Raw genomic sequence first — 69,226 nt, 5'->3', positions numbered from 1 at the left:
ACATGACCAGGATGAGTCCCCGCGGGGCGCGGATCAGGGGTGCCAGGATGGGGCGCACTCTGGTTCCTGTGACATCAGTGGGACGAGTCTCCAAGGTGCAGTCAAAAAGGTACCAGGCTGGTATGCGCTCTGGCGCCTGTGACATCACCAGGACTAGTCTCCAAGGTGCAGTGAAAAAGGTGCCAGTCTGTGATGCACTCTGGCGCCTGTGACATCAGTGGGATGAGTCCCCGTGGGGTTGTGACCAGGTGTGCCAGGATGTGGCACACTCGGGCACCTCTGACATCACTGGGACGAATCCACGTGGGGCGGTGACAAGGTGCGCCAGGCTGAGATGGGCTTTGGGTACTGTGACATCACCGGGATGAGTCCCCACAGGGCGGTGACGAGGGACGCCAGGCTGGGACACGGTCTGGCACCTTTGACATCAACAGGACAAGTCCCTGTGGGGCGGTGACCAAGGGCGCCAGGCTGGGATGAGCACCTGTGATATCACAGGGACGAGTGTCTGTGTGGCGGTGACAGAGGCACCAGGCTGTGATACCCTCTGGCGACTGTGACATCACTGAGATGAGTCCCTGTGGGGTAGAGGCCAGGGTTGCCAGTCTGTGACTCACTCTGGCGCCTGTAACATCACAGGAACATGTCCCCACGGCACGCTGACCAGGGGCACCAGGCTGGGACGCGCTCTGGTGTTTTGTGACATCAGCAGGATGAGTACCTGTGGGATGGTGACGAGGGGTGCAAGTCTGTAATGCACTCTTGTGCCTGTGACATCAGCGGGACGAGTCCCCATGGGGTTGTGACCAGGTGCGCTAGGAGCTAACGCACCCTGGTGCCTGTGACATCACTGGGACGAGTGCATGGGAGGCGGTGACCAGAGATGCCAGACCTTGATAGCCTCTGGCGCGTGTGACATCACTGGGACGAGTTCCTGTGGGGCTGTGACCATGGGTGCCAGGCTGAGATGCACTCTGGCACCTGTGACATCACATGGACAAGTCCCTGCGGGGCGCCGATCAGGGGTTGCAGGATGGGGCGCACTCTGGTGTCTGTGACACTACCAGGACGAGTCCCTGTGGGGCGGTGACGAGGGGTGCCAGGCTGAGATGCGCTCTGGCACCTGTGACATCAGCGGAATGAGACCCTCTGGGGTGCTCACAAAGGGCGCTAGGACGGGACGTGCTGTGGCGCCTGTGACTTCACTGGGACCAGTCCCCGTGTGTGGATACTAAAAAGCTAGAAGCAGAGAAATATTCCAGCTGCTGCAGCATCCTGGGAAAATTCTTTTTCCCACACAGGCTGGCTGAGAAACTGTTTGAGGTTTTTGTAAACTAAGACTTTATCTTGCACCTGTAGCTCGTTATGCAGTCTTGTTTATGGCACACTGGGAAAGTTGTTTTGAAATGGGTGTTGTAGCATTCAGCCAGTCACTCTGGGAGGTGCGTGGTCAAGCAACCAAAAGACTTGGCCATTCATACGAACCATGTTACATAGATGGATTTTAAATAATTAAATGTTGGCATTTTGGCGTTTTCTCCTGGACCTGAATTCTATGTCATTCTTCTCTCTTCTGTCCTCGGTACAACTGCGACACCCATGGGGTGGTGATGAGGGGTGCCAGGATGGGACGTGCTCTGGCTCCTGTGACATCACGGGGAGGAGTCCCCGTAGGGTGGTGACAGAGAGGCGCCAGACTGGGACGCGCTCTGGTGCCTGTGACATCATCAGGACGAGTCAGTGACCAAGGGCGTCAGGCTGGGATACGTTCTGACGCCTGTGACATCACCGGAAAGAGTCCCCGCAGGGTAGAGACCAGGGGCACCATGCTGGGATGCAATCTGGCGAATGTGACATCACCAGGATGAGTACCTGTGGAGTGCGGATCACGGGTACCAGGATGGGGCACACTCTGGTGCCTGTGACATGACCAGGACGAGTCCCCACAGGGCGGTGACGATGGGTGCCAGGCTGGGACGCGCTCTGGCACCTTTGGCATCAACAGGACAAGTCCCTGTGGGACAGTGACCAAGGGTGCCAGGCTGGGATGCGTTCTGGCGCCTGTGATATCACAGGGACGAGTGTCTGTGTGGTGGTGACAGAGGCGCCAGGCTGTAATACCTTCTGGTGACTGTGACATCACCAAGACGAGTCCCCGTGGGGTAGAGACCAGGGGCACCAGGCTGGGACTCGCTCTGGTGCCTGTGACATCACAGGAACACGTCCCCACGGCACGCTGATCAGGGGCGCCAGGCTGGGACGCGCTCTGGCGTTTTGTGACATCAGCAGGACGTGTCCCCTTGGAGCAGTGATCAGGGGTACCAGTCTGTGATGAGCTCTGGCACCTGTGACATCACCAGGATGAGTCCCTCAGGGGTGCTCACAAGGGGCGCCAGGATGGGACATGCTGTGGCGCCTGTGACTTCACTGCGACGAGTCCCCGTGTGTGGATACTGTGGAAAAATAACTGAAATTGGAGAGGAAAGGGAGAATATTGGTCCCCAGAATTCAGCTAATATTAGAGCAGCTCTGACATGAAGCGCAGCTGCTGCTCCCAGGAACAAACAAGGCCTCAACATCCTTGAAATGGGGAGTAGAGCGGTACAGAGGTATCACGGCTCATCCCTGTTATCAGGGATGAGAGGCGCCTGGTAAGGATCACCATAAAAATGCCATCAAGGGAAGTGAATCACAACCGCTGCCTCAGCAGTGACGGCGAAATTGTGCCCTTCAGCTACTAAGTCACACCTCCACCCGCCTCCGAGCTGCGACCACCCCTCAAACGAGCAATTTACACCAATCCTAATTTGTGAACACCCCTCATGAGAGAAATTTACACCAATCCTAATAAAGTTGTGTATGACTAGAGTCACTCGAGCTCCACCTAAAAGAGATGAAAAAGGTATAAAATGGCAAAAGACAAAGCGGATGTTAGGGAGAAGCCCCTCCATCGAAACACCCGGGATCAGTCGACAGGGCTGAACCTCTCTTCTCCCCCCCATAGGGACGCCTATTGGGTAAGAACTTTGTGTTATGCACGCTTAGTTACTAACACCTTGCAGCTATTTAGTACTATCACTGATCAGTAATAGTTTTATATTATCACTGCAGTATTTCAATTAAAGTTGTTTTTGTAGTCAGTCACTATCACCGGCTATCTACGAATCTATATTCTGTCACGAATAAAATATATATTTATATTCAAAAGTCCTGGAGATTTCTTGCCCTTATTATGATAAGGACATGGGGTTATATTACTACCGGAACTGGTGTACTCTCCAAAGTTGCCCAGAGACTTTTGCTCCTTATAAGGACATTGGGTTATAGTACTGCCAAAACTGGTGTACTCTCCAAGTTGCAGACTGGTCGTTTCGACTGCTTAACGTGACAGATACTAAAAAGTTAGAAGCAGAGAAATTTTCCAGCTGCTGCAGCATCCTGGGAAAGTTCTTTTTCCCATGCAGGCTGGCTGCAAAACAGTTTGAGGTTTTGATAAACTAAGGCTTTATCTTGCACCTGTAGCTTGTTATGCAGTCTTGTTTATGGCACACTGGGAAAGCTGTTTTGAAATGAAATCAGCCAATCACTCTGGGAGGTGCATGATCAAGCGTCCAATAGCCTTGGCCATTCTTGCGAACCATGTTACATATACAGATTTGTAAATAATTAAATGTTGGCATTTTGGCATTTTCTCCTGGACCTGAATTCTATGTTGTTCTTCTCTCCATCCTGGGTACAACTGCGACCCCCATGGGGTGGTGATGAGGGGTGCCAGGATGGGACATGCTCTGACTCCTGTGACGTCACCGGAAGGAGTCCCTGCAGGGCGGTGACAAAAGGCGCCAGACTGGGATGTGCTCTGGTGCCTGTGACATCATCAGGACGAATCAGTGACCAAGGGCGTCAGGCTGGGATGCGCTTTGCTGCCAGTGACATCACCGGCACAAGTCCCATGGGGTTGTGACCAGGGGTGACAGGATGTGATGTGCTCTGGCGCCTGTGACATCACCAGGACGAGGGCATGTGAGGCGATGACCAGAGGCGCCAGGCCGTGATACACTCTGGCACCTCTGACATCACTGTGATGAGTTCCTGCAGGACTGTTACCAGGGGTGCCAGGCTGCGATGCGCTCTGGCGCCTGTGACATCACCAGGAAGAATCCCCACGGGGTAGAGACCAGGGGCACCAGGCTGGTATGCGATCTGGCAAATGTGACATCACCAGGACAAGTCCCCGTGGAGCGCGGATCACGGGTGCCTGGATGGGGCGCACTCTGGCACCTGTGACATCACCAGGATGAGTCCCCGTGGGGCGATGATGAAGGGCGCCAGGCTGAGACGCGCTCTGACCCTTGTGACATCACCAAGACGACTCCTTGTGAGACGTTGACCAGGGGCGCTAGGCTGGGGCACGCTCTGGTGCCTATGATGTCACGAGGACGATTTCCTGTGATTCAATGGGCAGGGACGCCAGATGTGACGTGCTCTGGTGACTGTGACATCACGGGGGCGAGTTCCCGCTGAGCGGTGATGAGGGGCGCCAGGCTGGTATGTGCTCTGGTGACTGTGACATTACCCGGATGAGTCCCTGCGGGGGCGCGGATCAGGGGTGCAGGATGGGGTGCACTCAGGCGCCTGTGACATCACTGGGACAAGTTCCTGTTGGGCAGTGACCAAGGGCGCCAGGTTGGGATGCGCAATGGCACCTGTGACATCACCGAGACATGTCCCCACGACGTGCTGACCAAGGGCAACAGGCTGGGCCGCAATCTGGCGCCTGTGACATCACTGGGATGGGTCACTGTGAAGCGGTGAAGAGGGGCGGCAGAATGTGACACACTCTGGCGCCTGTAACATCACTGGGAAGAGTCCCTGTGGGTCAGTGACCAAGGGCACCAGGTTGGGATATGTGCTCTGGCACCTGTGACATCACCGAAATGAGTCCCCATGGGGTGGTGACCAAGGATGCCAGGCTGGGAGGTGTTCTGGCACCTGTGACATCACTGGGACGAGTGCATGTGAGGCAGTGACCAGTGGTGCCAGTCCGTGATACGCTCTGGCACCTGTGACAATACCGGGATGAGTTCCCACAGGGTGGTGACCAGGGCGCCACGCTGTGATGCGCTCTGGCGCCTCTGACATCAGAGGGATGAGTTCCCGCGGGGCATGGGCACCAGTCTGGAACGCACTCTGGGGACTGTGGCAACACTAGGACGAGTCCCCGCAGAGCGCGGATCAGGGGCGCATTCTCACACCTGTGACATCACCAAGACAAGTCCCTGTGGGGCACTGACCAGGGGCGCCAGGCTGGGACGCGCTCTGGCGCCTGTGGCTTCACCAAGACGTGTCCCCTTAGGGCGCTGACCAGGGCCCAGGCTGTTATGCTCTCTGGCGCCTGTGACATCATTGGGACGAGTCTCCGTGATATGGTGATGTCCTGGTTTAGCTGGGACAGTGTTAGCTTTTCTTCTTAGCAGCTGGAAGAGGTCTGTGTTTTGGTTTTACTCAGAGGCTCGCTCTGAGAAGAATGCTGATAGCAAGCTGATGTTTGTGGTTGGACGTGAAACTCCAAGGGCTTTTCAGCGTGCCGGAGTGCAGAAGCACGGCGGGATAAGGGGGGAGCATAGTCGGGACAAGGGGGACACGATTCCCCTTGTGATTTGTGGTGGAACTTAAGCTTGAGGCCAAACTGGCCAATCAGTATTCCATATCACGCAGCGTCATGCCCAATACAAAAGTGAGGGTCAGCCGGGAAGAGGGGCTTTTGCGCTTTGGCTCTTTCGACGCTTTTGCTCTTTTGTGCTTGCTGTGCTTTTGTTCTGTTGCCTTTTTTTTCCCTCTCTCTCCCAGTACTCCCACTCTCGGAGTACTCTCTCTCTCTCTCTCTCTGCCCCTCTCTATTTTGGGGCCTCGCGTTCGTCTGGGATTGCAGCTTCGGGACGAGACGGGCTTCGCATACGAGGGGGTGGTGAGCACCTACATTGTGTATTAAATCATCTGTATTAAATTGTTCTTATCTCAACCCACGGGGTTCCCGTTTATCCTTTAATTCTCTCCCTCATTCCTGGGGCTGGGGGAGGGTGAGTGAAAGACTGTGTAGGGTTTGCTTGCTGGAGCGGCCTAACCAACAACAGGTGAGCAGGGGTGCCTCTCTGAGACGCTCTCTTGCGCCTGTGACATCACCGTGACAAGTGCCCGTGGGGCAGTGACCAAGGGTGCCAGGCTTGGATGCGCTCTAGTGCCTGTGACATCACCAGGACGAGTGCCCCCAGGGCGCTCACCAGGGTACAACCCCCGTATTTTGATGTTCAATTACTGTTGTAAGAGTTGTTTAGAGCAGACGAGAGAGAGGATATTTGAAAAGGATGCTGAACTGATGCTACCAGCTGGAGGGAGACGCCAGCCATTTCCGGCTGATGATCCCCATTATGATTATAACAGAATCATAGAAACATAGAAGGGTTTGGGTTGGAGGGGACCTCAAAAATCATCTAGTTCCAACATTCCTGCCATGGGCAGGGACACCCTCCACTACACCAGGCTGCTCAAAGCTTCATCCAGCCTGGCGTTGAACACTTCCAGGGATGGGGCAGCCACAGCTTCTCTGGGCAACCTGGTCCAGTGCCTCACCACCCTCAATGTAAAAAATTTCTTCCTTAGATCTAATCTAAATCTTCCCTCTTTCAGTTTAAAGTCACTGGCCCTTGTCTTATCACCACATACCCTTGTAAAAAGTCCCTCTCCAGCTTTCTTTCAGGTCCCGTTTAGGTACTGGAAGACTGCAATAAGATCACCCCGGAGCCTTCTCTTCTCCAGGCTGAACAGCCCCAACTCTCTCAGCCTGTCGTCATAGAAGAGGTGCTCCAGCCCTCTGATCATCTTTATGGCCTCCTCTGGACTCACTCTAAGAGCTCCATGTCCTTCTGATGTTGGGGACCCCAGAGCTGAACGCAGTATTCCAGGTGGGTTTTCACAAGAACAGAGCAGAGGGGCAGAATCTCCTCCCTCAACCTGCTGCCTACACTGCTTTGGATGCAGCCCAGGACACAGTTGGCTTTCTGGGCTGTCAGCGCACAGGGTCGGCTCATGTTGAGCTTATTGACCAGCACCCTCAAGTTCTTTTCCTCAGGGCGGCTCTCAATCCATTCTCCACCCAGCCTGTACTTATGCTTGGGATCTTGCACTTGGCCTTGTTGAACTTCATGAGGTTCTCACATGTCCACCTCTCCAGCCTGTCAAGGTCCCTCTGGATGACATCCCTTCCCTCCAGCGTGCCCACAACACCACACAACTTGGTGTCATCTGCAAACTTGCTGAGGGTGCACTCGATCCCACTGTCCCTGTCACTGACAAAGATGTTCAACAGCACCAGCCCCAGTACTGACCCCTGAGGAACATCACTTGTCTCCACTTGGACATTGAGCCATTGACCGCAACTCTTTTGAGTGCGACCATCCAGCCAATTCCTTATCCACCGAGTGCTCCATCCATCAAATCCATGTCTTTCCAGTTTAGAGACAAGGATGTTATGTGGGACAGTGTCAAATGCTTTGGACAAGTCCAGGTAGATGATGTCAGTTGCTCTTCCCCTGTCCATCAATGCTGTAACGTCATCATAGAAGCCCACCAAATTAGTCAGGCACGATTTGCCCTTAGTGAAGCCATGGTGGCTGTCACCAATCACCCCCTTATTTTCCATGTGCCTTAGCATAGTCACCAGGAGGATCTGCTTCATGATCTTGCCAGGCACAGAGGTGAGACTGACTGGTCTGTAGTTCCTTGGGTCTTTTTTTTTTTCCCATTTTAAAGATGGGGGCTATGTTTCCCCTTTTCCAGTCTGTGGGAACTTCACCAGACTGCCACAACTTCTGAAATATGATGGATAGCGGCTTAGCAAATTCATCCACCAGTTCCCTCAGAACCCGCAGATGCACCTCATCAGGTCCCATGGACTTGTCCACCTTCAGGTTCTTTAGATGCTCTCAAACCTGATCTTCTCCTGCAGTGGGAGGTTCTTCATTGTCCCAGTCCCTACCTTTGCCTTCTGTGACTTGGGCTGTGCAGCTGGAGCTCTTGTCAGTGAAGACAGGCAAAGAAGTCATCGAGAACCTCAGCCTTCTCCATATCCCGGGTAGCCAGGTCCCCCGTTTCTGTCTACGCTGGAGAAGGCCTACGTTTTCCCTAGATCTCTTTTTATCACTGTAGTCCCTGAAACAGGCCTCAGAGTGCCTTCCCTGACCCAGCTTGGAGATCCTGCACAGCCAAGTTCATAGAATCATAGAATCATAGAATGGTTAGGGCTGGAAGGGACCTTCAAAGGTCATCTAGTCCAACCCCCCTGCAAGGAAACAGGGATATCTCCAACTAGATCAGGTTGCTCAGGGCCTTGTCCAACCTGGCCTTGAACGTCTCCAGGGATGGAGCATCCACCACCTCTCTGGGCAACCTGTTCCAGTGTTCTACCACTCTCATAGTAAAAAATTTTTTCCTAATATCCAACCTGAACCTACCTCCCTCTATTTTAAAACCATTACCCCTTGTCCTATCATAACTGGCCCTCCTGAACAGCCTCTCCCCATCTTTCCTGTAGGCCCCCTTGAGGTACTGGAAGACCGCTATAAGGTCACCCCGGAGCCTCCTCTTCTCCAGGCTGAACAGCCCCAACTCTTTCAGCCTGTCCTCATAGGAAAGGTGCTCCAGCCCTCTTATCATCTTCGTGGCCCTCCTCTGGACCCTCTCCAACTGGTCCATGTCCTTCTTATGTTGGGGGCTCCAGAACTGGACGCAGTACTCCAAGTGAGGTCTCACAAGGGCAGAGTAGAGGGGGAGAATCACCTCCCTCGACCTGCTGGCCACACTCCTCTTGATGCAGCCCAGGACGCGGTTGGCCTTCTGGGCCGCAAGAGCACATTGCCGGCTCATATTGAGCTTCTCGTCCACCAGTACTCCCAAGTCCTTCTCCTCAGGGCTGCTCTCGATCCAATCACCACCCAGTCTGTATTTATGCCTGGGATTGCCACGACCCAGATGTAGGACCTTGCATTTGGCCTGGTTAAACTTCATGAGGTTGGTACGGGCCCACCTCTCCAGCCTGTCAAGGTCCCTCTGGATGGCATCCCTCCCTTCCAGCGTGTCAACGGCACCACACAGCTTGGTGTCATCGGCGAACTTGCTGAGGGTGCACTCCATGCCACTGTCCACGTCACCGACAAAGATGTTGAAGAGGGTCGGGCCCAACACGGACCCCTGAGGGACGCCACTCGTGACCGGTCTCCACTTGGACATTGAGCCGTTGACCACTACTCTCTGAGTGCGGCCATTGAGCCAATTCCTTATCCACCGAGTGGTCCATCCATCAAACCCATGACTCTCTAATTTAGAGAGAAGAATGTCGTGCGGGACAGTGTCAAAAGCTTTGCACAAGTCCAGGTAGATGACATCCATTGGTCGACCCTTGTCCACCGATGCTGTCACCCCATCGTAAAAGGCCACCAAGTTGGTCAGGCACGATCTGCCTTTGGTGAAGCCATGTTGGCTGTCACCCACCACCTCCTTGCTCTCCATGTGCCTTAGCATGGTTCCCAGGAGAATCTGCTCCATGACCTTGCCAGGCACAGAGGTGAGGCTGACCGGTCTGTAGTTGCCCGGGTCCTCCTTGTTCCCCTTTTTAAAAATGGGGGTTATGTTCCCTCTCTTCCAGTCATCGGGGACCTCGCCAGACCGCCACGACTTCTCGAATACAATAGCCAGTGGCTTGGCAACTTCATCCGCCAGTTCCTTCAGGACCCGCGGATGGATCTCATCAGGTCCCATGGACTTGTGCACCTTCAAGTTCCTCAGATGTTCTCGAACCTGGTCTTCAAGTACAGTGGGCGGTGGTTCATCCTCACAGTCCCTGCTAGTTCTTTCCACAGCTTGGGTGGTAAGACAAGAGGCTTTACCATTGAAGACTGAGGCAAAAAATTCATTAAGTACCTCAGCCTTCTCTATGTCCCGGGTAACCAGAGCACCAGTATCCTTCCGGAGGGGGCCTACATTCTCTTTGGACTTCCTTTTGTCCCCTACATACCTATAGAAGCATTTCTTGTTGCTTTTTATATCCCTTGCCAAATTTAATTCCTTCAGGGCTTTAGCCTTCCTCACTTGATCCCTGGTCACTCTTACAGCTTCTCTGTATTCCTCCCAGGCTATCTGTCTCCGCTTCCACCCTCTGTAGGCTAACCTCTTCATTTTCAGTTGGTCCAGGAGCTCCTTGCTCATCCACGCAGGCCTCCTGGTCTTTTTGCCCAACTTGTTCTTCGTCGGGATGCACCTCTGCTGAGCTTGGAGAAGGTGCTCCTTGAATGTGGACCAACTTTCCTGGGCCCCTTGTCCCTCCAGGGCCACCTCCCACGGCACTTTGCCCATCAGGTGCTTCAAGAGGCCGAAGTCCGCCTTCTTGAAGTCTAGGGTACAGAGCTTGCTGAATGGTTTCCTTGCTGCCCCATGGATCTTGAACTCCACTGTGTCGTGGTCACTGCAGCCAAGGCTGTCCTTAAGTTTCACCTCACCCACCAGTCCCTCCCTGTTGGTGAGCACAAGGTCGAGCATGGCACCCCTCCTTGTCGGCTCCTCTATCACCTGCAGGAGGAAGTTGTCATCCACGCATTCCAGGAACCTCCTGGACTGCCTGTGCCCTGCTGTATTGTCTCTCCAACAGATGTCAGGGTGGTTGAAGTCCCCCATGAGGACCAGGGCTTGTGACCGCGAGGCTGCTCCTATCTGGCTATAAAGCGCCTCATCTGCTCTGTCCTCCTGGCCAGGTGGCCTGTAACAGATCCCTACCGTAACATCCCCTATCCGTCTCCGTCCTCTAATCTTGACCCATAAGCTCTCTGTCAGCTCCTCCTCCAACCCCAGGCGAAGCTCCACGCATTCCAGCCGGTTGCTGACATAGAGAGCGACACCCCCTCCTCGTCTCCCCTTCCTGTCCTTCTAAAAAGCTTATACCCCTCCATGTTGACACTCCAGTCATAGGAGTCGTCCCACCACGTCTCCGTGATGCCAATAAGGTCGTAGCCCTGCTCATGTGCACGCATCTCCAGCTCATCCTGTTTATTTCCCATGCTGCGTGCGTTGGTGTACATACACTTCAGCTGGGCCTCCGACAAAGCCGACTCGCTGGCTGGAGCGACAGGGGTTCTCTTGGACGGCAGTGTAAGTTCGTTTGAACATACCTGCGATCCTTCCCCAGCCTCTGGACCCTCAGTGCTGGCACTGGTGCCATGCTGACAGCGGTATGAATCTGACTTCTTGGCTGGAGCGGCTGGAATTCCCTTCTTCTGTTCTACGGGTACTTCCAGCATATCTTTATCATTCTTGATATTCCCCCCCTCCCCCTTCAAATCTAGTTTAAAGCCCTGCCAATGAGCCCTGCTAGCTTTTGAGCTAAGACCCTGGTTCCCCTCTGAGAAAGGCATGTTCCATCCGGTACCATCAGACCTGGTTCAGGGAAAGCCTCCCCATGATCAAAGAAACCAAATTTCCGTCGGTGGCACCAGCCTCTGAGCCATCTGTTAATCAAATCTGATTTTCTGTTCCTCTCTATGTTCTTTCCTGCCACTAAAGGGATTGAAGAAAACACTACCTGGGCTCCTGACCCTTCGACCAATCGTCCCAATGCCCTAAAGTCCCTTTTGATGGCCTTTGGACTTCTCTCTGTTAGCTCATCACTACCAACTTGCATTACCAGTAATGGATAATAATCAGAGGGCCGTAGCAGACTAGGGAGTTTCCTAGTGACGTCCCTGACGCGGGCCCCAGGGAGGCAGCAGACTTCCCTGTGGGTTGGGTCTGGTCGACATATTGGCCCCTCTGTTCCCCTCAGAAGGGAATCACCTATGACAATTACCCTCCTTTTTCTTTTAACAGGGGCGGTCAGAAGTCGTGAGGCAGACTGACTCCCCTTAGGCTCCAAGTTCTGCTGCTCCAAGTTTCTTATGATTGTCAATGGGAAACAGTCCCTATCAGGCCCCGCAGTCCATCTTTCCTCTTGGGGGCTGTCACACGAGTACTTCCCACACTTGGAGAAGAGCTCCTGGAGGAGCCACTTCCTCCAGCCCTGCCTGCACGCATCTCTGACCCCAGAGGTGTGGGCTGGGTGGGAACTACTCATCACCTCCTCCCTCGGAAGCCCATTCCCCAGAATCAGAGAAGCAGTGACGAGGGATCAGGGCATATCACTGACTCTCCTCAATTTTGCCCCCCAGAGCCATCCAGGGCCACGGTCTTCACCCGCATGCCCAGCCCAGCTCTGCTTCTGCTGGTTTGCCACGTTATCAGCTTCCACCTGCTCTCATCAGTGTGGCCTGGCTGCGGGACGGCCAAGAGGTGACAAGAGGCATGGCATCAGTGCACAGTGTGGGGCCATGGGGAGCCTAGGCTTGCTGACAGCCTGTGGGAGCAGGGTTTGCCTCTGCAGGAAAGACAGACACATCACAGGCAACCCGTCCAGTTAAGTAGGCAGCGCAGAGCAGATGGAGATGTCTGTACTACACAGGGCAATACCTGCTGGGCATGAGTGGCAGTGAGGGATATTCCTGTCAGGGGCAGTGGATGCAGCCCATGGGCAGGTGGCACCTCCACTTGTAATGGTGATAGAAAAGAGGGGTTGGGTCACTCGCACTGCTCTGATTGTCAAGGTGCTGCCATAGCCGTGAGGGACCCCTCCTGCCACCAGTGGGATGGCCTTGCTCCCACCCAAACTGCCCCAGCACTCACTGCCCCAGGGTGACTCACACAATACTCAGGGTGCCCCAGACCAGCCCGCCCTAAGCAGGAACCTCAAGACCCTCCCCGAAACCTCAGTGCCAGCCCCATTGGCTGCCAAGGCCACTGGCACCAGAGGAGCTGCCCAGGCAGAGCTTCCCTTAGGAGAAGTGTACAGCCACTTCCCTCACAACTCCTTCCTCCCACTGCTGCGCTGCTAGCACCATGCAGACCCCTTGCGGCTGTCTCCTCCTTCCCCTCTACCTCCTCCTTCTCTATGGGACATGGGCAGACCTGGAGGGTAAGTGGGAGCCCTGGCTCATCCACATCTGCCCCTGTGAAACCCCATGGGCGAGGGGCTTCCTGCTTCCTACTTGTCTTGGGCTCTTGCCTCCTCGCCCCTCCTTGTCCCCTGGCTCCACACCTCCTCTCTGGCAGGGATGCAGCCACTCCAGGTGGGTGCAGGGAGTGAGATCTGAGGCTGCCAAGGATGCAGGGGGCTATGGGTGCCTGCAGGTCCATGCAACCCCAAGCTCCTGTCCCTCACCCCTTGCACTTTCCTCAGCCTTCTCGTCCAACTCCCATCGCCTCCTGTCAACCCCTGTCTTGTGTAGGGAGCTTCACTGTCCGGCTGCTTCAGACCTCCATCTTCCAAAACACTTCCTTTGTGGACACGGAGGGGCTGGGCCTGCTGCAAGACATCGAGCTCGGTTCTCTTGATAAGCACACCTGGGCCATTCGCTTCTACCAGCCCTGGGTGCGCCCAGCCCTGCCTCGCAGTGACTGGGACACCATTGAGAATATGATCAAGATCTATTTACAGACGTTCAACCACCTGATCAATGAAGGTGCCATGCAGAAGAATGTGTCCTGTGAGTAACCGATCTTCTCTGCTTCCTCTCGCCAAAGAGCATCTAGGAAGTGGGGAAGAGCCAGCAGTGCTGGTGCACTGGAGATGCTGACCATGTCCGCATAAGGCAGTCCCAGCCCCTCATGCAACCTCTCTCCTATTTCTCCCTCCAGACCCCTTCGTGGCCCAATGCATGGCGGGCTGCGAGCTTTACCCCAACAGGACCTCCCGGGTCTTTGCCTATGTGGGTTACAACGGCCAAGACTTCCTCAGACTCAATGTAGACAATGCCACTTGGCTCCTCTCCCAAGACACCAGCCTGTCACGGTACGTCCAGGCCGTTCTTCGGAACTATACTGCCTTCAGTGAGATGGTGGAATTCCTCTTCAATGATACCTGTGTTGATGACATGGAGATGCTCCTGCACTATGGTCAGTCAGCTCTGGAGAGACAAGGTGAGACCACCCCAATACAGCCCCCACACCCCACAGCCCCCCACACTGGGGCCAAGCAGTGCCTCACCAGGGCTCCCCTCACCCCTTGGCTCTTGCCCCCAGAGCCGCCTGTGGCCACGGTCTTCGCCCGCACACCCAGCCCAGCCCAGCTCCTGCTGGTTTGCCGCGTCACCAGCTTCTACCCACGGCCCATCAGCGTGGCCTGGCTGCGGGATGGCCAGGAGGTGCCGCCGGGCCCGGCACTCAACACCAGCGCCATCCTGCCCAACGCCGACCTCACCTATCAGCTACGCAGCGTCCTGGCCGTGGCCCCCCGCGACGGGCACAGCTACGCCTGCCGCGTGCGCCACCACAGCCTGGGCACCCGCAGCCTCCTCGTCCCATGGGGTAGGTGCCACCCGTGGGGAGAGCGATGGTGCTCCCGAGCTGCACTGCCCCGCACGATGGAGCAAAGCCGGGAAAGCTCATGGTAGTCTCTGCTTGCATTTCTCAGGGAACTCAGAGGTGGTGCTGATCTCAGGGCTCGTGGCCGGGCTGCTGGCAGCCGTGGTTATGGCTGCCATCGCTGTTCTTTGGGTGTGGAGACGCAGGTGAGGCCCTTTCTGCCCTGGGGAGGAGTAGTGTGAGAGCAGGGGAGGAAATGAAATGCCCCAGGGGCTTACTGCACTTAGCAGCAAATCTCCTGCACCTGCACTGGCTGATGGCTGCACCCCTGTGAGGTCTCTTCCATGGACTATCCTTGAGCCATCTCCTTCTCATTTCAGAAAGCACCTGCAGGTGGAGGAATCAGAGTCCAGGAACTCCATCCTTAGCAGAGAAGCTTAGCCCAGAAGGGAGCCAACAGCCCCCATTTCCTTCCAGCACCCTCACAGCGACAAAATCGCTACCTTTTTCTGCTTTGACAAAATTCTAGGCACTGCTGAGTGTGAGATCAACTCAACTGGGAGATGTAGGGAAGAAACCTGGGAGGCTTTTGACCTACTTCGATTTGCTAAGCAGACAAGGATGCAAGTTTGAGACCTCATCACTTGTTACACATGGTAACGCGTGGTACTGTCCCATGCACCCAATGAGGCTCTTTAGGGCACCCCAATGCCCAGTGGCAATTTCTCCCAGTTCTGGTACAATATTTAACATTTATTATTTACATTAAGCAGTAGGCAGTAAGCTGTGCCCTTCTGCTGTTGCTTTCTAGTATTTTTTCCTAAAAGCTGCCTTTATTACCATATTCCAGAAATATTTGTACTGAGACTGAACTGTTCCACACAGACTAACAGCACTTGGCCACAAACACGTTTACAAAGTGCTGAGTGACACGAAGACTCTGATGTAATCTGTGGGACCTGCAGACGTGTATAAAATCAAATTAAAACATTCATGTTTTCACTAAGAACACGTGCCTTTCCTCTGGATTTGGATGGGCTTGGGGAGGTTTTGTCTTGCCGCAAAGGGAAGCTGGAACACTGCGGAATTATTGGTGCTAATTGCAGTAGACACCCAAGGGGGGGAACAAAACAACAAACAGTGATCGTGCATATACAAACACGTTCTTACATATGGGGGCAAAGTGTCCCCAAGCCTCCCAATTAAGGAGAAAAAGGAAGCCAGTCTCCCATTGGAGACAGTGGAGTTCAGACAGGCATAGGAAGGAATTTAGTTCATGCTCCTAATTAACCACATACTTGAATGTGCGGCTTCAAAAGGGTTGGTTTCACAAGACAACTTCCTGGCAAAGTTTCACGGGAAAAGTCTCTGGCAGCTGTGTGCAAGCCAACTACCAGCTGAGTCAGAAGAAAACCCGGCTGGCCTGTGGCCACATCCGCCACAACTTCACCAGGCTGGTTCTCCCCTGGTCAAACCCTGTGAACCACAGTGCTGTGGGCAGGACTGAACTTCCTGCCAGCCAGAGTCACCTGCCAGCACCGCCAGGCTCAAGGATCTCACTGCAGGAAGAGGGATGCTGCGTCTCTCGCAGCCCTTCCTTAGCTAGGATAGACAGTTGAAACTTTCAGCTGTGGGCAGGGCTCACTTTCGGGCTGCGAGCCCGCAGCCCCAGCACCAACGGGGCACACAGGGCAATTCATCTCCCAAAAGCAGAATGAAACACCCTGCAGCACTCACAGGACATGGCAGGATGAAGGTCACCCAACAAACCTGGAGAGCAGATGCAGCCAGTGAGCAAAGCTGGTAAGACAGGCGGTCATGTGCACGACCTCCCAAGAGACCCTACAATAACACCACACACACGAACACCCAGTACTGGGGAGGTGTCTGCAGGTGTTTGTTCACAGCCCTCAAAAGACCCTACAGTAACACGCATCAAACACCCAGGCGTTTCGAGAAGTCTCTTCAGGCGCTTTGGCCCAGCCCAGTGAGTGCTGGTGCCCACACACTCAGTGCAGCACACAGGGGCACTGCAGCCCTGCCCACCCCACGCCAGCTCACCCAGGCATCATTCTGGCTTTGGGGGGGTTACAGCCCTCACCTGCAGGGAGACTGCTAGGACCAATGGTCACCTGAGGGCACTGCAAGGACCAATGTTACCAGCAGGGTATGCAGGGACCAATGGTCATATAAGGTGTAATTGCAAAGTCCTACAGTCACCTGGGGGGAACAGTGAGGACCAGTGGTCACCTAGGAGGACTGTAAGTACGAATGTCACCTGAGGGGACTGTGGGGACAATGGTCTGTGTGCACGAACAGTGCTCTGCCCCCTTTGGTCATTTGTTGACCAAAGGAAGTGACAATATCAAGGAGGAAGAAGCTGAGACCACTGCTACAGCAAGCAATAAAGTGCAGAAAAACCCAACAAAGACATGAGCACAAGTACATTCAATAGAGATGAGGAAGGGCTAATGCAGGACTTGTAGTCCACTGCAACAGTGGGAGACATTTGGAGAAAAGCGAAAGAGGGTTGATACATCATGAGCACCTGCAAAGCCAGGTGCCTGCTCCTGCCTGTCAGCTGCTCCACCACCAGTGACCTCACATGCACCTGCACAAGCCAGAGGGCTGCTAATGGCCTACCAGCTGCTCAGCAAGAAGTGATCGTTCGCCTTAGGGGGGACTGTGAGGGCAAATGGTCACCTCATAGGACTGCATGGACAAACATCCCCCTGCCCCTTCCCTCACTGGCCGCCCCATGGCTGCGCATTGCCATCCCACCAGCCAGACGCTCTCCTCTGACCCCAGCACTGGTGGCCCTGCTGGGAGGGATGTGGATATTGTGGTGGCACAGCTGGACATCCCCTGGGTGATGCCAAGATGAGTTGCTGGTGAAGCGGGACCGTTGATGCCATTTCTGGCCACTGCAGCATCTCCACTTCTCTGTGGGACAGCTCCACGGAAGGGAAGGAGTGTTTGGACGTTATCAGGGTGTACCACTTCACACTTCCCCTTGGCTGTGGTTTCAGTTCTGCCTTTGCCCCCAATGAGGGCACCCCCAGGAAAGGGGAAGAGAAACTGAAGGGTGAGGGGCGGTGTCAGGGGATAGTCCAGAAGGAGCAGCGGGTAGGAGACATTGTGGGGGTGAGGCCAGCTCTGGTCATCTCATTGTCTCTCCATTGCTGGACACTGGTGACAATGGGCATAGAGCAAGGGGATGGCCCCCACCATTCCTGTTACCAGAGGGCACTTGAGGAGAGGGCTCCCCACCCGAGATGGTGGGAAGGAAAGGGGAGTGTCAAGCTGCATCCCAGCTCAGGCCCTCCCCTGGAGGCGTTTACGGAAGAGCTGGAGCTCCCAGCACTGTTCTTGCTGCCATGGGCCAGGAAGGAGCTGCTTGTCACTTCATCCCTGGGGAGCTCCATCCCCAGGGTTAGGCAGGTGGTGCAGGAGGAGCCTGAACTGGAGGTGCCAGAGGGGGCCCAAAGCGGCCCTCTCCCTGTGCAGGGCTGAGAAGATAGTGCTGTCTTTCTCCAGTCACGGCTGAAACTCAAAAGCCAACGTCACCTCCTTCAGAGCTGATGCGTCCCACAAGAATGAGGATGGGACGAGGTACCATTGGTGAGGAGGGGGAGCCAGGGGGACCGAGCTTGGGTCCTCGAGCACCCGTTTTCTCCCAGTGCTGTTTGCCTGCCCTCTCCTCCTGGCGGGGCTCTCCCCGGTCCCAGGCTGTCACAGCACTTCATGCCCAAATCTTATTTCAGCTTTCCTCCCTCACGCACATTCCCAGCCCCCGGCTCCAGACCTCTGGGGCGCTCCTCGACATGTCCATTGGTCAAGAGCCCCCACCGTGCCTGCTGGGCTGGGCTGAAGTGCGGGACCTCACAAGCGCTTCCTCCTTCTGCAGTCACTGCTGCTGCTGCTTCAGCCTCGCCGCACGCACCATGCAGCCCCCTCACCTCCTCCTCTTCCTCTTTCTCTCACTCCTCCTACCTGGGAGGGACATCTACCACCCCTCTGGGCAACCTGGTCCAGAGTTTCACCACTCTCATCGTAAAAAATTTCTTCCTTATATCTAGTCTGAATCTCCTGTTTCCCCTCCAGCCTCCTTACTCATCTCCTCTTTCCTACAGTTTCCTCTTTCCTATAGCCTTTCCCATCCCCATCCTCTCTCCTAGCAGAGACACGGGTTTTGCAGCTCCTCCAGACCAGCTTCTTTGCCAACATCAGCTCTGCTGAGATGTCTGGAGTGGCTCTCCTGGGGGATGTGCCCATCTTCGCAATGGATCCTGCAAACTGGAGCATCCACTTCCACCGGCCCTGGGCCTGTCAAGCCACAGTCGAGGGTGAGGCAGAGATGATCAAGTCCCACTCCAAACTTTTTCTGTGCAATTTGGTTCGATATGTGCACGAAATGATCCAGAGGGTGCAACAGGACTGTGAGTATGGGGACAACACCAGCCAGATCCCCAGCCCCTTTCCCTGGTTCCAGCTGTGCCCCCCTCCCCACCACGGGAGCATTCGTGGGGTCTCATAGGGTGCAACAGCTCCTAAAAGCAGAATGAGTAATGCTGCGGCTGATGGGGCACATGGCTAGCAGGGGCAGGGATGATATCGCACTGAAAACATCCCTCAGGGCTCCTGCCATCTGGCATGAAGGGACCCCTCTGCACACTGGGAAGCTGCCACCAAATTAACTGGGGCTACAGGACCCGCACAGCACAGATTAGGGAAAGAGAAACTTGGGGCAAAGATTCTGAGAGGCAACATCCTGTTTGAGCAATTGTCATGTGCTGACTGGCCCCATATCCACTTTGAACTTCCAAGGGTGCGGAAGCGGGATTTGAAGACCCCAGAGACGACTCAATATGAGTTAGCTGCAGGGATCTCGTTTATTGCGCAGTTCTTATTGCTTATATAGACAACTTTTGTCAGTCATCTTGAGACCACACCTTTTCTACACCATTATTGGATGATACATATGCTTGTCGTGTTTAACAGGCTATTTCAAAAAACACCCGCCTAGCGAAGCTCTGCTCTAAGCAAACACTACTCCCTTATCATACTGCATAGTTTTCTTATCCTCTACTTCAAGGGCATTCCGCCCCTGAGGCCTAACTTCCCAGCTCCCGTCTTTATTCACACAGGGTTTTCTTCGTGCAGTCTCTTCAAAGATCCACACTCCAACAAATTCCCCCTTTCTTTTCTTGCACGAATAAAACCCTGCGTAGGAGGCTGGCAATTCCAGTTACTAGCATATTGTTTTGGTACAGCCTTGCAAAAGCAGTTTCTAGCATACTACTTCCCTTTCCGAGGGCTTTACTATTTCCACTATACCCAAGATTCCGCTGAGCAGGAGGGTGTCAATCGGCAGGGTCGTTGTGGAGAAGGGAGGCAGGCACGGCACCTTCAGGGCGTCCCCTGTTTATCTACACAGTGTGCTCTGCAGCCTCCCTCAGCTCCGCTCTGAGCCATCCCTTTTACACCCTCAGCAGAGTCTATGACAAAGGCACTGACACGGCGTTGCTGCACGCGTGGCCAGTGCGTGCAACAAGGCTGCCCAGTATGTGCTCTGCTGGCCAACAGCGGATTTTGCGAATTGCAACATGTTGTTCAATAACAATCCTCCTAACTTCTCTTTTCAAAGTTACGTGCTCACAACTAAGTCCAGTTAGTAATTCTTTGTCATTAATTTGGTACCAGTTAATTCTTTTCCTTCCAGTAGCTACGGGTGGAATCCATACACCTTCCGATCGGAGAAAAGACACAAAGCATATATACAAGCAACTTTCACACACATAATATACCAAACAATAAGAAAACATAAAAACAGTTTACATATCAACATGCAATCTTCTATTACAATTCTTTTGAGCCATTTTCCTTATTCTGCGTCTCTGTCATCACTTTACGTTTCTTGCTGGTAACCAGTATGGACCTGTGGGAAAGAGAACACAAGCATACCCTCTTCCCCATGTAAGCAGAGACGCAGAGCCATCCCATAAGTTGAGCCCAGTTTCTTATAATATACCGTTGTTTTTTCGTACAAAAATGGCACTGGGTTTAAAATTATGATCCACAGCCATAGTATGTTGCCTAGAAGCAGACGAATTAAGAAAATTTAAAACATATGTAGCTTTGTCTGAGGATTCTTGTGGGGAAATATATGGAAGGCTCCCCCTTTTTGGTTTTTCCTTTTATTTATTTTTTTTTTTTTTAATTTTTTTTCTTTAGAATCAATTACCCTTGGGAGTACAAACAGTCGTGATTTGTGGTGGATGATCATCCCAGCTAGTGCACATAATCCTCGTGATGTAAGACCAAAGACACTAATAGTGTTCCCAGCCCACATTTTGACACGCCTTTACTAAATCTGCAATCGTTTTTTTCCCGATTTCTGATAAGATCAAGAGCTTGTTGGCAGTCTGTGTTAGCATTTTCAATGGCTAACTGGAATATCAACACATCTGCAGTAGCCGGATTTTCTGTTTATCTCTGAACTGCCATTTGTAGCTGATCAAAGAAATGCTCATAAGGTTCCTGTGCTCCCTGACGAATGGAAGCAGAGGAAGCCTCCCCTGTCCCAAAAATCAGGGACACGTCTTAATGCTCTCGTAGCCAATTCAGTCAGCTGTTGGAAAGCCACTTGCTGTAACCCTGCCTGTGCCTGATTTGACATGTGCGACATTTTATTCATCCCAAAATATTTATCTCTCGATTTAAGAAATTTAACACCTGTAACACTTTAGCTATTGTTTCATTGGGAGATTTCCCCATCATTCCCCCTTCTTGTTTTAAAAGCATATTCTCCAAAGTACCATGTGCGTGTTCTATGATCGGTTGCCCAGTAGGATTGTACAGAATACCAGTAACATGCTCAATACCTTATGATGACAAAAATACATATGTCTGATAAAAAGTGTATGCCAAAGTTCCTGCAAGCGTAAACCACGAGGACTAACACCATTCATTGGTGGCATGATCATATTTTAACAGCTACTACACAATTGTACAATTGAGCGGGCTTGCTCTCTTGTTATACCAAATTGTCACCTAATAGCGTCAGCATTCTGATGGTAGAAGTCATGCAAGATGTTTGCCTGCATGAGCGAGTTTGGTACCAGAGCTGCACTCGTGAGAGGCTCAGCTCGCCTGTTCCCTTCTGCTATAGGCCCTGGAAGCGCAGTGTGCGCTCGCAGATGTACAATGGAATACACATGTTTACGGTTTTGCAACACTGATATTAATTGTTGAAATTGCTGGAACAAAGGAGGATCAGTTATTTCCCGCGATGCCAATCGAGACGATCCAAGTTAGGATGTGCTGGAGAGCGGCCGGTGGGGGCAGGGGGCGGGGAGGCAGTGGCGGCGGGTCAGCCCTCCCTCGCCTCAGCCGGATGGGGGAGGGGGGAAACGGCGGGGGGGGACGGACGGGGACGACGACCCAGCAGCCCTGTGCCGGCCGCCCCCCTTGTTGTTGTTGCTGTTGTTGTTGCCGCGTCTCCGTCCCGTCCAGCCGCGGCTCGCCCCGCACACGAGCAGCAGCGCCGAGGCAAACGCCGCCCGTGGCCCCGGCCGGCAGCAGCAGCGGCGTTCCCGGGGCGCCGCCAGGAGCGGTGGGCAGTGTGGCGCGGGGGTCCGCTGTACCGACTTCGTTGGAAGAGGGGGAAAGCAATAAGTCTGTCTTTCGTTCGGGGCCCTGGATCAAAAGGATTCGATGATGACTTTTCCAGGCCGGCAGCTCCGCACAGCTCCTCTGCCGGTGGGGCCGCGGCGGAGGCAGGGATGGGGCTGTTGGCTCTGCCGGTGCCAGCGGGGCTGCCGGGGCTACCGGGGCTACCAGGGGAGGCGGACGCTGATGTTCCCTCGCCCTCACTCTCTCCCGCCGCGCCCTTCAAGGCCTCGAACACAGCACACCAGGCTGTCAGCTGTCGGTGCGCGGCAGCATCCCCACGGGTGGCTGCGTCCCAAAGTTTAACATCTATAGTGTCCCAAGTCCTTGTCATGTATATATTTGAAGAGTTTGCCTCTGGTATGTGAGCTGATACCCAAACCAGGAGTACCAGGAGTTTTATCAAGTCAGTACTGTTAATGGTGCTGTTCTGTTTCTCTAGCACTTTTGTCAACACCTTAACTATAGACTTATGTTCTGTTAAAGCCATGCTTCCCGTTGTTCCCAGTCTCTTACCTCCTCCTGTTGAGGCAGTTGACGCTTATTTTTTTCTTCAGTCGCTTAGTTCTTCTTTCTTTTGGTTCCTAATTCGTGACAGTAGATCTGCTCCGGCTTTCCTCTATAGGCCGCCTGTAGTCACTCGTCCTTCCTTCTGCGAAATTAGCACACTCGTTCAAAACAAGTATAGGGTCCCGAACGTGAGGTTAGCTCATTCTCCGAGAATATCCCGAACGTGAGGTTAGCTCATTCTTCGGGAATGTGCCGAACGTGAGCCCAGCTCATTCTCCGGCGCGACAGTGGATCCACTCCGGCTTTCCTCTATAGGCCGCCTGTAGTCGCTCGTCCTTCCTTCCGCGAAACACTCGTTCACAAGTAATAAATATTCTGAACGTGAGTTAGGCTCATTCTTCGGGAATCTCCCGAACGTGAGTTTAGCTCATTCTCCGGAATGTCCCGAACGTGAGTTTAGCTCATTCTTCAGGTATATCCTGAACATGAGTTTAGCTCATTCTCCGGGTCTCGAACGTGAGTCCAGCTCATTCTCCGGGGCCGTGGCTTGCCCCACGTTGGGCGCCACTGCGGAAGCGGGATTTGAAGACCCCAGAGACGACTCAATATGAGTTAGCTGCAGGGATCTCGTTTATTGCGCAGTTCTTATTGCTTATATAGACAACTTTTGTCAGTCATCTTGAGACCACACCTTTTCTACACCATTATTGGATGATACATATGCTTGTCGTGTTTAACAGGCTATTTCAAAAAACACTCGCCTAGCGAAGCTCTGCTCTAAGCAAACACTACTCCCTTATCATACTGCATAGTTTTCTTATCCTCTACTTCAAGGGCATTCCGCCCCTGAGGCCTAACTTCCCAGCTCCCGTCTTTATTCACACAGGGTTTTCTTCGTGCAGTCTCTTCAAAGATCCACACTCCAACACAAGGGGACTGAGGGCTTGCAGGGTGTCCCAGGACTTCCTGCAGGATGGCCCCATGCCCTGCCGTGCACTGCACCCCGCTGCCCGTCGCAGCCCGCTGCCCATCACACCCCTGCATGTGCCTCCCAGCCACATCCCACCTCGTGCCACCCAGGTCCCACACACTCACAGGACCTCTCCACCGGCTCTGCCCTTGGCAGACCCCTTGGTGCTTCAGATCCATGCGGGCTGTGTGCTGCACCCCAACAGGACAAGCTGGGGCTTCATGGATGTCGGGGAGGGTGGCAGAGATCTTGTAGCTTTCGAGGTGAAGAGGCAGCGTTGGGAGCTCCAGCGGTCATCCTGGCCAGCAGAGCTGGGCAGCAAGTCCCTCAACAGCAAGAAGGCTGTCTCAGGGCTCCTGGAGCACATCCTCTCCATCTCCTGTCACAGCTACATCCTCACTCTGTGCAGGTATGGGAAGGCTGATCTGGAGAGACAAGGTAAGAGCACTCCAACCCTGACATGGCCACCCCACAGCCCCCCACACTGGGGCCAAGCAGTGCCTCACCAGGGCTCCCCTCACCCCTTGGCTCTTGCCCCCCAGAGCTGCCTGTGGCCACGGTCTTCGCCCGCACACCCAGCCCAGCCCAGATCCTGCTGGTTTGCCGTGTCACAGGCTTCTACCCGCAGCCCATCAGTGTGGCTTGGCTGCGGGATGGCCAGGAGGTGCCACCGGGCCCGGCACTCAACACCAGCGCCATCCTGCCCAACGCTGACCTCACCTATCAGCTACGCAGTGTCCTGGCCGTGGCCCCCCGCGACGGGCACAGCTACGCCTGCCGCGTGCGCCACTGCAGCCTGGGCACTCACAGCCTCCTCGTCCCGTGGGGTAGGTGCCACCCGTGGGGTCCGGGTGCAGTGTGCAGGCGGCAGCCACTGTCCCTGACACCCTTTTCCATCCCTGTCCCAGAAAACCAGAGCGCAGCTCCAACCATCAGCGTTGCCATCGCAGTGCTGCTCCTCGTGGCCGCCGTCTCTGTCGGGGGATTCTGGTGGTGGCAGCACAGGTAAGTTCTCCCTCCCACCGACTGCTCGCAGGTGCATGGGCAGATGGGTCGGGCCAGGGGTCGCAGCAGCAGCCGCTCTGCAGGGATGAACTCTCCGGCACTCTCACAGTGTTCCCCCCTTTCAGGAAAAGTGATGAGGCCACACGGGACACTCGGCAATCCCTCGTTTGAGGCCTGGCTGCCCTCCCAGTTACACCAGCTCTCCCTGCTCGTTTCATCTCCTAACCCTGACCCATCAGCACCGGCAGGTTTGCTCCAAAAAAACACCACATTAAACAGCTACAAACTTCCCCAGCTGCATGTGGCTCTTGTGGCTCTCGCCCTCCTTCCCCCTCACAGTGTTCTCCCAGGAAAACCATCAGTGTGCCGCTGAGACTGAACATTGTGGCCAGGAAGACTCTCCCTCTTCCTGGGCACTGGCTGATCTCCCTTGGCATGTCAGGAAAAGTGATTCCTCTGCCAACCACGCCCACATCTCAGAATCTCCATGGGCAGTGTCTGTCCCTGGCAGAAGGGCAGCGACAACCTGGGGCCAGACCAGCACGGGCGTGCTGAGTGGGATGAGGGACGGAGCAGGTCATAAACCAGGGAGAGAGGGAAGGATTTGAGCTGTTTTTCTGGGAAGAGAAGGGGAAGGGAGGATCCAAGGGACATCTCCAATGCCCTGATGCAGGGAAATGTTTTGAGCAGGTGTGAACGTGCACCAGTCCCAGTGCTGATCTCACCGTCTCTCTGGGATGCTTTGGCGTCGAGTTCTCTTCTACTCCTGACTCCTGCCCCCATGTCTGACTCCTGCTCCCACAAAACTGGAGGGATGTGGGATAGTCACTCTCCCAATATACCTGACAGCCATGAGAGAGCCATGCTGAGGCTCCGGGGGGACTCTGTCTTTGAGGGACATGCCCCCGAGAAGGGTGGTGTGGTGGGTTGACTTTGGCTAGCCACCAGGTGCCCACCAAGTTGCTCTACCACTCCCCCTCCTCAAGGGGGACAAAACACCAAACACAACCGGACAAGACGGAGAAAAGACGACAAAAGGCTCATGGGTCGAGATAAGGACAGGGAGATCACTCAGCAATTACCGTCACAGGCAAAACAGACTCAGCTTGGGAAATTAATTTAATTTGATTTATTGCCAATCAAAATCAGAGTAAGATCATGAGAAAGAAGAACAAACCTAAAAACATCTTCCTCTCACCCCTCTTCCGGGCTCCACTTCACTCTTGACTTCTCCAGCATCAGTCCTTCCCATGGACTGCAGTTCTTCACAAACTGCTCCAGCATGTGTACTTTCAACACAGCACAAGAGCCCTGCAGGGTCACAGGTCCTGCCAGAAGACCTGCTCCAGTGCGGGCCCCTCTCCATGGGGTCACAGGTCCTGCCAGGAGCCTTCTCCAGCGTGGGCTCTCCACAGGGTCACAGACTCCTTCAGGCACACCCATTTGCTCTTACGTGGGGTCTTCCATGGGCTGCAAGTAGGTATCTGCTGCACCATGGTCCTTCACCACTGGCTGCACAGGCACCGTCTGTGGTCCAGTTCCTGGAGCATCTCCTTCTCCATCTTCACCGACTTCAGCGTCTCTATAGTTGCTTCCCTTGCATATTCTCACTCCTCTCGCCCTGCTGCTGTTGCACAGCATCTTTTAGCCCTTCTTAAATATGTTATCACAGAGGCATTGCCAACATCACCGACTGGTTCAGCTTTGGCCAGCAGTGAGTCTGTCTTGGACCTGGCTGGAACTGGCTCTGTTGGGCATGGGAGCAGCTTCTGGCATGTTCTCACAGAAGCCACCCCTGCAGGCCTCCTGCTACTGAAACCTTACCATGTAAACCCAATATTCTCTGCCAGGAGTCTACAGGGTAAATCCCTTGGGGTTACCACGTGAGGAGGCGAAGGTCACAACAGGCCGGGTGACCCATCTCCTTGGGTGTCAGGGTGCTTCTGCAGTCCAGAGGGATGCCCTCCACAGCCTGGAGGGGTGACTTTGCACCCATCCAAATTCTCCTGGCACTCACAGTCCCCGGCCAAAGCGTCCCAGCCCAGCCCTCCACAAGCCACACCACCTCCCCCTGGGGAACACAATTGGCCAGGCCCTCCCCAAAACCTCAGCACCAGCCTCATTGGCTGCCGAGATCACCCCATGACACTGGAACCACCAGCAGCCCTGGGGAGGTGTGTGGCCCCTTCCTCCTCCTGCGACACTTGCTCCTGCACACTTCCCACTGGCAACATGCAACCCTCTCACCACCACCGCCTCCTCCTCTTCCTTCTCCTCCTTCTCCTCCCTGGGACGTGGGCAGAGCCAGAGGGTAAGTGGGAGCCCTCGCTCACCCCCATCTGCTCCCTTCCTTGCACTGCGAGACTCCACAGAGGTGGCAGGGGGTGGGCACAGACACGGCCATCACCACCAAGGTGCCACCCTTCATCCCACAGCACCTAAAGGTGCCCCATCCCTGCACACCTGCTCGGGGTTCCCTGCCTAACACCATCCTGCCCAGCACAGCACCACTGGCGCTGGGATTCAGGTGCCTTAGCAGCCAAGGGGCAAGAGGTCCCTCATCCAGGCTTGGGGTGCTGAGGTGCTCCTAAAGACGCCTTCCTCCTGCAGGGAACCTGCGGACACCAGCAGTTCTCAGACCCTCATGGCACAACAGCTCTACACTGGGCTCCAACCCCTTGAGCAGGTCCTGGGCACTGCCCTCAGCCTGCCAAATCATTTCTCTTGCAATTGATGGGTCCTTGGATCCTCTGCATGCTCCCCGTGAAACAACGCTCAAAGATTCCTCCTGCAGCTACAACAAGCCTTCACCTGCAGCCCCAGCCTGTGTTTCCCGTTCTGGGGGCAGGCGCTCACTGCGCCCTGGCCAGGGGGCACCCACTGCTCCAAAACAGGCTTCACTCTGCCCTGCTTGCTACTGGACCCTCTTTCAGTGCTGCAGCACCAAACTCAGTCTCCTGCCTCCTGTTAGGGTTCAGTCTCGAGCAGTGCCCCGGAGCCCCTAAACTGGGGTGAAATGCCCCTCCCTCCCAGCCTCCCCAGCCCCTGTACTGTGTGCAGGTCTCTAGTGAACCTGGGTCCCGGCACGGATGCTCCTTGCTGGGGGAAGCATCACCCCAAACCAGCACCCAGCTCCCCCGCCATCCATTCCGCACGGCTAAGTGACAGAACTGTGACCCAGGTCACGCTGGGGAGGTAGGCGGCTGAAAAAGGAAATTAGAGGAGAAGCAGGGAGAGGCTTAGAGAGGCTGTGGAAGGAAACTGCAAACTGAGTCAAACCAGGGGATTTCCCCCACCCTGCCTGTCTACCCCACTTTGCGCTGCCTGTCCCCAGGGATGCTGCAAGCCACTCTCCCTCCAGCACTGGAGCTGGCAGTCCCCTGACCTCATGCACCTGTCCTCCTCCATCCTCGTGCACACCAACACAGCTTCCTCTCTCCCTTCTCCCCATAGGCTCTTGTAAACTCCACCTTTTCCAAACCTCTGTCTTCCACAACACCACCTTTGTGGACATTTCGGCCTGGGCCACCCTGGAGGACATCATCTTCGCTGCCGTGCAGAAAGACACACTGAACATCGTCTACCTCCAGCCATGGGTCTACCCAGCCCTGCCTGCAGAAGAGTGGGAGAACTTGCAAAACCTGTTCAGGATCTACTTGCACAACTTCGTCCTGTCCCTGTCCGACGACGTCAGGCTGTACCAGACATCCTGTGAGTACCAGGTGCTCAGCACCTCCTAGCTCAAGGCAGGGAGCTGTGAGAAGGAGCTCAGAGGCAGAGCTCAGAGCCACCACCAACAGCTTTGCCAAATCAGGGCAAGGAATAGGCCTCATCCTGCACCAGCAAGACCACCAACTACCTGTCCTGTGCTTGGGTCACACAGGGCCATTCTTGTCCCCAGCAAAAACTTTGGCAGTGTTTAGCTCCACTTACGCCCTCATACCACCACCCCTTATTGCTCTCCAAGCACCCCAAATCCCATCTGAGAAGTCAACTGAGAAAGTGGAGTAGAAGGTTAAAGGGGCCTCTCCGCTCATGTCTGTAGGATGCATCACATGAAGCAAGTGCCTGGCCCCACACACTGGTGCAGTGCTGGTTAACCAAGGGCAGGGCACTGGGCAGAGTGCCACCATCCTCCTACTCGCCTGCACCCCATGTCCCATCACTTCCCCAGAGCAGTGCTTCCCGTTTTGTCATGGCTCCTGATCCTGTTGTGGGCAGGGGCAGCTTGAGGACATTGAGCTACAGGGCTCAGGATGGGTTTCTCATTCGCAGGGAGAAGCACACACCTGGTGTAAAGCAGAGCAGTGACATGGGGGAACAGAATACAGAATATAGACCAGACTATAGTAGACTAGAATAGTTCAGTTGGAAGGGACCTACAATGATTATCCAGTCCAACTGACTGACTACTTCAGGGTTGACCACAAGTTACAACAGATTTTTAAGGGCACTGTCCAAATACCTCTTAAACGCTGACAGGCTTGGGGCATCAACCACCCCCGTAAAGGAAAGCTTCCCAATGTCAAGTCTGAACCTGCCCCTGAGGCAACTTTGAACCATCCCCAGGCATCCTGTCCCTGGATCCGAGGGAGAAGAATTCAGCACCTCCCTCTCCACATGCCCTCCTCAGAAAGCTGTAGAGACCAGCGAGCTGACTCCTCAGCCTCCTTTTCTGCAAACTAGACAAGTCCAGAGTCCTCCCCTGCTCCTCATAGGACATACCTTCTAGACCCTTTACCAGCTTTGTTGCCCTCCTCTGGACACATTCTAGTACCTTCACATCCTTCTTAAACGGTGGGGCCCAGAACTGCACACAGTACTCAAGGTGAGGCCACACCAGTGCTAAATACAGCAGGATAAACACCTCTCTTGACCAGCTGCTTGTGCCGTGCTTGATGCACCCCAGGAGGTGGGTTGCCCTCTTGGCTGCCAGGGCACACTGATGACTCCTATTGAACCTGCTGCTGACTAGCACCTCCAGATGCCGTTCTGCAGGGCTGCTCTCCAGCCATTTCTCTCCCTGTTTACATTTGTGTCCAGTGTTATCTGTCCCAGGTGCAGGCTCTGGCCTTTGTTAAATTTCATGCTGTTGATGATTTCCCGATGCTCCCATCTATCTAGATCTCTCTGCAAGGCCTCTTGTACCTCAAAAGACTCAATGGCACATCTCAGGTTTGCATTATCAGCTATCTCGTTAATGGTGCATTCCACTCCTGCATCCAGATCATTGACCAAAATATTGAACAGCATTGGCCATAGGATTAAGCCCTGAGGAACGCTGCTGGTGATTGGTCACCAGCCAGATGCAGCCCCATTCTCTACAACACTCTGAGCCCTGCCCTTCAGCTAGTTCTTCACCCAGCACATGGCGAACCCACTCACTCCACAGCTGGACAACTTGTCCAGAAGGATGCTGTGAGAGACAGTACCAAAAGCCTTACTAAAATCCAGAAAAACTACATCCACCGCCTTCCTTTCACCCACTAGGTGGCTAGGTGGGTGACTTTATCATAGAAGGACATCAAATTATTTACAGACTTTCCATTTGTGAACTCATGTTGACTGTGCCTGATGATTGCGTTGTCCTTTGAAAGCTCTCTTCAGTAGCACCCAGTACGGTCTCCATAATTTTTCCAGGTACTGAGGTTAGACTGACAGGTCTGTAGTTTCCTGGGTCTTCCCTCACACTCTTCTTGTAAATTGGAATAACGTTAGCTAGCTTGCACTCAGTGAGGACCTCTCCAGACTACCAAGACCTTTGGGAGATGGTCGAGAGGTGTCCTGCCATAACATCCACTAGCTCCTTCAGTACGCTGGGATGAATCCCATCAGGCCCCATGGACTTGTGAACATTCAGTTGATACAGCTGGTCCCTTACAATTTCATTGTCCACGAATGGAAAGTCAGTGTTCTTGAAGTCATGGACCTCTGACTCGGAGAACTGGGCAGCCCAAGGTCTACCAGTATTGTTAAGGACAGAGGCAGAAAAAGCACTGAATGCCTCTGCTTCTTCTTCATCCCTATTGTTCAGGCGACCATCTTCAACAAGTATCAGTCCAATGTTTTCTTTAGACCTTCTCTTGCTATCAATATACGTTAAAAAGCCTTTCTTGTTGTCTGATGCAACACTGGCCAGCTTCAACTCTAATCAAGCTTTGGCCCTTCTCCCTGTCTTCTCCCTGGGGAAGAATGGCTTGGTGTGCAGGAGGAAGGGGAAAGGGCTGTGCCCAAAGCAGTGAGTGCAATTTCAGGCTCCAGCTCCAGCTGCACTCATGATGGCCATCATTCCCTCCAGATCCCTTCGTGTTCCAGGGCGCGGCTGGCTGCGACTTGTACCCCAATGGCTCCTATACCAAATTCTACCACCTCGCCTACAATGGCAAGGACTTCCTTCGCTTCGACGTGGACAACAGCCGCTGGGAGAGGCGGCAGGAGAGTGAGCTGGCGGCACAAGTTGAGAGGCAGTTCACCACCTTCACTGACTTTTCTGCGAACCTGCAGCACCTTCTCAATGTCACCTGTGTTGACCACATGAAGAAATTCATCAGGTATGGGAAGTCAGCTCTGGAGAGACAAGGTGAGACCACCCCAACCCTGGCATGGCCACCCCACACTGGGGCCAAGCAGTGCCTCACCAGGGCTCCCCTCAACCCTTGGCTGTTGCCCCCTAGAGCTGCCCGTGGCCACAGTCTTCGCCCGCACACCCAGCCCAGCACAGCTCCTGCTGGTTTGCCGTGTCACAGGCTTCTACCCGCGGCCCATCAGCGTGGCCTGGCTGCGGGATGGCCAGGAGGTGCCGCCGGGCCCGGCACTCAACACCAGCGCCATCCTGCCCAACGCCGACCTCACCTATCAGCTACGCAGCATCCTGGCCGTGGCCCCCCGCGACGGGCACAGCTACGCCTGCCGCGTGCGCCACCGCAGCCTGGGCACTCGCAGCCTCCTCGTCCCGTGGGGTAGGTGACACTTGTGGGGCTGGGGCACAAGGTGTGGGCAGAGGACCCTGGCTCCTTGCAAGTCCCTGGAAGATAGTGGGTCGAGCTTCGTTGGCAGCTCTGGCCGAGGCCTCCTGTGCACCCACAACCCTCTCTCTTCTCTCTCCTCCAGACAGCTCCAAGGTAGCTCTTGGCGTTGGCATCACCATCGCAGTGCTGCTGACCATGGCTGCAGCCCTCGCTGGGGCCATCTGGTGTTACAGGCGCAGGTGAGGTCTCCTTCTCACCCAGCTGCACCAGCCTGGGCTTCAGGCCATGGCGGGTGGGAGCTGCCTGGCCAGGGCTGCCTGCCCTTGTCCAGCTTCATTAATCTCTTCCTCTCCTGTAGGAGCTGAGAGCACTGGACACACCATGCCGGGGATGCCCCAGGGCCACTTTGGCCCCCAACATCTCCCTCATAATAAACCTCTAATTAACATCCCTACACATGTGGGAACTCCTGGTGTGCCATGCCCAGTGCCCACAAGCACATGACATCACGCCGCTCCTGCCCACCCCAGGACAGATGGGAAGAACCCTGGTGTAGCACAGGGGCATGCCTACACTCCTCATACCAGGGTGAAACACCGGGACAGCTTCCCAACACCAACGGAGTGTCCTTGGCCCTAGCCCCTAGTCCTGGGGCACACCTGGCTCCCCACCAAAAGAGCAGGACTCAAGCCAGTGTCAACACAGGCTGAGACAGTGATGCGACAGGGCAAGGGAGGTCCATCTTCCCCCCACCCACCCTTCTGGGGCCACATCAGCACCTCTGCACCAGATCCCGGTCCCTGAGACGAGGGGATGGTGACAAACAGGCGCGGGGCCAGCACACAGCTCAGGGGCACAGGGAGCCCCGACACGTGGCCAGCTGTGGGAACAGAGTTCACCTGGCCCGTGGGAAATACAGCCACACTGGGGCAAACCCGCCTGGTTCAGTGCTGGGGGCAGCGGCACAGAGGGGACAGAGACGTCTGTGCCGTGCACAAGCAGCCACGAAGGACATTCCCAACAGGGGCAGCGGATGCAGCCCACAGCCAGGGTTTGGAAAGAGTGGACAGGTTTCCCACACTGCTCCAGGTGTCACGGTGCCACCGTGGCCATGGGGGCGCACCTGCAGCCAGGGGGATGGCCGTGCTCCCACTCGAATTCCCCCAGCACTCACGGCCACCGGCCAGGGTGCCCCAGCCCTGCCTGCCCCTTCTCCTGCGTGACTCGCGGGTAAGGGGCGCCACTTTATCCACCCACTCAGGCACTCGTCCTTGTACCCCTCCTCATCCCCCTTCCCACTGCTTCCCTACCCCATCCCTATCGCCTCCCCCACTCCCTACAGGTCCCTCCCTCTCCCTACACATCCCCGGCCCTGCCACTGGCCCACCTCCTCATCCTCAACTCCCCGTTCCCTGTTCCTCTTATCACAGAATCATGGAATCACAGAATGGTTTGGGTTGGAAGGGACCTCACAGATCATCCAGTTCCAACCCCCCTGCCATGGGCAGGGACACCCTCCGCTACACCAGGTTGCTCAAAGCCTCATCCAGCCTGGCCTTGAACACTTCCAGGGATGGGAGTGGGCTTCCACAGGCCCACTGTCCCTGCTCGGTCCCCGCGGACCCCTTCCTGCCCCCCACGAACTAAGCTTTGTCCAGATGCCCCCCCTTGAGGAAGGTGTAGACTGTGACGAGGTCCCCCCTCTGCCTTCTCTCCTCCAAGATGAATTATCCGAACAAGCCAAGTGATCTCCGTCACTCCTCCTAAGTCTTACCCTTGAGGCCTATCACCATCTTGGTTGCCCTCCTCAGGACGCGCTCTAATAGTTTGATGTCCTTCTTATATTGAGGTGCCCAAAACTGCACACAGTACTCAACTGCACACAGTATTCACACCAGTGCAGCGTAGAGCAGGACAATCATCTCCCTCCACTGGCTAACTATGCTGTGCTTGATGCACTCCAGGACATGGTTGGCCCTCTTGGCTGCCAGGGAACACTGTTGACAGCTGTATTTAACTTGCCATCAACCCAAGCCCCCAGATCTCTTTCTGTGGGGCTGCTTTCCAGCCTCTTGTCCTCTAGTTTGCAGAGATAACCAGGGCTACCCTGTCCCAGGTGCAGAATCCAGTGCTTGCTCTTGTTAAATTTCATATGGTTGGTCATGCCTAGATCTCTAGTCTACCCACATCTCTCTGTAAGGCTCGAGGGAGTCCACAGCTCCTCCTACTGTAGTATCATTGGCAAGCTTACTTAGTGTACATTTAACTCCTGTATCCTCATCATTTATAAAAATATTAAAGAGCAGTAAAGAGGTAGAAAACCTCTTCCTTGCTAGGCACCACATATATCTTTCAGACACAGTTGGCACATTCTGTAGTAATTCAATAACTCAAAAAAGAAAACATAGCTTGCAATTTAATTTCATATAGCTCATAGCCACATGTGTGGTCCCTAAGGTCCTCATATCAACTGAGCTTTCCACGCTCCTAGTTACTGACATTTGGAAACGCGCTGATAGAATTGAGAGACCTTTCCCCCCACTTCAACCCTAATGTCTTTCTAATGTCACAATTTTAGATCATGATTTGTGTATTCTGAAGGCTTATGTTCCCAACGTTACTGTACTGAGCACATCCTACTGTCTTTAAGATTCTACACTACAAAAGTTAGAACTCATCAGAAATACACAGCTGCACTGCAGAAACCAGCATCTGTTAATTTTATAGGAAGAAGACTCATGCACTGGAACATAGGTCTGGATAGGACTACTAATGCTTTGGTGCAGAGGGAGTAAAAATTTCCTTGGCATTCATTTAAATGATCATATAGCCCACAGTAGCAAAGCTACATCATTTCATAGTAGCACTCTTAACACTGATATTAAAATCGACTACCTGATGTAATTGAAAATATGCAGTAACTCCTTCGAGAAGGAAGAGTAGCAGAGGGCAACAGTTTCTACTGCTTTTTAAAAGCATATGTTTATACGTGGATTACCTAGTAATGCCATTTCAGTTTAGCACACCATTCAATAGGCATGTGTAGCTGTAGCCAAATGGGTAAACTATATGCGTGGTTTATTAGGTCTAGCACGCTCAGCAAGTTTGCAAGACGAAGAGTTAAGCATGTAAACTATCTTTCTAACTAGTCACCACAGCAATAGAATTATAGACGTGCTTTATAGACTCCAAATGCACACAAGAAAAGCAGAAAAAAATACGCAACATTCAATGGAAAAATATAAGTGCTCTTATTTGAATGACACACTGGAATAAATTTAAACCACGTGGTGACAACTGTGGCTTAGTCCATTTGCTCATGTGTTTAATAAGGCACCTCAGAAAGCTGTCCAACCCACATGGAGCCCCCAAGGAGCTCAGATTAGTGCTAAGGAAAAAACATCTTTGTTATTGGTTTGATTACAATTACTATTTCAAGGTTTTATTTCCTCCCTTTTGCCCTCTTCCCTTCCCAGAGGACACTGACTGAAATGCATGGTAGTAAGTTCCATACCCTTTCAGCCACACAGCTGAATGACCCGCTCAATGGGTGATATGCCTCTAGAACCAAACGGTGGAAATGGAGAGCATTATCAAGGTTTCTTTCAAGAGGAAACAGTAAGCAAACTGCTGCACAGCTTAAATGTGCAGAAGTCTATGGGGCCGGATGAGATCCACCCAGGAGTTCTGAGGGAGCTGGCAGAAGTGCTCACCAAGCCACTTTCCATCATTTACCAACAATCCTGGCTAACAGGGGAGGTACCAGCTGACTGGAGGTTGGCAAACGTGACTCCGATCTACAAGAAAGGTAAGAGGGAAGACCCAGGGAACTACAGGCCTGTCAGTCTGACCTCAGTGCAAGGTGAACTCATGGACCAGATCATCCTTAGTGTTATCATGCGACATGTACAGGACAGTCAGATGATGAGGCCCAGTCAACACGGATTTATGAAGGGCAGCTCTTGTTTGACCAATCTGATCTCCTTCTGTGATAAAATGACCTGTTTAGTGGACGAGGGAAGAACTGTGGATGTTGTTTACCACGATTTTAGCAAGGCCTTTGACACTGTTTCCCATAACATTCTTCTGCAGAAGCTGGCTGCCTATGGCTTGGATGGGTGTACACTTCGCTGGATCAAAAACTGGCTGAACAGCCAGGTCCAGAGAGTGGTGGTGAATGGAGTTAAATCCAGCTGTCCGCCAGTCACCAGTGGTGTTCTGCAGGGCTCGGTGTTGGGGCTTTTCTCTTTAACATCTTTATCAATGATCTGGATGAGGGGATCGAGTGCACCCTCAGCAAGTTTGCAGATGACGCTAAATTGGGAGGTAGTGTTGATCTGCCTGAGGGTCGGGAGGCTCTACAGAGGGACCTGGACAGACTGGAACGATGGGCCGAGGCCAACTGTATGAAATTCAACAAGACCAAGTGCCGGGTCCTGCACTGGGGCCACAACAATCCCCTGCAGCGTTACAGGCCTGGGGAAGCGTGGCTGGAAAGCTGCACAGCAGAGAAGGACCTGGGGGTGCTGGTCGACAGCCGATGGAACATGAGCCAGCAGTGTGCCCAAGCAGCCAAGAAAGCCAACGGAATCCTGGCAGGGATCAGAAACAGTGTGGCCAGCAGGAGCAGGGAAGTGATTTTTCCCCCTATGCTCAGCACTGGCGAGGCCACACCTGGAGTACTGGGTCCAGTTTTGGGCCCCCCGCTTCAAGAAGGACGTTGAGGTGCTGGAGTGGGTTCAGAGAAGAGCAACAAAACTAGTGAAGGGTTTAGAGAACTTGTCCTATGAGGAGCAGCTGAGGGAGCTGGGACTGTTTAGTCTGGAGAAGAGAAGGCTCAGGGGGACCTTATCGCTCTCTACAATTACCTGAAAGGAAGTTGTAGGGAGATGGGGGTCGGTCTCTTCTCCATGTTATGAATGACAGGACGAGAGGGAATGGCCTCAAGTTACGCCAGGGGAAATTTAGGTTAGATATCGGGAAAAATTTCTTTACAGAGCGGGTTGTGAAGTATTGGAACAGGCTGCCCAGGGAGGTGGTGGAGTCTCCATCCCTGGAGGTGTCTAAAAACCGTGTGAATTTGGTGTTGAGGAACACAGTTTAGTGACCCTGACAGTGCAGGGCGAATGGTTGGACTCGATGATCTTGAGGGTCTCTTCCAACCAGATGATTCTATGGTTCTAGAGTGTTGTCTTATGCTATTCTTCATGATGCGAAAGAAACTTGGAAACTGTTCCAAGTACAACCGAGAGGATGTGACGGATACACTCAACTCCTTAATCAAGTTGGCTGTACTTTGGTTCAGGCTCGTTAAGGAACAACAGGACTCATGATCAAACATGAACCCCTGGGTACAACAGCCCCTGGATCATGGACAAGGGCATGAAACTGATTTAAACCAGATTATCAGAGACCCCCAAGTCCAGAAAAGGATGCATATACTTGTGGTTTGACCAACAGCCAATTATTTCACACTATAAATATTAGCAGCCTTAAGGAGACCTTAAGCTCTCCCTCCATAGCAGCTGGCTGCAGGGCAGTGATGTCCCCTTGACCGTTTCCCAGGACAAATGGACTATTAGTATGTTTGGGACAATAGGGCATTAGCTCAGAAAAAAAGTAAAAGGGTGAAAAAATTCAAAACCTCATCTGATCATGAGTACTCTGCTTTCTAAATTGCTGTGGATTCTGCTGCTCTGCCCTGTGAACCCCCTCCTTTTGCACCTGCTACCTCCTCCTCCCTGTCCTATAGGAATGTATTCCATGCTGCCAGGGAACCTGCGGCAGCCATTAAAGCTGCCATCCAAGCTGCTGCAGGAGGTGCCGCTGCCCCGTGGGTGCAGATGCAGCTGGTCCTGTGCCAGTCTTGCATGTGTACACTCAGCAACCCTGGAATCGAGGAAGTTTAGTACTTTGGGATAACGAAATGCCACATCTTTGAGAGCATATTGAGTGACATGTTCAGGTCTTTTCCAGTACCTGTATGGGGCACAATCCCTCATATTCTGATTTTCAATTACTGTTTTAAGAGTCATTTAGAGCAGATGAGAGAGAGGATATTTGAAAAGGATGCTGAACTGACGCTATCACCTGGAGGGAGACGATAGTGATTATAATTCAGCAGCCAATTATTTCACACTATAAATATTAGCAGCCTAGTCTACCCCCGCCCACTCCTCCTGGCGGGGCTCTCCCAGTCCCAGGCTGTCACAGCACTTCATGCCCAAATCTTATTTCAGCTTTCCTCCCTCACGCACATTCCCAGCCCCTGGCTCGGGACCTCTGGGGCCCTCCTCGACATGTCCATTGGTCGAGAGCCCCCACCGTGCCTGCTGGGCTGGGCTGAAGTGCGGGACCTCACAAGCGCTTCCTCCTTCCGCAGTCACTGCTGCTGCTGCTTCAGCCTCGCCGCACGCACCATGCAGCCCCCTCACCTCCTCCTCTTCCTCTTTCTCTCACTCCTCCTACCTGGGATGTGGCAGACCCGGAGGGTAAGTGGGAGCCCTGGCTCACCCCAACCGCTCTCGCTCCCTTGCCAGAGGACCCCGCAGGTTCCTCAGATAAGGCACGGCCACCCCCCACCACGCAGCACCCAAAGGTGCCCTGCCCCTCCCCACTCTCTGTGTCCCTGCCTACAGCTCGGGGCTTCATGCCCCACTGGCTCCAGCGTGGCAGCTCAGGCACCCAAGAAGTGGGGCCAGGGGTTCCCAGCCAGGCCTGGGGTGCTTGGATTCCCCCAAAAGTGCCTTCCTCCTGCAGGGAGCTTGTGGGTGTCAGCGGGGTCTCAGCTCCACATGGTGCTATGGGCCCTTCCAGCAGCCCCTTCTTTGTTGCTGAGCTGCACCTGCAAGAGGGTGTTTCAGGCACTGCCATCGCACAGAGCGTTTCACCGCAGCCCCATCAGACCTTGGAGGCGTTTCCGGAGGGGGCAGCAGCGGACATTGAAACGTGGGACTGATCTCTGGGCTGGGCTACCCTCCTGCCCCTGTCAGGGTTCAGTCTCTTTGAGCTCCCAATGTCCAGGAGCCCCCAAATCTGGACAAAACACCCTTTCCCCTCCTCCGTCTTTCACATCCTCTGCCCCACGTGCAGGTCTGATGCAGGTCCTGGCACCAGTGCTTCTTCTGGGGGAAGAATCTCCTCAAACAAGTGCTGAGGTGACCCCACCATCTGCTCCGCACAGTCAGACAGCAGACACTGGAATAGAGGGAGTCGTGAAGGGAATGAGGGGCCTGAAATCCTGTATGGGAGAGAAATATCTTGTTGAAAAGTAAAATAGAGAAAGAAAAAGAGCAGCAGGGGCAGAGGAAGTTCAGACAGGACAGCAAGCCTGAGTGGGTGAGGAGGTGGGAGTCCAGTGAAGACAGGGCTGGGGGTTTGCCCAGGCAGGGCCAGGTGCGGGCTGCTGCAGGTCCCTGTGGGGTGGGGTGAAGAGCACAGAGGCATAGAACAGTTCAGGTTCAAAGGGATCTTTAAAGGTCACATAGTCCAATCCCCAGCAATGAGCAGGGACATCTTCAACTAGACCAGGTTGCTCAGAACCCCTGACTTTGAATGTTTCCAGGATGGGACATCTACCACCCCTCTGGGCAACCTGGTCCAGTGTTTCACCACTCTCATCGTAAAAAATTTCTTCCTTATATCTAGTCTGAATCTCCTGTTTCCCCTCCAGCCTCCTTACTCATCTCCTCTTTCCTACAGTTTCCTCTTTCCTATAGCCTTTCCCATCCTCATCCTCTCTCCTAGCAGAGACACGGGTTTTGCAGCTCCTCCAGACCAGCTTCTTTGCCAACATCAGCTCTGCTGAGATATCTGGAGTGGCTCTCCTGGGGGATGTGCCCATCTTCGCATTGGATCCTGCAAACTGGAGCATCCACTTCCACCAGCCCTGGGCCCGTCAAGCCACAGTCGAGGGTGAGGCAGAGATGATCAAGTCCCACTCCAAACTTTTTCTGCGCAATTTGGTCCGATATGTGCACGAAATGATCCAGTGGGTGCAACAGGACTGTGAGTATGGGGACAACACCAGCCAGATCCCCAGCCCCTTTCCCTGGTTCCAGCTGTGCCCCCCTCCCCACCACGGGAGCATTCGTGGGGTGTCATAGGGTGCAACGGCTCCTAAAAGCAGAAAGAGAAATGCTGCGGCTGATGGGGCACATGGCTAGCAGGGGCAGGGATGATATCGCACTGAAAACATCCCTCAGGGCTCCTGCCATCTAGCATGAAGGGACCCCTCTGCACACTGGGAAGCTGCCACCAAATTAACTGGGGCTGCAGGACCCGCACAGCACAGATTAGGGAAAGAGAAACTTGGGGGCAAAGATTCTGAGAGGCAACATCCTGTTTGAGCAATTGTCGTGTGCTGACTGGCCCCATATCCACTTTGAACTTCCAAGGGGACTGAGGGCTTGCAGGGTGTCCCAGGACTTCCTGCAGGATGGCCCCATGTCCTGCCATGCATTGCATCCCGCTGCCCGTCGCAGCCCGCTGCCCATCACACCCCTGCATGTGCCTCCCAGCCACATCCCACCTCGTGCCACCCAGGTCCCACACACTCACAGGACCTCTCCACCGGCTCTGCCCTTGGCAGACCCCTTGGTGCTTCAGATCCGTGCGGGCTGTGTGCTGCACCCCAACAGGACAAGCTGGGGCTTCATGGATGTCGGGGAGGGTGGCAGAGATCTTGTAGCTTTCGAGGTGAAGAGGCAGCATTGGGAGCTCCAGCAGTCATCCCGGCTAGCAGAGCTGGTCAGTAAGTCCCTCAACAGCAAGAAGGCTGTCTCAGGGCTCCTGGAGCACATCCTCTCCATCTCCTGCCACAGCTACATCCTCACTCTGTGCAGGTATGGGAAGGCTGATCTGGAGAGACAAGGTAAGAGCACTCCAACCCTGGCATGGCCACCCCACAGCCCCCCACACTGGGGCCAAGCAGTGCCTCACCAGGGCTCCCCTCAACCCTTGGCTCTTGCCCCCCAGAGCCGCCTGTGGCCACGGTCTTCGCCCGCACACCCAGCCCAGCCCAGATCCTGCTGGTTTGCCGTGTCACAGGCTTCTACCCGCAGCCATCAGTGTGGCTTGGCTGCGGGATGGCCAGGAGGTGCCACCGGGCCCGGCACTCAACACCAGCGCCATCCTGCCCAACGCTGACCTCACCTATCAGCTACGCAGCGTCCTGGCCGTGGCCCCCCGCGACGGGCACAGCTACGCCTGCCGCGTGCGCCACTGCAGCCTGGGCACTCACAGCCTCCTCGTCCCGTGGGGTAGGTGCCACCCGTGGGGTCCGGGTGCAGTGTGCAGGCGGCAGCCCACTGTCCCTGACACCCTTTTCCATCCCTGTCCCAGAAAACCAGAGCGCAGCTCCAACCATCAGCGTTGCCATCGCAGTGCTGCTCCTCGTGGCCGCCGTCTCTGTCGGGGGATTCTGGTGGTGGCAGCACAGGTAAGTTCTCCCTCCCACCGACTGCTCGCAGGTGCATGGGCAGATGGGTCGGGCCAGGGGTCGCAGCAGCAGCCGCTCTGCAGGGATGAACTCTCCGGCACTCTCACAGTGTTCCCCCCTTTCAGGAAAAGTGATGAGGCCACACGGGACACTCGGCAATCCCTCGTTTGAGGCCTGGCTGCCCTCCCAGTTACACCAGCTCTCCCTGCTCGTTTCATCTCCTAACCCTGACCCATCAGCACCGGCAGGTTTGCTCCAAAAAAACACCACATTAAACAGCTACAAACTTCCCCAGCTGCATGTGGCTCTTGTGGCTCTCGCCCTCCTTCCCCCTCACAGTGTTCTCCCAGGAAAACCATCAGTGTGCCGCTGAGACTGAACATTGTGGCCAGGAAGACTCTCCCTCTTCCTGGGCACTGGCTGATCTCCCTTGGCATGTCAGGAAAAGTGATTCCTCTGCCAACCACGCCCACATCTCAGAATCTCCATGGGCAGTGTCTGTCCCTGGCAGAAGGGCAACGACAACCTGGGGCCAGACCAGCACGGGCGTGCTGAGTGGGATGAGGGACGGAGCAGGTCATAACCAGGGAGAGAGGGAAGGATTTGAGCTGTTTTTCTGGGAAGAGAAGGGGAAGGGAGGATCCAAGGGACATCTCCAATGCCCTGATGCAGGGAAATGTTTTGAGCAGGTGTGAACGTGCACCAGTCCCAGTGCTGATCTCACCGTCTCTCTGGATGCTTTGGCGTCGAGTTCTCTTCTACTCCTGACTCCTGCCCCCATGTCTGACTCCTGCTCCCACAAAACTGGAGGGATGTGGGATAGTCACTCTCCCAATATACCTGACAGCCATGAGAGAGCCATGCTGAGGCTCCGGGGGGACTCTGTCTTTGAGGGACATGCCCCCGAGAAGGGTGGTGTGGTGGGTTGACTTTGGCTAGCCACCAGGTGCCCACCAAGTTGCTCTACCACTCCCCCTCCTCAAGGGGGACAAAACACCAAACACAACCGGACAAGACGGAGAAAAGACGACAAAAGGCTCATGGGTCGAGATAAGGACAGGGAGATCACTCAGCAATTACCGTCACAGGCAAAACAGACTCAGCTTGGGGAAATTAATTTAATTTGATTTATTGCCAATCAAAATCAGAGTAAGATCATGAGAAAGAAGAACAAACCTAAAAACATCTTCCTCTCACCCCTCTTCCGGGCTCCACTTCACTCTTGACTTCTCCAGCATCAGTCCTTCCCATGGACTGCAGTTCTTCACAAACTGCTCCAGCATGTGTACTTTCAACACAGCACAAGAGCCCTGCAGGGTCACAGGTCCTGCCAGAAGACCTGCTCCAGTGCGGGCCCCTCTCCATGGGGTCACAGGTCCTGCCAGGAGCCTTCTCCAGCGTGGGCTCTCCACAGGGTCACAGACTCCTTCAGGCACACCCATTTGCTCTTACGTGGGGTCTTCCATGGGCTGCAAGTAGGTATCTGCTGCACCATGGTCCTTCACCACTGGCTGCACAGGCACCGTCTGTGGTCCAGTTCCTGGAGCATCTCCTTCTCCATCTTCACCGACTTCAGCGTCTCTATAGTTGCTTCCCTTGCATATTCTCACTCCTCTCGCCCTGCTGCTGTTGCACAGCATCTTTTAGCCCTTCTTAAATATGTTATCACAGAGGCATTGCCAACATCACCGACTGGTTCAGCTTTGGCCAGCAGTGAGTCTGTCTTGGACCTGGCTGGAACTGGCTCTGTTGGGCATGGGAGCAGCTTCTGGCATGTTCTCACAGAAGCCACCCCTGCAGGCCTCCTGCTACTGAAACCTTACCATGTAAACCCAATATTCTCTGCCAGGAGTCTACAGGGTAAATCCCTTGGGGTTACCACGTGAGGAGGCGAAGGTCACAACAGGCCGGGTGACCCATCTCCTTGGGTGTCAGGGTGCTTCTGCAGTCCAGAGGGATGCCCTCCACAGCCTGGAGGGGTGACTTTGCACCCATCCAAATTCTCCTGGCACTCACAGTCCCCGGCCAAAGCGTCCCAGCCCAGCCCTCCACAAGCCACACCACCTCCCCCTGGGGAACACAATTGGCCAGGCCCTCCCCAAACCTCAGCACCAGCCTCATTGGCTGCCGAGATCACCCCATGACACTGGAACCACCAGCAGCCCTGGGGAGAAGTGTGGCCCCTTCCTCCTCCTGCGACACTTGCTCCTGCACACTTCCCACTGGCAACATGCAACCCTCTCACCACCACCGCCTCCTCCTCTTCCTTCTCCTCCTTCTCCTCCCTGGGACGTGGGCAGAGCCAGAGGGTAAGTGGGAGCCCTCGCTCACCCCCATCTGCTCCCTTCCTTGCACTGCGAGACTCCACAGAGGTGGCAGGGGGTGGGCACAGACACGGCCATCACCACCAAGGTGCCACCCTTCATCCCACAGCACCTAAAGGTGCCCCATCCCTGCACACCTGCTCGGGGTTCCCTGCCTAACACCATCCTGCCCAGCACAGCACCACTGGCGCTGGGATTCAGGTGCCTTAGCAGCCAAGGGGCAAGAGGTCCCTCATCCAGGCTTGGGGTGCTGAGGTGCTCCTAAAGACGCCTTCCTCCTGCAGGGAACCTGCGGACACCAGCAGTTCTCAGACCCTCATGGCACAACAGCTCTACACTGGGCTCCAACCCCTTGAGCAGGTCCTGGGCACTGCCCTCAGCCTGCCAAATCATTTCTCTTGCAATTGATGGGTCCTTGGATCCTCTGCATGCTCCCCCGTGAAACAACGCTCAAAGATTCCTCCTGCAGCTACAACAAGCCTTCACCTGCAGCCCCAGCCTGTGTTTCCCGTTCTGGGGGCAGGCGCTCACTGCGCCCTGGCCAGGGGGCACCCACTGCTCCAAACAGGCTTCACTCTGCCCTGCTTGCTACTGGACCCTCTTTCAGTGCTGCAGCACCAAACTCAGTCTCCTGCCTCCTGTTAGGGTTCAGTCTCGAGCAGTGCCCCGGAGCCCCTAAACTGGGGTGAAATGCCCCTCCCTCCCAGCCTCCCCAGCCCCTGTACTGTGTGCAGGTCTCTAGTGAACCTGGGTCCCGGCACGGATGCTCCTTGCTGGGGGAAGCATCACCCCAAACCAGCACCCAGCTCCCCCGCCATCCATTCCGCACGGCTAAGTGACAGAACTGTGACCCAGGTCACGCTGGGGAGGTAGGCGGCTGAAAAGGAAATTAGAGGAGAAGCAGGGAGAGGCTTAGAGAGGCTGTGGAAGGGAAACTGCAAACTGAGTCAAACCAGGGGATTTCCCCCACCCTGCCTGTCTACCCCACTTTGCGCTGCCTGTCCCCAGGGATGCTGCAAGCCACTCTCCCTCCAGCACTGGAGCTGGCAGTCCCCTGACCTCATGCACCTGTCCTCCTCCATCCTCGTGCACACCAACACAGCTTCCTCTCTCCCTTCTCCCCATAGGCTCTTGTAAACTCCACCTTTTCCAAACCTCTGTCTTCCACAACACCACCTTTGTGGACATTTCGGCCTGGGGCCACCCTGGAGGACATCATCTTCGCTGCCGTGCAGAAAGACACACTGAACATCGTCTACCTCCAGCCATGGGTCTACCCAGCCCTGCCTGCAGAAGAGTGGGAGAACTTGCAAAACCTGTTCAGGATCTACTTGCACAACTTCGTCCTGTCCCTGTCCGACGACGTCAGGCTGTACCAGACATCCTGTGAGTACCAGGTGCTCAGCACCTCCTAGCTCAAGGCAGGGAGCTGTGAGAAGGAGCTCAGAGGCAGAGCTCAGAGCCCACCACCAACAGCTTTGCCAAATCAGGGCAAGGAATAGGCCTCATCCTGCACCAGCAAGACCACCAACTACCTGTCCTGTGCTTGGGTCACACAGGGCCATTCTTGTCCCCAGCAAAAACTTTGGCAGTGTTTAGCTCCACTTACGCCCTCATACCACCACCCCTTATTGCTCTCCAAGCACCCCAAATCCCATCTGAGAAGTCAACTGAGAAAGTGGAGTAGAAGGTTAAAGGGGCCTCTCCGCTCATGTCTGTAGGATGCATCACATGAAGCAAGTGCCTGGCCCCACACACTGGTGCAGTGCTGGTTAACCAAGGGCAGGGCACTGGGCAGAGTGCCACCATCCTCCTACTCGCCTGCACCCCATGTCCCATCACTTCCCCAGAGCAGTGCTTCCCGTTTTGTCATGGCTCCTGATCCTGTTGTGGGCAGGGGCAGCTTGAGGACATTGAGCTACAGGGCTCAGGATGGGTTTCTCATTCGCAGGGAGAAGCACACACCTGGTGTAAAGCAGAGCAGTGACATGGGGGAACAGAATACAGAATATAGACCAGACTATAGTAGACTAGAATAGTTCAGTTGGAAGGGACCTACAATGATTATCCAGTCCAACTGACTGACTACTTCAGGGTTGACCACAAGTTACAACAGATTTTTAAGGGCACTGTCCAAATACCTCTTAAACGCTGACAGGCTTGGGGCATCAACCACCCCCGTAAAGGAAAGCTTCCCAATGTCAAGTCTGAACCTGCCCCTGAGGCAACTTTGAACCATCCCAGGCATCCTGTCCCTGGATCCGAGGGAGAAGAATTCAGCACCTCCCTCTCCACATGCCCTCCTCAGAAAGCTGTAGAGACCAGCGAGCTGACTCCTCAGCCTCCTTTTCTGCAAACTAGACAAGTCCAGAGTCCTCCCCTGCTCCTCATAGGACATACCTTCTAGACCCTTTACCAGCTTTGTTGCCCTCCTCTGGACACATTCTAGTACCTTCACGTCCTTCTTAAACGGTGGGGCCCAGAACTGCACACAGTACTCAAGGTGAGGCCACACCAGTGCTAAATACAGCAGGATAAACACCTCTCTTGACCAGCTGCTTGTGCCGTGCTTGATGCACCCCAGGAGGTGGGTTGCCCTCTTGGCTGCCAGGGCACACTGATGACTCCTATTGAACCTGCTGCTGACTAGCACCTCCAGATGCCGTTCTGCAGGGCTGCTCTCCAGCCATTTCTCTCCCTGTTTACATTTGTGTCCAGTGTTATCTGTCCCAGGTGCAGGCTCTGGCCTTTGTTAAATTTCATGCTGTTGATGATTTCCCGATGCTCCCATCTATCTAGATCTCTCTGCAAGGCCTCTTGTACCTCAAAAGACTCAATGGCACATCTCAGGTTTGCATTATCAGCTATCTCGTTAATGGTGCATTCCACTCCTGCATCCAGATCATTGACCAAAATATTGAACAGCATTGGCCATAGGATTAAGCCCTGAGGAACGCTGCTGGTGATTGGTCACCAGCCAGATGCAGCCCCATTCTCTACAACACTCTGAGCCCTGCCCTTCAGCTAGTTCTTCACCCAGCACATGGCGAACCCACTCACTCCACAGCTGGACAACTTGTCCAGAAGGATGCTGTGAGAGACAGTACCAAAAGCCTTACTAAAATCCAGAAAAACTACATCCACCGCCTTCCTTTCACCCACTAGGTGGCTAGGTGGGTGACTTTATCATAGAAGGACATCAAATTATTTACAGACTTTCCATTTGTGAACTCATGTTGACTGTGCCTGATGATTGCGTTGTCCTTTGAAAGCTCTCTTCAGTAGCACCCAGTACGGTCTCCATAATTTTTCCAGGTACTGAGGTTAGACTGACAGGTCTGTAGTTTCCTGGGTCTTCCCTCACACTCTTCTTGTAAATTGGAATAACGTTAGCTAGCTTGCACTCAGTGAGGACCTCTCCAGACTACCAAGACCTTTGGGAGATGGTCGAGAGGTGTCCTGCCATAACATCCACTAGCTCCTTCAGTACGCTGGGATGAATCCATCAGGCCCCATGGACTTGTGAACATTCAGTTGATACAGCTGGTCCCTTACAATTTCATTGTCCACGAATGGAAAGTCAGTGTTCTTGAAGTCATGGACCTCTGACTCGGAGAACTGGGCAGCCCAAGGTCTACCAGTATTGTTAAGGACAGAGGCAGAAAAAGCACTGAATGCCTCTGCTTCTTCTTCATCCCTATTGTTCAGGCGACCATCTTCAACAAGTATCAGTCCAATGTTTTCTTTAGACCTTCTCTTGCTATCAATATACGTTAAAAAGCCTTTCTTGTTGTCTGATGCAACACTGGCCAGCTTCAACTCTAATCAAGCTTTGGCCCTTCTCCCTGTCTTCTCCCTGGGGAAGAATGGCTTGGTGTGCAGGAGGAGGGGAAAGGGCTGTGCCCAAAGCAGTGAGTGCAATTTCAGGCTCCAGCTCCAGCTGCACTCATGATGGCCATCATTCCCTCCAGATCCCTTCGTGTTCCAGGGCGCGGCTGGCTGCGACTTGTACCCCAATGGCTCCTATACCAAATTCTACCACCTCGCCTACAATGGCAAGGACTTCCTTCGCTTCGACGTGGACAACAGCCGCTGGGAGAGGCGGCAGGAGAGTGAGCTGGCGGCACAAGTTGAGAGGCAGTTCACCACCTTCACTGACTTTTCTGCGAACCTGCAGCACCTTCTCAATGTCACCTGTGTTGACCACATGAAGAAATTCATCAGGTATGGAAGTCAGCTCTGGAGAGACAAGGTGAGACCACCCCCAACCCTGGCATGGCCACCCCACACTGGGGCCAAGCAGTGCCTCACCAGGGCTCCCCTCAACCCTTGGCTGTTGCCCCCTAGAGCTGCCCGTGGCCACAGTCTTCGCCCGCACACCCAGCCCAGCAACAGCTCCTGCTGGTTTGCCGTGTCACAGGCTTCTACCCGCGGCCCATCAGCGTGGCCTGGCTGCGGGATGGCCAGGAGGTGCCGCCGGGCCCGGCACTCAACACCAGCGCCATCCTGCCCAACGCCGACCTCACCTATCAGCTACGCAGCATCCTGGCCGTGGCCCCCCGCGACGGGCACAGCTACGCCTGCCGCGTGCGCCACCGCAGCCTGGGCACTCGCAGCCTCCTCGTCCCGTGGGGTAGGTGACACTTGTGGGGCTGGGGCACAAGGTGTGGGCAGAGGACCCTGGCTCCTTGCAAGTCCCTGGAAGATAGTGGGTCGAGCTTCGTTGGCAGCTCTGGCCGAGGCCTCCTGTGCACCCACAACCCTCTCTCTTCTCTCTCCTCCAGACAGCTCCAAGGTAGCTCTTGGCGTTGGCATCACCATCGCAGTGCTGCTGACCATGGCTGCAGCCCTCGCTGGGGCCATCTGGTGTTACAGGCGCAGGTGAGGTCTCCTTCTCACCCAGCTGCACCAGCCTGGGCTTCAGGCCATGGCGGGTGGGAGCTGCCTGGCCAGGGCTGCCTGCCCTTGTCCAGCTTCATTAATCTCTTCCTCTCCTGTAGGAGCTGAGAGCACTGGACACACCATGCCGGGGATGCCCCAGGGCCACTTTGGCCCCCAACATCTCCCTCATAATAAACCTCTAATTAACATCCCTACACATGTGGGAACTCCTGGTGTGCCATGCCCAGTGCCCACAAGCACATGACATCACGCCGCTCCTGCCCACCCCAGGACAGATGGGAAGAACCCTGGTGTAGCACAGGGGCATGCCTACACTCCTCATACCAGGGTGAAACACCGGGACAGCTTCCCAACACCAACGGAGTGTCCTTGGCCCTAGCCCCTAGTCCTGGGGCACACCTGGCTCCCCACCAAAAGAGCAGGACTCAAGCCAGTGTCAACACAGGCTGAGACAGTGATGCGACAGGGCAAGGGAGGTCCATCTTCCCCCCACCCACCCTTCTGGGGCCACATCAGCACCTCTGCACCAGATCCCGGTCCCTGAGACGAGGGGATGGTGACAAACAGGCGCGGGGCCAGCACACAGCTCAGGGGCACAGGGAGCCCCGACACGTGGCCAGCTGTGGGAACAGAGTTCACCTGGCCCGTGGGAAATACAGCCACACTGGGGCAAACCCGCCTGGTTCAGTGCTGGGGGCAGCGGCACAGAGGGGACAGAGACGTCTGTGCCGTGCACAAGCAGCCACGAAGGACATTCCCAACAGGGGCAGCGGATGCAGCCCACAGCCAGGGTTTGGAAAGAGTGGACAGGTTTCCCACACTGCTCCAGGTGTCACGGTGCCACCGTGGCCATGGGGGCGCACCTGCAGCCAGGGGGATGGCCGTGCTCCCACTCGAATTCCCCAGCACTCACGGCCACCGGCCAGGGTGCCCCAGCCCTGCCTGCCCCTTCTCCTGCGTGACTCGCGGGTAAGGGGCGCCACTTTATCCACCCACTCAGGCACTCGTCCTTGTACCCCTCCTCATCCCCTTCCCACTGCTTCCCTACCCCATCCCTATCGCCTCCCCCACTCCCTACAGGTCCCTCCCTCTCCCTACACATCCCCGGCCCTGCCACTGGCCCACCTCCTCATCCTCAACTCCCCGTTCCCTGTTCCTCTTATCACAGAATCATGGAATCACAGAATGTTTGGGTTGGAAGGGACCTCACAGATCATCCAGTTCCAACCCCCCTGCCATGGGCAGGGACACCCTCCGCTACACCAGGTTGCTCAAAGCCTCATCCAGCCTGGCCTTGAACACTTCCAGGGATGGGAGTGGGCTTCCACAGGCCCACTGTCCCTGCTCGGTCCCGCGGACCCTTCCTGCCCCCCACGAACTAAGCTTTGTCCAGATGCCCCCCCTTGAGGAAGGTGTAGACTGTGACGAGGTCCCCCCCTCTGCCTTCTCTCCTCCAAGATGAATTATCCGAACAAGCCAAGTGATCTCCGTCACTCCTCCTAAGTCTTACCTTGAGGCCTATCACCATCTTGGTTGCCCTCCTCAGGACGCGCTCTAATAGTTTGATGTCCTTCTTATATTGAGGTGCCCAAAACTGCACACAGTACTCAACTGCACACAGTATTCACACCAGTGCAGCGTAGAGCAGGACAATCATCTCCCTCCACTGGCTAACTATGCTGTGCTTGATGCACTCCAGGACATGGTTGGCCCTCTTGGCTGCCAGGGAACACTGTTGACAGCTGTATTTAACTTGCCATCAACCCAAGCCCCCAGATCTCTTTCTGTGGGGCTGCTTCCAGCCTCTTGTCCTCTAGTTTGCAGAGATAACCAGGGCTACCTGTCCCAGGTGCAGAATCCAGTGCTTGCTCTTGTTAAATTTCATATGGTTGGTCATGCCTAGATCTCTAGTCTACCCACATCTCTCTGTAAGGCTCGAGGGAGTCCACAGCTCCTCCTACTGTAGTATCATTGGCAAGCTTACTTAGTGTACATTTAACTCCTGTATCCTCATCATTTTATAAAAATATTAAAGAGCAGTAAAGAGGTAGAAAACCTCTTCCTGCTAGGCACCACATATATCTTTCAGACACAGTTGGCACATTCTGTAGTAATTCAATAACTCAAAAAGAAAAACATAGCTTGCAATTTAATTTCATATAGCTCATAGCCACATGTGTGGTCCCTAAGGTCCTCATATCAACTGAGCTTTCCACGCTCCTAGTTACTGACATTTGGAAACGCGCTGATAGAATTGAGAGACCTTTCCCCCCACTTCAACCCTAATGTCTTTCTAATGTCACAATTTAGATCATGATTTGTGTATTCTGAAGGCTTATGTTCCCAACGTTACTGTACTGAGCACATCCTACTGTCTTTAAGATTCTACACTACAAAAGTTAGAACTCATCAGAAATACACAGCTGCACTGCAGAACCCAGCATCTGTTAATTTTATAGGAAGAAGACTCATGCACTGGAACATAGGTCTGGATAGGACTACTAATGCTTTGGTGCAGAGGGAGTAAAAATTTCCTTGGCATTCATTTAAATGATCATATAGCCCACAGTAGCAAAGCTACATCATTTCATAGTAGCACTCTTAACACTGATATTAAAATCGACTACCTGATGTAATTGAAAATATGCAGTAACTCCTTCGAGAAGGAAGAGTAGCATGAGGGCAACAGTTTCTACTGCTTTTAAAAGATATGTTTATACGTGGATTACCTAGTAATGCCATTTCAGTTTAGCACACCATCAATAGGCATGTGTAGCTGTAGCCAAATGGGTAAACTATATGCGTGGTTTATTAGGTCTAGCACGCTCAGCAAGTTGCAAGACGAAGAGTTAAGCATGTAAACTATCTTTCTAACTAGTCACCACAGCAATAGAATTATAGACGTGCTTTATAGACTCCAAATGCACACAAGAAAGCAGAAAAAAATACGCAACATTCAATGGAAAAATATAAGTGCTCTTATTTGAATGACACACTGGAATAAATTTAAACCACGTGGTGACAACTGTGGCTTAGTCCATTTGCTCATGTGTTTAATAAGGCACCTCAGAAAGCTGTCCAACCACATGGAGCCCCAAGGAGCTCAGATTAGTGCTAAGGAAAAAACATCTTTGTTATTGGTTTGATTACAATTACTATTTCAAGGTTTTATTTCCTCCCTTTTGCCCTCTTCCCTTCCCAGAGGACACTGACTGAAATGCATGGTAGTAAGTTCCATACCCTTTCAGCCACACAGCTGAATGACCCCGCTCAATGGGTGATATGCCTCTAGAACCAAACGGTGGAAATGGAGAGCATTATCAAGGTTTCTTTCAAGAGGAAACAGTAAGCAAACTGCTGCACAGCTTAAATGTGCAGAAGTCTATGGGGCCGGATGAGATCCACCCAGGAGTTCTGAGGGAGCTGGCAGAAGTGCTCACCAAGCCACTTTCCATCATTTACCAACAATCCTGGCTAACAGGGGAGGTACCAGCTGACTGGAGGTTGGCAAACGTGACTCCGATCTACAAGAAAGGTAAGAGGGAAGACCCAGGGAACTACAGGCCTGTCAGTCTGACCTCAGTGCAAGGTGAACTCATGGACCAGATCATCCTTAGTGTTATCATGCGACATGTACAGGACAGTCAGATGATGAGGCCCAGTCAACACGGATTTATGAAGGGCAGCTCTTGTTTGACCAATCTGATCTCCTTCTGTGATAAAATGACCTGTTTAGTGGACGAGGGAAGAACTGTGGATGTTGTTTACCACGATTTTAGCAAGGCCTTTGACACTGTTTCCCATAACATTCTTCTGCAGAAGCTGGCTGCCTATGGCTTGGATGGGTGTACACTTCGCTGGATCAAAAACTGGCTGAACAGCCAGGTCCAGAGAGTGGTGGTGAATGGAGTTAAATCCAGCTGTCCGCCAGTCACCAGTGGTGTTCTGCAGGGCTCGGTGTTGGGGCTTTTTCTCTTTAACATCTTTATCAATGATCTGGATGAGGGGATCGAGTGCACCCTCAGCAAGTTTGCAGATGACGCTAAATTGGGAGGTAGTGTTGATCTGCCTGAGGGTCGGGAGGCTCTACAGAGGGACCTGGACAGACTGGAACGATGGGCCGAGGCCAACTGTATGAAATTCAACAAGACCAAGTGCGGGTCCTGCACTGGGGCCACAACAATCCCCTGCAGCGTTACAGGCCTGGGGAAGCGTGGCTGGAAAGCTGCACAGCAGAGAAGGACCTGGGGGTGCTGGTCGACAGCCGATGGAACATGAGCCAGCAGTGTGCCCAAGCAGCCAAGAAAGCCAACGGAATCCTGGCAGGGATCAGAAACAGTGTGGCCAGCAGGAGCAGGGAAGTGATTTTTCCCCCTATGCTCAGCCCTGGCGAGGCCACACCTGGAGTACTGGGTCCAGTTTTGGGCCCCCCGCTTCAAGAAGGACGTTGAGGTGCTGGAGTGGGTTCAGAGAAGAGCAACAAAACTAGTGAAGGGTTAGAGAACTTGTCCTATGAGGAGCAGCTGAGGGAGCTGGGACTGTTTAGTCTGGAGAAGAGAAGGCTCAGGGGGACCTTATCGCTCTCTACATACCTGAAAGGAAGTTGTAGGGAGATGGGGGTCGGTCTCTTCTCCATGTTATGAATGACAGGACGAGAGGGAATGGCCTCAAGTTACGCCAGGGGAAATTTAGGTTAGATATCGGGAAAAATTTCTTTACAGAGCGGGTTGTGAAGTATTGGAACAGGCTGCCCAGGGAGGTGGTGGAGTCTCCATCCCTGGAGGTGTCTAAAACCGTTGTGAATTTGGTGTTGAGGAACACAGTTTAGTGACCCTGACAGTGCAGGGCAAATGGTTGGACTCGATGATCTTGAGGGTCTCTTCCAACCAGATGATTCTATGGTTCTAGAGTGTTGTCTTATGCTATTCTTCATGATGCGAAAGAAACTTGGAAACTGTTCCAAGTACAACCGAGAGGATGTGACGGATACACTCAACTCCTTAATCAAGTTGGCTGTACTTTGGTTCAGGCTCGTTAAGGAACAACAGGACTCATGATCAAACATGAACCCCTGGGTACAACAGCCCCTGGATCATGGACAAGGGCATGAAACTGATTTAAACCAGATTATCAGAGACCCCCAAGTCCAGAAAGGATGCATATACTTGTGGTTTTGACCAGCAGCCAATTATTTCACACTATAAATATTAGCAGCCTTAAGGAGACCTTAAGCTCTCCCTCCATAGCAGCTGGCTGCAGGGCAGTGATGTCCCCTTGACCGTTTCCCAGGACAAATGGACTATTAGTATGTTTGGGACAATAGGGCATTAGCTCAGAAAAAAAAGTAAAGGGTGAAAAAATTCAAAACCTCATCTGATCATGAGTACTCTGCTTTCTAAATTGCTGTGGATTCTGCTGCTCTGCCCTGTGAACCCCCTCCTTTTGCACCTGCTACCTCCTCCTCCCTGTCCTATAGGAATGTATTCCATGCTGCCAGGGAACCTGCGGCAGCCATTAAAGCTGCCATCCAAGCTGCTGCAGGAGGTGCCGCTGCCCCGTGGGTGCAGATGCAGCTGGTCCTGTGCCAGTCTTGCATGTGTACACTCAGCAACCCTGGAATCGAGGAAGTTTAGTACTTTGGGATAACGAAATGCCACATCTTTGAGAGCATATTGAGTGACATGTTCAGGTCTTTTCCAGTACCTGTATGGGGCACAATCCCTCATATTCTGATTTTCAATTACTGTTTTAAGAGTCATTTAGAGCAGATGAGAGAGAGGATATTTGAAAAGGATGCTGAACTGACGCTATCACCTGGAGGGAGACGATAGTGATTATAATTCAGCAGCCAATTATTTCACACTATAAATATTAGCAGCCTAGTCTACCCCCGCCCACTCCTCCTGGCGGGGCTCTCCCCAGTCCCAGGCTGTCACAGCACTTCATGCCCAAATCTTATTTCAGCTTTCCTCCCTCACGCACATTCCCAGCCCCTGGCTCGGGACCTCTGGGGCCCTCCTCGACATGTCCATTGGTCGAGAGCCCCACCGTGCCTGCTGGGCTGGGCTGAAGTGCGGGAACTCACAAGCGCTTCCTCCTTCCGCAGTCACTGCTGCTGCTGCTTCAGCCTCGCCGCACGCACCATGCAGCCCCCTCACTCCTCCTCTTCCTCTTTCTCTCACTCCTCCTACCTGGGATGTGGGCAGACCCGGAGGGTAAGTGGGAGCCCTGGCTCACCCCAACCGCTCTCGCTCCCTTGCCAGAGGACCCCGCAGGTTCCTCAGATAAGGCACGGCCACCCCCCACCACGCAGCACCCAAAGGTGCCCTGCCCCTCCCCACTCTCTGTGTCCCTGCCTACAGCTCGGGCTTCATGCCCCACTGGCTCCAGCGTGGCAGCTCAGGCACCCAAGAAGTGGGGCCAGGGGTTCCCAGCCAGGCCTGGGGTGCTTGGATTCCCCCAAAAGTGCCTTCCTCTGCAGGGAGCTTGTGGGTGTCAGCGGGGTCTCAGCTCCACATGGTGCTATGGGCCCTTCCAGCAGCCCCTTCTTTGTTGCTGAGCTGCACCTGCAAGAGGGTGTTTCAGGCACTGCCATCGCACAGAGCGTTTCACCGCAGCCCCATCAGACCTTGGAGGCGTTTCCGGAGGGGGCAGCAGCGGACATTGAAACGTGGGACTGATCTCTGGGCTGGGCTACCCTCCTGCCCCTGTCAGGGTTCAGTCTCTTTGAGCTCCCAATGTCCAGGAGCCCCCAAATCTGGACAAAACACCCTTTCCCCTCCTCCGTCTTTCACATCCTCTGCCCCACGTGCAGGTCTGATGCAGGTCCTGGCACCAGTGCTTCTTCTGGGGGAAGAATCTCCTCAAACAAGTGCTGAGGTGACCCCACCATCTGCTCCGCACAGTCAGACAGCAGACACTGGAATAGAGGGAGTCGTGAAGGGAATGAGGGGCCTGAAATCCTGTATGGGAGAGAAATATCTTGTTGAAAAGTAAAATAGAGAAAGAAAAAGAGCAGCAGGGGCAGAGGAAGTTCAGACAGGACAGCAAGCCTGAGTGGGTGAGGAGGTGGGAGTCCAGTGAAGACAGGGCTGGGGGTTTGCCCAGGCAGGGCCAGGTGCGGGCTGCTGCAGGTCCCTGTGGGGTGGGGTGAAGAGCACAGAGGCATAGAACAGTTCAGGTTCAAAGGGATCTTAAAGGTCACATAGTCCAATCCCCAGCAATGAGCAGGGACATCTTCAACTAGACCAGGTTGCTCAGAACCCCTGACTTTGAATGTTTCCAGGATGGGACATCTACCACCCCTCTGGGCAACCTGGTCCAGTGTTTCACCACACTCATCGTAAAAAATTTCTTCCTTATATCTAGTCTGAATCTCCTGTTTCCCCTCCAGCCTCCTTACTCATCTCCTCTTTCCTACAGTTTCCTCTTTCCTATAGCCTTTCCCATCCTCATCCTCTCTCCTAGCAGAGACACGGGTTTTGCAGCTCCTCCAGGACCAGCTTCTTTGCCAACATCAGCTCTGCTGAGATATCTGGAGTGGCTCTCCTGGGGGATGTGCCCATCTTCGCATTGGATCCTGCAAACTGGAGCATCCACTTCCACCAGCCCTGGGCCCGTCAAGCCACAGTCGAGGGTGAGGCAGAGATGATCAAGTCCCACTCCAAACTTTTTCTGCGCAATTTGGTCCGATATGTGCACGAAATGATCCAGTGGGTGCAACAGGACTGTGAGTATGGGGACAACACCAGCCAGATCCCCAGCCCCTTTCCCTGGTTCCAGCTGTGCCCCCCTCCCCACCACGGGAGCATTCGTGGGGTGTCATAGGGTGCAACGGCTCCTAAAAGCAGAAAGAGAAATGCTGCGGCTGATGGGGCACATGGCTAGCAGGGGCAGGGATGATATCGCACTGAAAACATCCCTCAGGGCTCCTGCCATCTAGCATGAAGGGACCCCTCTGCACACTGGGAAGCTGCCACCAAATTAACTGGGGCTGCAGGACCCGCACAGCACAGATTAGGGAAAGAGAAACTTGGGGGCAAAGATTCTGAGAGGCAACATCCTGTTTGAGCAATTGTCGTGTGCTGACTGGCCCCATATCCACTTTGAACTTCCAAGGGGACTGAGGGCTTGCAGGGTGTCCCAGGACTTCCTGCAGGATGGCCCCATGTCCTGCCATGCATTGCATCCCGCTGCCCGTCGCAGCCCGCTGCCCATCACACCCCTGCATGTGCCTCCCAGCCACATCCCACCTCGTGCCACCCAGGTCCCACACACTCACAGGACCTCTCCACCGGCTCTGCCCTTGGCAGACCCCTTGGTGCTTCAGATCCGTGCGGGCTGTGTGCTGCACCCCAACAGGACAAGCTGGGGCTTCATGGATGTCGGGGAGGGTGGCAGAGATCTTGTAGCTTTCGAGGTGAAGAGGCAGCATTGGGAGCTCCAGCAGTCATTCCCGGCTAGCAGAGCTGGTCAGTAAGTCCCTCAACAGCAAGAAGGCTGTCTCAGGGCTCCTGGAGCACATCCTCTCCATCTCCTGCCACAGCTACATCCTCACTCTGTGCAGGTATGGGAAGGCTGATCTGGAGAGACAAGGTAAGAGCACTCCAACCCTGGCATGGCCACCCCACAGCCCCCCACACTGGGGCCAAGCAGTGCCTCACCAGGGCTCCCCTCAACCCTTGGCTCTTGCCCCCCAGAGCCGCCTGTGGCCACGGTCTTCGCCCGCACACCCAGCCCAGCCCAGATCCTGCTGGTTTGCCGTGTCACAGGCTTCTACCCGCAGCCCATCAGTGTGGCTTGGCTGCGGGATGGCCAGGAGGTGCCACCGGGCCCGGCACTCAACACCAGCGCCATCCTGCCCAACGCTGACCTCACCTATCAGCTACGCAGCGTCCTGGCCGTGGCCCCCCGCGACGGGCACAGCTACGCCTGCCGCGTGCGCCACTGCAGCCTGGGCACTCACAGCCTCCTCGTCCCGTGGGGTAGGTGCCACCCGTGGGGTCCGGGTGCAGTGTGCAGGCGGCAGCCACTGTCCCTGACACCCTTTTCCATCCCTGTCCCAGAAAACCAGAGCGCAGCTCCAACCATCAGCGTTGCCATCGCAGTGCTGCTCCTCGTGGCCGCCGTCTCTGTCGGGGGATTCTGGTGGTGGCAGCACAGGTAAGTTCTCCCTCCCACCGACTGCTCGCAGGTGCATGGGCAGATGGGTCGGGCCAGGGGTCGCAGCAGCAGCCGCTCTGCAGGGATGAACTCTCCGGCACTCTCACAGTGTTCCCCCCTTTCAGGAAAAGTGATGAGGCCACACGGGACACTCGGCAATCCCTCGTTTGAGGCCTGGCTGCCCTCCCAGTTACACCAGCTCTCCCTGCTCGTTTCATCTCCTAACCCTGACCCATCAGCACCGGCAGGTTTGCTCCAAAAAAACACCACATTAAACAGCTACAAACTTCCCCAGCTGCATGTGGCTCTTGTGGCTCTCGCCCTCCTTCCCCCTCACAGTGTTCTCCCAGGAAAACCATCAGTGTGCCGCTGAGACTGAACATTGTGGCCAGGAAGACTCTCCCTCTTCCTGGGCACTGGCTGATCTCCCTTGGCATGTCAGGAAAAGTGATCCTCTGCCAACCACGCCCACATCTCAGAATCTCCATGGGCAGTGTCTGTCCCTGGCAGAAGGGCAGCGACAACCTGGGGCCAGACCAGCACGGGCGTGCTGAGTGGGATGAGGGACGGAGCAGGTCATAAACCAGGGAGAGAGGGAAGGATTTGAGCTGTTTTTCTGGGAAGAGAAGGGGAAGGGAGGATCCAAGGGACATCTCCAATGCCCTGATGCAGGGAAATGTTTTGAGCAGGTGTGAACGTGCACCAGTCCCAGTGCTGATCTCACCGTCTCTCTGGGATGCTTTGGCGTCGAGTTCTCTTCTACTCCTGACTCCTGCCCCCATGTCTGACTCCTGCTCCCACAAAACTGGAGGGATGTGGGATAGTCACTCTCCCAATATACCTGACAGCCATGAGAGAGCCATGCTGAGGCTCCGGGGGGACTCTGTCTCTGAGGGACATGCCCCCGAGAAGGGTGGTGTGGTGGGTTGACTTTGGCTAGCCACCAGGTGCCCACCAAGTTGCTCTACCACTCCCCCTCCTCAAGGGGGACAAAACACCAAACACAACCGGACAAGACGGAGAAAAGACGACAAAAGGCTCATGGGTCGAGATAAGGACAGGGAGATCACTCAGCAATTACCGTCACAGGCAAAACAGACTCAGCTTGGGGAAATTAATTTAATTTGATTTATTGCCAATCAAAATCAGAGTAAGATCATGAGAAAGAAGAACAAACCTAAAAACATCTTCCTCTCACCCCTCTTCCGGGCTCCACTTCACTCTTGACTTCTCCAGCATCAGTCCTTCCCATGGACTGCAGTTCTTCACAAACTGCTCCAGCATGTGTACTTTCAACACAGCACAAGAGCCCTGCAGGGTCACAGGTCCTGCCAGAAGACCTGCTCCAGTGCGGGCCCCTCTCCATGGGGTCACAGGTCCTGCCAGGAGCCTTCTCCAGCGTGGGCTCTCCACAGGGTCACAGACTCCTTCAGGCACACCCATTTGCTCTTACGTGGGGTCTTCCATGGGCTGCAAGTAGGTATCTGCTGCACCATGGTCCTTCACCACTGGCTGCACAGGCACCGTCTGTGGTCCAGTTCCTGGAGCATCTCCTTCTCCATCTTCACCGACTTCAGCGTCTCTATAGTTGCTTCCCTTGCATATTCTCACTCCTCTCGCCCTGCTGCTGTTGCACAGCATCTTTTAGCCCTTCTTAAATATGTTATCACAGAGGCATTGCCAACATCACCGACTGGTTCAGCTTTGGCCAGCAGTGAGTCTGTCTTGGACCTGGCTGGAACTGGCTCTGTTGGGCATGGGAGCAGCTTCTGGCATGTTCTCACAGAAGCCACCCCTGCAGGCCTCCTGCTACTGAAACCTTACCATGTAAACCCAATATTCTCTGCCAGGAGTCTACAGGGTAAATCCCTTGGGGTTACCACGTGAGGAGGCGAAGGTCACAACAGGCCGGGTGACCCATCTCCTTGGGTGTCAGGGTGCTTCTGCAGTCCAGAGGGATGCCCTCCACAGCCTGGAGGGGTGACTTTGCACCCATCCAAATTCTCCTGGCACTCACAGTCCCCGGCCAAAGCGTCCCAGCCCAGCCCTCCACAAGCCACACCACCTCCCCCTGGGGAACACAATTGGCCAGGCCCTCCCCAAAACCTCAGCACCAGCCTCATTGGCTGCCGAGATCACCCCATGACACTGGAACCACCAGCAGCCCTGGGGAGAAGTGTGGCCCCTTCCTCCTCCTGCGACACTTGCTCCTGCACACTTCCCACTGGCAACATGCAACCCTCTCACCACCACCGCCTCCTCCTCTTCCTTCTCCTCCTTCTCCTCCCTGGGACGTGGGCAGAGCCAGAGGGTAAGTGGGAGCCCTCGCTCACCCCCATCTGCTCCCTTCCTTGCACTGCGAGACTCCACAGAGGTGGCAGGGGGTGGGCACAGACACGGCCATCACCACCAAGGTGCCACCCTTCATCCCACAGCACCTAAAGGTGCCCCATCCCTGCACACCTGCTCGGGGTTCCCTGCCTAACACCATCCTGCCCAGCACAGCACCACTGGCGCTGGGATTCAGGTGCCTTAGCAGCCAAGGGGCAAGAGGTCCCTCATCCAGGCTTGGGGTGCTGAGGTGCTCCTAAAGACGCCTTCCTCCTGCAGGGAACCTGCGGACACCAGCAGTTCTCAGACCCTCATGGCACAACAGCTCTACACTGGGCTCCAACCCCTTGAGCAGGTCCTGGGCACTGCCCTCAGCCTGCCAAATCATTTCTCTTGCAATTGATGGGTCCTTGGATCCTCTGCATGCTCCCCCGTGAAACAACGCTCAAAGATTCCTCCTGCAGCTACAACAAGCCTTCACCTGCAGCCCCAGCCTGTGTTTCCCGTTCTGGGGGCAGGCGCTCACTGCGCCCTGGCCAGGGGGCACCCACTGCTCCAAAACAGGCTTCACTCTGCCCTGCTTGCTACTGGACCCTCTTTCAGTGCTGCAGCACCAAACTCAGTCTCCTGCCTCCTGTTAGGGTTCAGTCTCGAGCAGTGCCCCGGAGCCCCTAAACTGGGGTGAAATGCCCCTCCCTCCCAGCCTCCCCAGCCCCTGTACTGTGTGCAGGTCTCTAGTGAACCTGGGTCCCGGCACGGATGCTCCTTGCTGGGGGAAGCATCACCCCAAACCAGCACCCAGCTCCCCCGCCATCCATTCCGCACGGCTAAGTGACAGAACTGTGACCCAGGTCACGCTGGGGAGGTAGGCGGCTGAAAAAGGAAATTAGAGGAGAAGCAGGGAGAGGCTTAGAGAGGCTGTGGAAGGAAACTGCAAACTGAGTCAAACCAGGGGATTTCCCCCACCCTGCCTGTCTACCCCACTTTGCGCTGCCTGTCCCCAGGGATGCTGCAAGCCACTCTCCCTCCAGCACTGGAGCTGGCAGTCCCCTGACCTCATGCACCTGTCCTCCTCCATCCTCGTGCACACCAACACAGCTTCCTCTCTCCCTTCTCCCCATAGGCTCTTGTAAACTCCACCTTTTCCAAACCTCTGTCTTCCACAACACCACCTTTGTGGACATTTCGGCCTGGGCCACCCTGGAGGACATCATCTTCGCTGCCGTGCAGAAAGACACACTGAACATCGTCTACCTCCAGCCATGGGTCTACCCAGCCCTGCCTGCAGAAGAGTGGGAGAACTTGCAAAACCTGTTCAGGATCTACTTGCACAACTTCGTCCTGTCCCTGTCCGACGACGTCAGGCTGTACCAGACATCCTGTGAGTACCAGGTGCTCAGCACCTCCTAGCTCAAGGCAGGGAGCTGTGAGAAGGAGCTCAGAGGCAGAGCTCAGAGCCACCACCAACAGCTTTGCCAAATCAGGGCAAGGAATAGGCCTCATCCTGCACCAGCAAGACCACCAACTACCTGTCCTGTGCTTGGGTCACACAGGGCCATTCTTGTCCCAGCAAAACTTTGGCAGTGTTTAGCTCCACTTACGCCCTCATACCACCACCCCTTATTGCTCTCCAAGCACCCCAAATCCCATCTGAGAAGTCAACTGAGAAAGTGGAGTAGAAGGTTAAAGGGGCCTCTCCGCTCATGTCTGTAGGATGCATCACATGAAGCAAGTGCCTGGCCCCACACACTGGTGCAGTGCTGGTTAACCAAGGGCAGGGCACTGGGCAGAGTGCCACCATCCTCCTACTCGCCTGCACCCCATGTCCCATCACTTCCCCAGAGCAGTGCTTCCCGTTTTGTCATGGCTCCTGATCCTGTTGTGGGCAGGGGCAGCTTGAGGACATTGAGCTACAGGGCTCAGGATGGGTTTCTCATTCGCAGGGAGAAGCACACACCTGGTGTAAAGCAGAGCAGTGACATGGGGGAACAGAATACAGAATATAGACCAGACTATAGTAGACTAGAATAGTTCAGTTGGAAGGGACCTACAATGATTATCCAGTCCAACTGACTGACTACTTCAGGGTTGACCACAAGTTACAACAGATTTTTAAGGGCACTGTCCAAATACCTCTTAAACGCTGACAGGCTTGGGCATCAACCACCCCCGTAAAGGAAAGCTTCCCAATGTCAAGTCTGAACCTGCCCCTGAGGCAACTTTGAACCATCCCCAGGCATCCTGTCCCTGGATCCGAGGGAGAAGAATCAGCACCTCCCTCTCCACATGCCCTCCTCAGAAAGCTGTAGAGACCAGCGAGCTGACTCCTCAGCCTCCTTTTCTGCAAACTAGACAAGTCCAGAGTCCTCCCCTGCTCCTCATAGGACATACCTTCTAGACCCTTTACCAGCTTTGTTGCCCTCCTCTGGACACATTCTAGTACCTTCACGTCCTTCTTAAACGGTGGGGCCCAGAACTGCACACAGTACTCAAGGTGAGGCCACACCAGTGCTAAATACAGCAGGATAAACACCTCTCTTGACCAGCTGCTTGTGCCGTGCTTGATGCACCCCAGGAGGTGGGTTGCCCTCTTGGCTGCCAGGGCACACTGATGACTCCTATTGAACCTGCTGCTGACTAGCACCTCCAGATGCCGTTCTGCAGGGCTGCTCTCCAGCCATTTCTCTCCCTGTTTACATTTGTGTCCAGTGTTATCTGTCCCAGGTGCAGGCTCTGGCCTTTGTTAAATTTCATGCTGTTGATGATTTCCCGATGCTCCCATCTATCTAGATCTCTCTGCAAGGCCTCTTGTACCTCAAAAGACTCAATGGCACATCTCAGGTTTGCATTATCAGCTATCTCGTTAATGGTGCATTCCACTCCTGCATCCAGATCATTGACCAAAATATTGAACAGCATTGGCCATAGGATTAAGCCCTGAGGAACGCTGCTGGTGATTGGTCACCAGCCAGATGCAGCCCCATTCTCTACAACACTCTGAGCCCTGCCCTTCAGCTAGTTCTTCACCCAGCACATGGCGAACCCACTCACTCCACAGCTGGACAACTTGTCCAGAAGGATGCTGTGAGAGACAGTACCAAAAGCCTTACTAAAATCCAGAAAAACTACATCCACCGCCTTCCTTTCACCCACTAGGTGGCTAGGTGGGTGACTTTATCATAGAAGGACATCAAATTATTTACAGACTTTCCATTTGTGAACTCATGTTGACTGTGCCTGATGATTGCGTTGTCCTTTGAAAGCTCTCTTCAGTAGCACCCAGTACGGTCTCCATAATTTTTTCCAGGTACTGAGGTTAGACTGACAGGTCTGTAGTTTCCTGGGTCTTCCCTCACACTCTTCTTGTAAATTGGAATAACGTTAGCTAGCTTGCACTCAGTGAGGACCTCTCCAGACTACCAAGACCTTTGGGAGATGGTCGAGAGGTGTCCTGCCATAACATCCACTAGCTCCTTCAGTACGCTGGGATGAATCCCATCAGGCCCCATGGACTTGTGAACATTCAGTTGATACAGCTGGTCCCTTACAATTTCATTGTCCACGAATGGAAAGTCAGTGTTCTTGAAGTCATGGACCTCTGACTCGGAGAACTGGGCAGCCCAAGGTCTACCAGTATTGTTAAGGACAGAGGCAGAAAAAGCACTGAATGCCTCTGCTTCTTCTTCATCCCTATTGTTCAGGCGACCATCTTCAACAAGTATCAGTCCAATGTTTTCTTTAGACCTTCTCTTGCTATCAATATACGTTAAAAAGCCTTTCTTGTTGTCTGATGCAACACTGGCCAGCTTCAACTCTAATCAAGCTTTGGCCCTTCTCCCTGTCTTCTCCCTGGGGAAGAATGGCTTGGTGTGCAGGAGGAAGGGGAAAGGGCTGTGCCCAAAGCAGTGAGTGCAATTTCAGGCTCCAGCTCCAGCTGCACTCATGATGGCCATCATTCCCTCCAGATCCCTTCGTGTTCCAGGGCGCGGCTGGCTGCGACTTGTACCCCAATGGCTCCTATACCAAATTCTACCACCTCGCCTACAATGGCAAGGACTTCCTTCGCTTCGACGTGGACAACAGCCGCTGGGAGAGGCGGCAGGAGAGTGAGCTGGCGGCACAAGTTGAGAGGCAGTTCACCACCTTCACTGACTTTTCTGCGAACCTGCAGCACCTTCTCAATGTCACCTGTGTTGACCACATGAAGAAATTCATCAGGTATGGGAAGTCAGCTCTGGAGAGACAAGGTGAGACCACCCCAACCCTGGCATGGCCACCCCACACTGGGGCCAAGCAGTGCCTCACCAGGGCTCCCCTCAACCCTTGGCTGTTGCCCCCTAGAGCTGCCCGTGGCCACAGTCTTCGCCCGCACACCCAGCCCAGCACAGCTCCTGCTGGTTTGCCGTGTCACAGGCTTCTACCCGCGGCCCATCAGCGTGGCCTGGCTGCGGGATGGCCAGGAGGTGCCGCCGGGCCCGGCACTCAACACCAGCGCCATCCTGCCCAACGCCGACCTCACCTATCAGCTACGCAGCATCCTGGCCGTGGCCCCCCGCGACGGGCACAGCTACGCCTGCCGCGTGCGCCACCGCAGCCTGGGCACTCGCAGCCTCCTCGTCCCGTGGGGTAGGTGACACTTGTGGGGCTGGGGCACAAGGTGTGGGCAGAGGACCCTGGCTCCTTGCAAGTCCCTGGAAGATAGTGGGTCAAGCTTCGTTGGCAGCTCTGGCCGAGGCCTCCTGTGCACCCACAACCCTCTCTCTTCTCTCTCCTCCAGACAGCTCCAAGGTAGCTCTTGGCGTTGGCATCACCATCGCAGTGCTGCTGACCATGGCTGCAGCCCTCGCTGGGGCCATCTGGTGTTACAGGCGCAGGTGAGGTCTCCTTCTCACCCAGCTGCACCAGCCTGGGCTTCAGGCCATGGCGGGTGGGAGCTGCCTGGCCAGGGCTGCCTGCCCTTGTCCAGCTTCATTAATCTCTTCCTCTCCTGTAGGAGCTGAGAGCACTGGACACACCATGCCGGGGATGCCCCAGGGCCACTTTGGCCCCCAACATCTCCCTCATAATAAACCTCTAATTAACATCCCTACACATGTGGGAACTCCTGGTGTGCCATGCCCAGTGCCCACAAGCACATGACATCACGCCGCTCCTGCCCACCCCAGGACAGATGGGAAGAACCCTGGTGTAGCACAGGGGCATGCCTACACTCCTCATACCAGGGTGAACACCGGGACAGCTTCCCAACACCAACGGAGTGTCCTTGGCCCTAGCCCCTAGTCCTGGGGCACACCTGGCTCCCCACCAAAAGAGCAGGACTCAAGCCAGTGTCAACACAGGCTGAGACAGTGATGCGACAGGGCAAGGGAGGTCCATCTTCCCCCACCCACCCTTCTGGGGCCACATCAGCACCTCTGCACCAGATCCCGGTCCCTGAGACGAGGGGATGGTGACAAACAGGCGCGGGGCCAGCACACAGCTCAGGGGCACAGGGAGCCCCGACACGTGGCCAGCTGTGGGAACAGAGTTCACCTGGCCCGTGGGAAATACAGCCACACTGGGGCAAACCCGCCTGGTTCAGTGCTGGGGGCAGCGGCACAGAGGGGACAGAGACGTCTGTGCCGTGCACAAGCAGCCACGAAGGACATTCCCAACAGGGGCAGCGGATGCAGCCCACAGCCAGGGTTTGGAAAGAGTGGACAGGTTTCCCACACTGCTCCAGGTGTCACGGTGCCACCGTGGCCATGGGGGCGCACCTGCAGCCAGGGGGATGGCCGTGCTCCCACTCGAATTCCCCAGCACTCACGGCCACCGGCCAGGGTGCCCCAGCCCTGCCTGCCCCTTCTCCTGCGTGACTCGCGGGTAAGGGGCGCCACTTTATCCACCCACTCAGGCACTCGTCCTTGTACCCCTCCTCATCCCCCTTCCCACTGCTTCCCTACCCCATCCCTATCGCCTCCCCCACTCCCTACAGGTCCCTCCCTCTCCCTACACATCCCCGGCCCTGCACTGGCCCACCTCCTCATCCTCAACTCCCCGTTCCCTGTTCCTCTTATCACAGAATCATGGAATCACAGAATGGTTTGGGTTGGAAGGGACCTCACAGATCATCCAGTTCCAACCCCCCTGCCATGGGCAGGGACACCCTCCGCTACACCAGGTTGCTCAAAGCCTCATCCAGCCTGGCCTTGAACACTTCCAGGGATGGGAGTGGGCTTCCACAGGCCCACTGTCCCTGCTCGGTCCCCGCGGACCCCTTCCTGCCCCCCACGAACTAAGCTTTGTCCAGATGCCCCCCCTTGAGGAAGGTGTAGACTGTGACGAGGTCCCCCCTCTGCCTTCTCTCCTCCAAGATGAATTATCCGAACAAGCCAAGTGATCTCCGTCACTCCTCCTAAGTCTTACCCTTGAGGCCTATCACCATCTTGGTTGCCCTCCTCAGGACGCGCTCTAATAGTTTGATGTCCTTCTTATATTGAGGTGCCCAAAACTGCACACAGTACTCAACTGCACACAGTATTCACACCAGTGCAGCGTAGAGCAGGACAATCATCTCCCTCCACTGGCTAACTATGCTGTGCTTGATGCACTCCAGGACATGGTTGGCCCTCTTGGCTGCCAGGGAACACTGTTGACAGCTGTATTTAACTTGCCATCAACCCAAGCCCCCAGATCTCTTTCTGTGGGGCTGCTTTCCAGCCTCTTGTCCTCTAGTTTGCAGAGATAACCAGGGCTACCCTGTCCCAGGTGCAGAATCCAGTGCTTGCTCTTGTTAAATTTCATATGGTTGGTCATGCCTAGATCTCTAGTCTACCCACATCTCTCTGTAAGGCTCGAGGGAGTCCACAGCTCCTCCTACTGTAGTATCATTGGCAAGCTTACTTAGTGTACATTTAACTCCTGTATCCTCATCATTTATAAAAATATTAAAGAGCAGTAAAGAGGTAGAAAACCTCTTCCTTGCTAGGCACCACATATATCTTTCAGACACAGTTGGCACATTCTGTAGTAATTCAATAACTCAAAAAAGAAAACATAGCTTGCAATTTAATTTCATATAGCTCATAGCCACATGTGTGGTCCCTAAGGTCCTCATATCAACTGAGCTTTCCACGCTCCTAGTTACTGACATTTGGAAACGCGCTGATAGAATTGAGAGACCTTTCCCCCCACTTCAACCCTAATGTCTTTCTAATGTCACAATTTTAGATCATGATTTGTGTATTCTGAAGGCTTATGTTCCCAACGTTACTGTACTGAGCACATCCTACTGTCTTTAAGATTCTACACTACAAAAGTTAGAACTCATCAGAAATACACAGCTGCACTGCAGAAACCAGCATCTGTTAATTTTATAGGAAGAAGACTCATGCACTGGAACATAGGTCTGGATAGGACTACTAATGCTTTGGTGCAGAGGGAGTAAAAATTTCCTTGGCATTCATTTAAATGATCATATAGCCCACAGTAGCAAGCTACATCATTTCATAGTAGCACTCTTAACACTGATATTAAAATCGACTACCTGATGTAATTGAAAATATGCAGTAACTCCTTCGAGAAGGAAGAGTAGCAGAGGGCAACAGTTTCTACTGCTTTTTAAAAGCATATGTTTATACGTGGATTACCTAGTAATGCCATTTCAGTTTAGCACACCATTCAATAGGCATGTGTAGCTGTAGCCAAATGGGTAAACTATATGCGTGGTTTATTAGGTCTAGCACGCTCAGCAAGTTTGCAAGACGAAGAGTTAAGCATGTAAACTATCTTTCTAACTAGTCACCACAGCAATAGAATTATAGACGTGCTTTATAGACTCCAAATGCACACAAGAAAAGCAGAAAAAAATACGCAACATCAATGGAAAAATATAAGTGCTCTTATTTGAATGACACACTGGAATAAATTTAACCACGTGGTGACAACTGTGGCTTAGTCCATTTGCTCATGTGTTTAATAAGGCACCTCAGAAAGCTGTCCAACCCACATGGAGCCCCCAAGGAGCTCAGATTAGTGCTAAGGAAAAAACATCTTTGTTATTGGTTTGATTACAATTACTATTTCAAGGTTTATTTCCTCCCTTTTGCCCTCTTCCCTTCCCAGAGGACACTGACTGAAATGCATGGTAGTAAGTTCCATACCCTTTCAGCCACACAGCTGAATGACCCGCTCAATGGGTGATATGCCTCTAGAACCAAACGGTGGAAATGGAGAGCATTATCAAGGTTTCTTTCAAGAGGAAACAGTAAGCAAACTGCTGCACAGCTTAAATGTGCAGAAGTCTATGGGGCCGGATGAGATCCACCCAGGAGTTCTGAGGGAGCTGGCAGAAGTGCTCACCAAGCCACTTTCCATCATTTACCAACAATCCTGGCTAACAGGGGAGGTACCAGCTGACTGGAGGTTGGCAAACGTGACTCCGATCTACAAGAAAGGTAAGAGGGAAGACCCAGGGAACTACAGGCCTGTCAGTCTGACCTCAGTGCAAGGTGAACTCATGGACCAGATCATCCTTAGTGTTATCATGCGACATGTACAGGACAGTCAGATGATGAGGCCCAGTCAACACGGATTATGAAGGGCAGCTCTTGTTTGACCAATCTGATCTCCTTCTGTGATAAAATGACCTGTTTAGTGGACGAGGGAAGAACTGTGGATGTTGTTTACCACGATTTTAGCAAGGCCTTTGACACTGTTTCCCATAACATTCTTCTGCAGAAGCTGGCTGCCTATGGCTTGGATGGGTGTACACTTCGCTGGATCAAAAACTGGCTGAACAGCCAGGTCCAGAGAGTGGTGGTGAATGGAGTTAAATCCAGCTGTCCGCCAGTCACCAGTGGTGTTCTGCAGGGCTCGGTGTTGGGGCTTTTCTCTTTAACATCTTTATCAATGATCTGGATGAGGGGATCGAGTGCACCCTCAGCAAGTTTGCAGATGACGCTAAATTGGGAGGTAGTGTTGATCTGCCTGAGGGTCGGGAGGCTCTACAGAGGGACCTGGACAGACTGGAACGATGGGCCGAGGCCAACTGTATGAAATTCAACAAGACCAAGTGCCGGGTCCTGCACTGGGGCCACAACAATCCCCTGCAGCGTTACAGGCCTGGGGAAGCGTGGCTGGAAAGCTGCACAGCAGAGAAGGACCTGGGGGTGCTGGTCGACAGCCGATGGAACATGAGCCAGCAGTGTGCCCAAGCAGCCAAGAAAGCCAACGGAATCCTGGCAGGGATCAGAAACAGTGTGGCCAGCAGGAGCAGGGAAGTGATTTTTCCCCCTATGCTCAGCACTGGCGAGGCCACACCTGGAGTACTGGGTCCAGTTTTGGGCCCCCCGCTTCAAGAAGGACGTTGAGGTGCTGGAGTGGGTTCAGAGAAGAGCAACAAAACTAGTGAAGGGTTTAGAGAACTTGTCCTATGAGGAGCAGCTGAGGGAGCTGGGACTGTTTAGTCTGGAGAAGAGAAGGCTCAGGGGGACCTTATCGCTCTCTACAATTACCTGAAAGGAAGTTG

General features: G+C 54.3%; 4 protein-coding genes and 3 pseudogenes across 4 annotated transcripts; all 7 read left to right on the top strand.

The window, feature by feature from the left end:
- Positions 1-12,972: 12,972 nt before the first annotated feature.
- On the top strand, positions 12,973-14,877 carry LOC104370890 (antigen-presenting glycoprotein CD1d). The gene is made up of 6 exons (XM_086619094.1): positions 12,973-13,048; positions 13,362-13,619; positions 13,771-14,052; positions 14,155-14,439; positions 14,546-14,642; positions 14,817-14,877. The coding sequence occupies exons 1-6, from the start codon at positions 12,973-12,975 to the stop codon at positions 14,875-14,877; spliced, it is 1,059 nt and encodes a 352-aa protein (XP_086475220.1).
- A 3,503-nt stretch (positions 14,878-18,380) lies between these two features.
- LOC147528033 (antigen-presenting glycoprotein CD1d-like) lies at positions 18,381-24,763 on the top strand. Its single transcript, XM_086619052.1, has 6 exons — positions 18,381-18,465; positions 18,615-18,875; positions 23,744-24,025; positions 24,130-24,414; positions 24,496-24,592; positions 24,718-24,763. Exons 1-6 carry the CDS (start codon positions 18,381-18,383, stop codon positions 24,761-24,763), a joined length of 1,056 nt encoding a protein of 351 aa, XP_086475178.1.
- Positions 24,764-26,734: 1,971 nt separating this feature from the next.
- On the top strand, positions 26,735-31,803 carry LOC147528032 (antigen-presenting glycoprotein CD1d-like). The gene is made up of 5 exons (XM_086619300.1): positions 26,735-26,903; positions 28,046-28,303; positions 30,891-31,172; positions 31,267-31,555; positions 31,707-31,803. The coding sequence occupies exons 1-5, from the start codon at positions 26,735-26,737 to the stop codon at positions 31,801-31,803; spliced, it is 1,095 nt and encodes a 364-aa protein (XP_086475426.1).
- Positions 31,804-37,979: 6,176 nt separating this feature from the next.
- On the top strand, positions 37,980-41,170 carry LOC147528031 (antigen-presenting glycoprotein CD1d-like; annotated as a pseudogene).
- A 2,059-nt stretch (positions 41,171-43,229) lies between these two features.
- Positions 43,230-48,330, top strand: LOC147528030 (antigen-presenting glycoprotein CD1d-like; annotated as a pseudogene).
- A 5,373-nt stretch (positions 48,331-53,703) lies between these two features.
- Positions 53,704-57,558, top strand: LOC147528029 (antigen-presenting glycoprotein CD1d-like; annotated as a pseudogene).
- A 1,971-nt stretch (positions 57,559-59,529) lies between these two features.
- LOC104383119 (antigen-presenting glycoprotein CD1d-like) lies at positions 59,530-64,596 on the top strand. The gene is made up of 5 exons (XM_086619297.1): positions 59,530-59,698; positions 60,842-61,099; positions 63,684-63,965; positions 64,060-64,348; positions 64,500-64,596. Exons 1-5 carry the CDS (start codon positions 59,530-59,532, stop codon positions 64,594-64,596), a joined length of 1,095 nt encoding a protein of 364 aa, XP_086475423.1.
- Positions 64,597-69,226: the final 4,630 nt, after the last annotated feature.

This window comes from Tauraco erythrolophus, chromosome 12, assembly GCF_009769465.1.
Source record: "Tauraco erythrolophus isolate bTauEry1 chromosome 12, bTauEry1.pri, whole genome shotgun sequence".
Classification (NCBI taxonomy): Eukaryota; Metazoa; Chordata; class Aves; order Musophagiformes; family Musophagidae; genus Tauraco; species Tauraco erythrolophus.
This window is presented reverse-complemented; position numbering and strand designations above follow the sequence as displayed.

Bases quoted from the DNA above. Each gene is read 5' to 3' on its own strand.
- LOC104370890 (XM_086619094.1), top strand. From the start codon at position 12,973: ATGCAGACCCCTTGCGGCTGTCTCCTCCTTCCCCTCTACCTCCTCCTT. The intron at 14,053-14,154 runs GTGAGACCACCC...TCTTGCCCCCAG, and splicing joins GTCAGCTCTGGAGAGACAAG to AGCCGCCTGTGGCCACGGTC. The intron at 14,643-14,816 runs GTGAGGCCCTTT...TTCTCATTTCAG, and splicing joins CTTTGGGTGTGGAGACGCAG to AAAGCACCTGCAGGTGGAGG.
- LOC147528033 (XM_086619052.1), top strand. From the start codon at position 18,381: ATGCAGCCCCCTCACCTCCTCCTCTTCCTCTTTCTCTCACTCCTCCTA. The intron at 24,026-24,129 runs GTAAGAGCACTC...CTTGCCCCCCAG, and splicing joins GGCTGATCTGGAGAGACAAG to AGCTGCCTGTGGCCACGGTC. The intron at 24,593-24,717 runs GTAAGTTCTCCC...CCCCCCTTTCAG, and splicing joins TTCTGGTGGTGGCAGCACAG to GAAAAGTGATGAGGCCACAC.
- LOC147528032 (XM_086619300.1), top strand. From the start codon at position 26,735: ATGACACTGGAACCACCAGCAGCCCTGGGGAGGTGTGTGGCCCCTTCC. The intron at 31,173-31,266 runs GTGAGACCACCC...GTTGCCCCCTAG, and splicing joins GTCAGCTCTGGAGAGACAAG to AGCTGCCCGTGGCCACAGTC. The intron at 31,556-31,706 runs GTGACACTTGTG...TCCTCCAGACAG, and splicing joins CTCCTCGTCCCGTGGGGTAG to CTCCAAGGTAGCTCTTGGCG.
- LOC104383119 (XM_086619297.1), top strand. From the start codon at position 59,530: ATGACACTGGAACCACCAGCAGCCCTGGGGAGAAGTGTGGCCCCTTCC. The intron at 63,966-64,059 runs GTGAGACCACCC...GTTGCCCCCTAG, and splicing joins GTCAGCTCTGGAGAGACAAG to AGCTGCCCGTGGCCACAGTC. The intron at 64,349-64,499 runs GTGACACTTGTG...TCCTCCAGACAG, and splicing joins CTCCTCGTCCCGTGGGGTAG to CTCCAAGGTAGCTCTTGGCG.